This window comes from Hordeum vulgare, chromosome 1H (genome assembly GCF_904849725.1).
Source record: "Hordeum vulgare subsp. vulgare chromosome 1H, MorexV3_pseudomolecules_assembly, whole genome shotgun sequence".
In the NCBI taxonomy this organism is placed as follows: Eukaryota; Viridiplantae; Streptophyta; class Magnoliopsida; order Poales; family Poaceae; genus Hordeum; species Hordeum vulgare.
The window spans coordinates 496,507,169-496,579,257 of NC_058518.1; the positions used below are offsets into that span (position 1 = coordinate 496,507,169).

Below are 72,089 nucleotides of genomic sequence, written 5' to 3' on the forward strand. Positions count from 1 at the left end.
TAAGTCTTCATTCAATACAATTATAGCATGGATAATAAACGATTATCTTGATACAGAAATTATAATAATAATTATATTTATTATTGCCTCTAGGGCATAATTCCAACAAACCCTTCTACCACTATTCATATCTTGCGTGTCCTGGACTGACATATTTTGGTAGGCTGCCCTTCTAAGGGCGCTACTCTGTTCCTTCTCCTATGATCTCATATGTTGCCTGGCTTCTCTTTGACGGAAATTCCTCTCCTCATCTGTCTTCGTTTTCCTAGATGTTCTGCGACATGCATTGATTTCCTCCTTCTGTTCAGGTGTTAACCTATTTTGCCATGCTATATATTGGTCTCGCCTTTTCTGTTTTTTGTCCGATGCAATGACTGCGCTTGAAGCTAGTTGTTGAGGACCAGTCTGTGAGGTGTTGAGCCTCGGTACTATATATGAAACAATATCATGCTCAGCGCTGCTGGGTATTCCTCCAAGTGATGCACGATGATCATTGCAGGCCTCTTCACGGGAATGATTTCCTGAAGAACCATTTTATGGAGCACTTTGGTTATGGATTGGATAAATGCTAACGGAAAATATGTTAGTAGTCAAGGGCGATACCACTTGGGGTTTCGACATGCTACACTGGACGAAAGGCCGTGAGATTGCCGGCTATGGGAACCATCATACAGAGTTGAGTGGACAGATTGTCATCATCGTCGGAAGACGAAACACTGTTGTTAGTAGTGTCTGTTTGGTCACGTATGAAAAAACCAGACAGTGGCCGGTGGGTAATGGTGGGTTGTCTCCTTGGTGTCCTCTCATATTCAACAACTGATAAGAATTAATGTAGAATAAGTTGTGAAAGTTTAATGTATACCTTATATGCAGACATTTTTTATGGATGTTGTTTATAACCCACCTTTCCTAGATGGACTTTGTCGTAGTATATTGTGGTGCTCATTTTTGAAATCCTCAAATTGGTCTGGAATCACATTTTTTATATACATGAAGACGGATGTTGTTTTTGTGGGCCTTGGATGACATAGCCTGACAACTCATGATTAAAACATCCAAATTCTTCCAAGCAGATCACCTCACATTCATATTATCATATTTAACCGATCTGTTCCTTAGGAATGGAAGATGACCTTATTTTCCTTTCGTCCTCTCTCCTATGCCATCCCATGCCCTACTCAATCATGAGTCAACTCATCCTATAATGGCTAGCCAAATCAGGATATAACCCTGAGTATATACTCTAATTAATTTGATCTGGAAGACATTTCTACCAATTTCTGACTATTCAATTGCAATACTTGTTCTTACTACATGCAGTAATCAAACATTGGTTGCAGTTATACAAGTCGGAGCATGCTAGCTCTGTACACAATAATTAAGGAGTGACAACCGCCACAAGCTTTTTTGACCGGTAAGTTTGACTGTCACTTAAAGACTTGACACGCTCCACATTCAAGGTTTATTTTTTGTTCTGAAGAATTTTTTAGTATATTGTGGTGCTCATTTTTGAAATCCTCAAAGTGGTCTGGAATCACATTTTTTATAGATGTGGAAGGCGGATGTTATTTTGTGGGCCTTGGATGACATAGCCTGACAACTCATGATTAAAACATCCAAATTCTTCCCAGCAGATCACCTCACATTCATATTATCATATTTAACCGATCCGTGCCTTAGGAATGGAAGATGACCTTGTTTTCCTTCCGCCCCCTCTCCTATGCCACCCCATGTCCTACTTTCCTTCCGCCCCCTCTCCTATGCCACCCCATGCCCTACTCAATCATGAGTCAACTGATCCTATAATGGCTAGCCAAATCAGGATATAACCCGAGTATATACTCTAATTAATTTGATCACCCGAGTATATACTCTAATTAATTTGATCTGGAAGACATTTCTACCATTTTCTGACTATTCAATGGCAATACTTGTTCTTACTACCTGCAGTAATCAAACATTGGGTGCAATTATACAAGTCAGAGCATGCTAGCTCTGTACAAAATAATTAGGGAGTACTATTTACATGCTTTAGAATGTTGTATCTAACCATTAAAAAGTGAATGTGGGACCAAATTGATGAAAAGGCCGTGTAGCCGCAGGAAACACAAAAGATATGTAAGCGTATGTTTTTTTATCCTACCAGGGGCTTGTGTAAACAGTAATTCCTTATGTCTGATGCAAACATGCACGAAGCATATACCATTTTAAAAGATCTTGCCCAAATATACCGACACAATTAGAGTCTTGTTGTGCTCAGTCCTATTCTTCTTACACCCTCGTATTAAGGAGACCTCTTTTGTATTATCCACCTTATATTCCTTAACAGTAAAATATAGTATAACTGAAACTCAGACTACCAGGAACAAAGACTGAAGCATGCAAGCAGACTTGCCAACATGGTGTATATTTTTTTTAAATACTTGTCCTGGACATTATATTAAACTAAACTTTGCTAAATAAGGGTAGAGCTCACTTGGAAGTGGTCCCAGTTGGCTAGATGGAGACCACCCAGTCTGGTCTTGTTCTTTCTTTTCCTTTTTACATGTTATGCAAGGATCTGCTTTGTACGGAACTCGGAGGTCTCTTGTGTAGCTATTATAAACTAAAGGTTAGATTTTCATAAACCTGTATGTTGTCAAGTAGATCCACAATATTTTGCTCAGAAACCTGTATGACATCAGAACAACTGTACAAAGCAGATCCGGACAGCAGACAACATGCAGTCAAGTAGAGCATATACAACATGCTAGAGTAGGTGAACTCGATTCTGATTTGTGAACCGGAGAAGTATACTACTTACATATGAGTATCAAAGTTTTCTTATTGATGCTTGGATTCATAATTTTTGCCAATTCAGTTTCTCCTAAATTCATTTAAATGTCTATAAGGACCTAAAAGTGGTTACCATAAAAATATCGGGATAAGTATTAGTTTTGTTAGGGACAGAATGAGTAAAATTTAGTTTCAGTAGAACCAGAAAAGTGAGTTTTAGTTTCTCTAATAAGCAGTTTAGCTAAACCTATTCAATGAGGCATGGCATGACATCGATCGGCTTAAGCAAATACGCCTCCACCACTTACTCGGTGACCTAAAAGTGGTTACCGTAAAAATTCAGGGATAAGTATTAGTTTTGTTAGGGACAGAATAAGTAAAATTTAGTTCCGGTAGAACCGGAAAAGTGAGTTTTAGTTTCTCTAATAACCAGTTTAGCTGAACCTATTCAATGAGGCATGGCATGACATCGATCGGCTTAAGCAAATACGCCTCCATCACTTACTTGGTGCTTGTTCTGATTTCTTTGATATCAGCCGCATGGTTGTTAACAACTGATATAGATGTTGGTGCAAGGAACCTTGCTGGAATTGGTGGGTGGGTGGGCACATGGTCGTTGTCGTCATCAGAAGACGTAACATGAAGCTACTTGAACTTTTCTTATGCTCTAGGCCAACTGTTATATGAGTGCGGATAGTGAAAGTAATTAGACTGAAGATCATGCCACTTTGTGAATAAAAAATCTGGCTCTGAATCATAGAATTTCAAATTAAATGTGTTGTTAATCCCCTTTTCAAATATGAACATATGAAAACCAACACAGCCTCTCCCCCAATTCAAGATACATATGAGTAGCCAAAGGGATTTTTGGTTTCATGTGTCGATCCTCCAATTTCCATACTTCCTGGTAGCCTTTTCTTGTTTCATATGGCCTCTATATAATATTTATGTTAGCAGCTGAACTGGAGGAAGAAAACAAAGTTGATACACTACTGATTGCAAGTTTATACACAAACGAGTAGCAAAATTGATAAATATTCTGTAATGAAAATTGATATTTGATTTGCAATGATTTGATAATTCGTTTTGATTCCGTGTTCTTGCTGATGATCTTGATTTTAACCAAGCAGTCCAAACATCACCAGAAGTATACTGATAAACAATGTGGGGTTTTGTTGGCTCGGTATAGCGGGTTGAATTGAACAGTTTGGCCTCTAGAAAAATGATAAAAACCATTCCCTTCCAATCCAAGTTTATGCTTGTTTTCCCTTTATGTTCTTGCTGATGGCCTTGATTTTAATCGAACAGTCCAAACATCACCAGAAGTCTACTGGTAAACAATGGCTGGATTTGTTTGCTTTGTATAGGGGGTTTGATTGAATATCTTGCTTCAGTACACATTTCTGATTTATCTACTTCCTACTTTGGAAAAAATCATGCTTTATCATCAACAGTTTTTTAGCAGCAGCCTTGTATTCAAAAGGGTCACTAAGTTAACACCTGAACTTCATTCTCTACAACCCAATAGAAAATTCTGATTTACTATCTTCTATTAGTTGTATTTACAGCTTGAATGAGAGAGAGATAGAGGCAGGTGCACCTGGGAAGAGGCGGACACGAAGAGATGTGACCAACATAGCCAACAGGTTGTTTGAAGTCCTCCAGCGATGGATTCAGCAGCAGCAGACGGGGTTGAAGGCCTCTGGCGACAACGGGCAGAAAACCTGAAACACTACTATAGGTCAGCAGCAGATGGGTTCAAGCACTCTGGAGATGGATGCGATAGTACCATGTGGAGCCGGCAAGGGAGGAAGAACCAGGCGGGGAGGTGGACCCGGCAAGGGAGGAGCTGCGGTGATGGATTCGGCAGCAGCAGCAGATGGGTTGAACCACTCTGGCGGTGATGGATTCGGCAGCAGCAGCAGATGCAGATGGGTTGAACCACTCTGGCGGTGATGGATTCAGCAGCAGCAACAGATGCAGATGGGTTGAACTACTGGCGATGATGGATTCGGCAGCAGCAGCAGATGGGTTGAACCACTCTGACGATGGATGCGTGGAGCCGGCAAGGGAGGAAACACCAGGCAGGGAGGTGGAGCCGGCAAGGGAGGAAGCACCAGGTGGGGCAAGGTGGTGCTAGCACCAGGCGAGGCAAGGTCTGCACCGGCAGCAAGTCGTGCTCTCCTGAGCCGTAGCTGTATGGATGCTTTGGCTTGGAACTGCCAGGACGTGCGTGGCTTAGGACGTGCGTGGCTTAATGGGTTCTTTCTGTGTTGAACCGATTGGTTCTTTCTGTGTTGAACCGTTTTGTAATCAGCGCTGGTTTATGGAGGGTTGAAAAAAATCAGAAAAATCATCGGTGGAAGGTTTAGCGCTAGAGGGGGGATCGAGTCTGGTCGAACCATCACGACGACAGCAGATCCCCTTTAACAGTAGAGATACTAATTTGTAGCACGTGCATGTCACTGCGTAGATTCGGACATTGAATCTTCAGTCGCCTCTGGTTCTGAGCAGGAAGAGGCTGAGCTCCTGCGGCGGGCTATCGCCGGCGGTGCGCGGGCTGATGAGATGGTACGACACCGCGTCCTTTGAGCCCACCACCCTCTCGTACGTCGCCCTCATATACATCACCTCCTCGTCGATCCCTTCCTGCGCTGCCGCGGCCGGCAGCGCACCGACGCCGGCCGTCATCGTCCGCATGCTCTGCAGCACGCCACGCTCCCACTCCGTGGGCGGCCGCCGCACGGCATGCCCCGCGTCCCGGCCGTTGCAGGATGCTGTCCAGACGTTTCTCGGGCGTGAGCTGCCGCCGGCAGCAGCAGCAGCATTTTCGCCGGCCGCACTAGACGAGGAGCGGTGGCACTCGAGCGCGATGCGGAGAAGGCCGGACGCCATCTCGGCGGCGAGGGACTGCATGGGCACGGAGAGCTCGAAGAGGAACGGGGGCGGCACGGCGGGGTCGCGCTGCACGCAGAAGGTGACGCGGCCGCTGCGGCTCCCGAAGATGGTGCCGACGATGACGGTGCAGTGCTGCTGCTGCTGCTGCCGACCGTCCTTCCTGGCCACGACCGAGGCGGCCGGGTCGATGATGCTCTCCGGCTGGTTCTGGTCCGCGAAAGAGAAGCTGAGGCGGCTCGTGGCGGCATCGTCGGCGCCACCGCCACCGGGCTGCTGCTTAACGGAGGGGACGCATGCGGCGAAGATTGGCGCAAAGCAGCCCGTCGTCGTCTTATTATTCTTCTTCTTCTTTTCCATGCCGCACGAATTTCTGCAGCTAGCTGCTCACATCGGCTTCTTCGTGCTGATAACTAACAGCTAGCGATTGAGCTCTTATTGTGAGCAGCTGGTTCCACACGAGTGGGCGATGATATATGTGTGTAGGGTATAGGCGTGAAGAGCCATGCATGAAGACGTGGACGTGGGGCACAAGAACATTGGATTCCTAACTCAGTTTAGATCGTTTCTACCTGTGTCTGTCAAGGTCACTCATCAACAATCATTCATTGGTTCAGATGTGTGCCTTCGTGGACAGACGCCTCGTGCCAAATTTGCTAAATTGTGTGTTCTTTGGAGGAAACCACACGGTGTGTATCGTTGTTTCCGCTCAAGGACTAAACAAAATAATTTGCCGATCAGATGAAATAGTACCCTGGTAGCTTTCCAACAAACAGATAGTCCCGGTCCCAGTAGCGAGTTGTACACTGTAAGGACAAATAAGTTAATTCCACTACTTCGACCAGCATGTCTGGGTGGTGTAGTTGGTTATCACGTTAGTCTCACACACTAAAGGTCCCCAGTTCGAACCTGGGCTTAGACATATCTTTTTGTTTCTTTTTCATTGGATAGCTACGTATGACAAAATCGTCATTTAGACCATCTGTTTTGTTATGACCAACTTTTTTTTTGTTGTGATAGCCAACTTGCCCGTGAGAGTTTCTTTTTCATTGGATAGCTACGTAGTACAAAATCGTCATTTGGACGATCTGTTTTATTATGACCTACTTTTTTTTATGCCATGACCAACTTGCTCGTGAGAGCATAATGTGGACATGAACTTTTAAGACTAACCCACCCTTGGCTTGCAGTATTATTTGTTCACGAGAGGGGGGGTCCATGTTCTTTCGGGGGAGAGAAAAGGTCCCCACTACCTCTCACTAGCATAGTTCGCATGTATGGACAACATCTCTTATGAATGTTTCAAAATTCAAAACTCAGCCATTCAAACCTCGTTTTCATGTATCATGCTCAAGATTTTACTACGTAGTACAAAATTGTCATTTAGACGACCTGTTTTATTATGACCAACTTTTTTATGTGATGACCAACTTACCCATAGTTCACATGTATGGACAATACCTCTTATGAATGTTTCAAAATTCAAAACTCAACCATTCAAACCTCATTTCCATGTATCATGCTCAAGATTTAACTGTGGTGAATATTTACATACTCACAAGGTTCATGATTTCCACATATGATATATGTGTTGGATACTTGGTGCATACCTATGTAGTTCATGATTTGCATTTTTAGAGATAGAAACGGTATTTTATTAAATAAAATATAAATCGCTTTTATAGCAACTAGTAAACAATTATTTTAACAAGGTTCTAGTGGCAATGCTCGCGGTATAGTCTAGTAATTGAGATTAGATCACCACTCACATTATTCTAGCAATCTCCGACGTTTTCTTCGAGCAAAAGGAACCTACTATAGAAAACCATAGTCATATGTTTCAATTAAGTTTAAGATTAATATATATTGCACTAAATATTATAGATACTCGCTTTATATATCAGTCGTGATGATGTTCTAGTTTAATCGTCTTACATGCATCGAAGGGGTAAGTGACCAAACTGCAATGAACCAACAAGTTTCGTATATGGTGTGTACACCAAGATATCACAGAGAGTGGCTGAAACATGACATATATCAGCAGCAAGCTCTATCATTTTCTTGCACGATTATTCGCTTGACACATATTGAATATACAATAGCTCCATAAAGTTAATTCAGCTATCACCTTTAATTGCATGAAGTGTTGAGCTACCATTAATTGTAAGATCTCCCCATTACTTATCTGTAATCTCAGAATTACTTCCATGGGCTAGAAACTACTAAATGAAACCAACAATGACTAAACAAGAAGCACTTCATTTAGTGATTCGAAAGAGATAGCTATAATAACAAGGTACAAACTAGTTAGTATCTCCATTTAGTGATGGACTTACTAGTAAGACTTCATCAAGCATGAGTCTATCATTTGTCATATTTTCAACGACAGAGAGGTACAAAGTTCAAATGCACAACTCTTCTCTTCGGTAGGCAACGCTAGGGAGTAGTGACCTTGTCTTATGCTCCTAGCCCTATGTATCACTCACGCCAGCCATACCCATGTCGCGCCTACCGTTTTCCTGCTAAGGGGCGACCGAATATCGTAGCTACCTCGACGCTGATTTGGGAAGATTTTGTGGACCAGCTTGTATGGGTTTTGGAAGCCTCTTTGTTTCCATTTTTTTGGTAACGGGGTTCTTTGTTTTTTGTTGTTTCTTTTTCTTTTCTTTCTGCTCTTTTCATTTTTCCTGTTTATTTGTGTTTTTGGTGTTCGTTTTCCTCTACTTCTAATTTATTTATTTTTTGTTTTTATTTAATTTGTTAATACATGTCAACCTTTTTTAGTACATGTTGAACATTTTCTATATACACGCTGGACATATTTTAGATACACGTTGAATATTTTCAAATAAATGTTAGATACTTTTTATTCAACTACATGTTCAAACTATTGTGAAATGCATTCTAATATGTATTTTATAGTTTTTATCATTTTTCAGATACATGTTGAACATTTTTCAAATCCATGTTGCACATTTTTACGAAATCACTTTGAACATATGTCAAGCGCACCTTCAACATTTGTAAGATACATACTGAACATTGTTTTTAACACATGCACAGCATTGTTCATAAATGTCATGATTTCTTTTAAACGTGTGAAACGATTTTGAAGTGTTGAATTTTTTTGAAATTCATATTGAACAAAGATAAATACAGGGTGAGCAAAATGTTTAACACAGAATGGACATTTTGCATAATGCCATGATTTGTTTTAACCATGTGAAAAAATTTCTGAGTGTTAACCACTTGTCAAATGCACACTGAACATCTTAAAAATACGCGGTGCACATTTCTTGACACAGATTGAGCATGTTTCATATATGCCATGGGCATTTATTAAAATTGTGAAGAAAGGTTTTCAGTGGTATGAATATTTTATAAAATGACATTTTTTTATAAAAATGTAGTGTAACCTTTTTCTAAAACACACGGTCATTTTTTCAAATGTGTCAATGATATGAACATTTTTTACAAATTCCACAAATAATATTTCTACATCAAATGGACATTTTTTTTTAATTCTCAGTAAACATTTTTTACAACTAAGTATATTCATTTTGTTAATAGGTGAGACATACAGGCTCCCGTGAATATTTTTTCAAATTGGGGATACTTTTTTAATTCATGAATTTTTCTTTAAATGACATTGAAAATTTAGGAATATTTGCCGAATTGGTATTTTCAAAAAGATAATGAAGATTTTAAAATATTTTAGAAATTATATGTGTAGGAAATCAACCGAAAATAAGAAATACCTTTTGAAAACATGATAAAAGGCCATACATTTACAACATCCTCACTATCTTTACTGCCTAGTTAGCGGTGCCGACTAGACTAAACCAGCCTCTTTTCTCTAATTGCCGGGAGAAGTGAACGCGCGGGTGGTTCCTGCCTTCTCGTCGGCAAGGGCGTTGGCTCCCCTTCCCTCCGCTCGTCGCTCCGGTTCCTTCCGTCCGGTCTGTAGATAGGTTTACGACAGGTATGTCGGGTGTCTGGGTTCGGTCGGTGCCAACGTCGTCATCGCGAATAAAGTTTTCCAAGCTACCGACTCGACGGCGTTCTTCTGCGACGTCGAGGAGCCATGGATTTGTGTTCAAGCGAGTTCTCCAAGACGTTGGTGTAGATCTTGCTCACGTTCTTGTTTCTTCGGCTTCGCCGCGTTACGTCGGCTGTGTCTTTAGCGTCGTCGTGGAGCCGGAAGTTTGTGTCTTGGAGTTGGCCAGCGTTGCAAGGCTAATCTTGTCGAAGGGATAGTCCACATGAAGATTTGGCGGTGTAAGATGGCTTCCGGTTTTGAAGTTTTTCGACGGTTCTATCAGTTGAGGCCTTCAATATCGCGATTCAAGATGTGTAAAGTATTTCTTCGGCCGACGATCCACAACGACATGTGCGTTTCCATTTGTGACAACGCATGTTCAGAGGTTCATAACGCAGCTTGGCTGCTATGGCACTATCTTGGATCTTGGCAAGTTGAAGGCCTATGTTTTTCTCCTCTGATGAACGATTCGACGTCGACGACGGCTAGATTCTTTGACGATGGTGATGTAAAAAAAAATTGTATGTTGTCTTTTCAAATTGTTTCAGAAAGAAGTCATATATGTTGTACATTGCTATTTTTATAAATAAATATATGATTTCTTCTAAAAAAACTGTCTAGTTAGCATCGGGGCGGGGGACAATGGGTCACACCCCATCCGCTCCTTCCCCACAACGACTTAGACGCGTTATAGGATGTCACGGGATTAGGCCAAGAGGAGCGGAAAAATCACTATGACGTAATAAGTGTCATATTGTCAACTAATCACACATGTGCACACTAATGTGCCCGGCCTAGTTAGAGAATCTCTAGCAGACCCCGTAAAAAGGCCAAACCCGCAAAATTTCGGTGAGTATACACGTTCGATCCGTTTTAGTGGCGAGAACAGACCCCGTATCGCGCATCCGGTCCGTAAAATTACCGCGGCCCGCAAAAGACCCCTCCAGCTAGCATATATGCGGTTTCAGAGCGCGTTTACGGGTCAAACCCTATCATTTGCTGTCGCAGCTCCGCCGCGATTCAACTCCCACTCTGCCCTAATTTCTCGTCGTCGGCAAGACAAAAGACCACCAATGGGCCATCCCGACCATGGATGACCATGGAAATGGGAGGATGACGCAGAGCACCGTCGTAGCCGCGCCTCCGACGCCGCACGCAAGCGGGGATCACGGAGGTGGTTGAACTATGGCCTCCGGCCGCCGCCGGCTTTCGAACGCCGGAGCTCGAGGAGTACGAGCGCGAGCACGCGGCTCGACGCACGCGGCTCGACGCATCGGCTCCTCTACTGGTGGGAGTTCGTCTGCGGGTGTCTCATCCTCGCGGACCATCACTCCAGTGAAGAGAAGGGCGCAGGAGCTCGGGCCGCTCGCCGTCAAGCTCGAGGACGACGTCGGCCAGCTGCGTGGAGGGGTCATCGGCCCCGAGGACTATCTGCCCTCAGGGCAGGAGGATCACTTCATACGTGACATCATGGAGCGCTCGGTGAGGGAAGCGGCGGAGGACGCCTCGCGCAACCGCCACGAGCTCGAGATCGAGCAGATCTTCCTCGAGCAAGGGCTCACGACATCGCAGGCAAGCGCGTCCAAGGAGGCGGACATGCGCGTCCTGAAGGCCGAGCAAGACAAGATCTGGATCGACCTCAACTCCGACGAGGACTGAGCTCCTCCGGCTCCTCCGCCGCGTCGTTGACGTCGCGCCCGTTGTTCTTGCTAGCATTGGCTCGGGTACGCTCTCTAGTAGTAGTATGAAGAACTTATGTACTTTGATGAAGAACTAATGTAGTTTGATGAAGAACCATGTTCTAGTTTGATGAATGATGTAGTAGTTGCTTCCCGTGAACTCTTTTATTATTATTATTTTACAGTTTTCATATACGGGGTTTGATCTTTCGCACACGAAATGGTCCTGTAAATCGCTCAGCAACAACCTATAAACCCATTTTGCAGGTCGCTCTTTTACGGGGTCTGCTAGAGATGCTCTTAACTGCTAAAGTTTCGGGCTTTCCAGGTTATTAAAACTTTCTAGAAGGTTCTTAGCTTTTTTCCCTTGCATTATTTTATTTACCTGTTTAATTTTTTCCTTTCTTTTCTATTTTGAAATTATTATTTTTAAAATGTTCAACTCTTTAGAAAAATGTTCTCAAATATTTCCTTAAAAAACTTCTAAAAAATCTTCAAAATTTGAAAATATGTTTAACAATAAATTCAGAAATATTCATGTTCATTTACAAAATAAGTTCTCAAAATTGAATAACATAATTTTATTTTATGGTAAACATTCTTGGTTTTTCCAAAACTAAATGAAAATGCCCAACCTAAAAACAATGACCCAGAGAAAGCAAAGAACACTAGATGCCCACCCACGGCAAGCCACTTCCTAGAAATATAGCTCCACTAATCTCTTGCTAGTTTTCAACTCTCTGTCGGCCCTGTCCTAGCAGGGTCATTCTGAAGCCTTTTGATCTCCCTATTCAGTTTCTTGACTTCTCCTTTTACACTATCAAAATAATGCTTAGACCTTGTTCGGTAATCCTCTAGCTCCTGGAATCCGCGGAGCTAAAAAATTGTAGCTTCATTTTTTTTCATTTGCAGCTCCACCAGCTCCGGGAACAGCGGCGGGATACCGAACAGGGTCTTACTCAATCTTTCGAGGCTGACAACAAGCAATGATAGTCTTGCGCTCTCACTCTCGACCGTTCGATCTTGACCATTCACACTTTCATGCAGCATCAACTGTGCCTCTCAAGTCTACATTTGTTTTTCACATCACCTCATATCTGAATTGTCAAAACCAAAAGTTGATCGGTAGCCACTAGTCAGCGAGGGAGGGAATAGGGGTGGGGTATGTGCCGCTCGCTACGAGTTTGGGACGTCCTAGTCTCCACGGCGCGTCTGCTGATGTCTAGTTGTTTTGTGTGTGTTTCTTAATTTTTTTATTCACATTTTATTTTCTTTTTTCAAAACATTGTTTCGAAAAATTCAACATATATTAGTATATACTTTAAATAAATTAATTTTAATACATATATATATATATATATACACATAAAAAATTCAAGAATTCAATGCATATATATTGAATGTTACTCTTGCATAACTTTTACAAATTTTAATTTTCCAATTATTTATTTTAAATATTCATAGATAATTGTTTTTATGTAGAAAAATGTACAACGTGAATCAAAACATACAAAATGCTAACCGTGTGTATTATTCGTTTAGTTATGTGTACAATTTTTTTTATACATTGTAAAAACATGTTCGTGTAAATCACAAAAATGATTCTGTACATTACATTTAAAAATGTACAAGTTTCTAAAATGTGTTCGATATTTTTTTCAAAAAATAATTTGTACACTATTAATCTTTAAAAATTATAAACATATAAAAAAATGTTGATGTCATATATAAAAATAAATATATGTGAATGTATTATTTTTTAGAAGTATTAATCACGTATACAGAAATGTTAATCGTTTGTACCAAAACTTTCACACATATCTACAAAAAATCTTGATTACATATATGAATATTGTGACAAATATAAAATATCTTACATTTCAATATAAATGCACATGAAATTTAGAAAATTGTATATAGAATATAAAAAATGTCCGTGCAATTCAATAAAAAATCTTTCATAAAATAAAAACAGGAACGTCACATTGAAAAAAAAATCACAAGATTCACAAATGTGTTCGTAACATAGTGAAAAAAATGTTTGTACATGTATTTGGAAAACATTTTTGACATAAATAACCTGTTTATGTAAAAAAACTGTTAAATGTGTATTTGAAAAATTGCTACAAAATTATAAAACATTTTTTTTGAAATTTATTGGAAAATGGTGTGAGATGTATTACAAAAATATATATGTAATGAGAAAACAAAACCAACAAAGAACAACAAAAGAAACAAAAATTAGAGTGAAGAAACATAGAAACTAAGAAAAGCAAAAAATAACAAAGGAAAAAGTATAAATAAGAAAATAATTAATAAAAAATCATGAACAAAACTAAGGTATTGAAGGAGGAGAAGAAAAAGGAAAGCCGATGAAATATCAAAGAGAAAACAAAAGAAAAAAAAGTCGGGCGAACTATATTGCGATCGTTGTGATCCAGAATTAGCGCACAATACTACACTACAAAGTGGGTCTGCCAACTACCATCGCACATAGGCGATTCCTATTAGGAATCACTACATGCGACATATAGCCCTGGTGAGGAATAGCGCCAACGGGCGAGCAAGGGAAGCTGGCTGTCGTTGCGTGCTAGCATAACATGCGGGAGCCGACGTGCTAAGTGGCACTTAATGCGTTAAAAAAGACCTTGATCGCCCTGGTCAGGAATAAGGGCATCTCCAAAACGGACTTTCAAATCGCCCGCAAATGTCTGGAGTGAGCTATCTAAATGCATTTTGCTATCGAACATCATACTGCATCAGTTTGCGAACCGGTCCGTACGTCTTTTTTATTGCAAGTTAGAAGTAAACGAGGGGGCTTTATGTGAGTCGAGGTAGGACTCCAACAACCTCTATCCACCCAAAACCATATTGGACCCCACATCTTCATCCATTTCCCCTTTTCGCTGCATCCGCTTCCTCCTAACCAATGATGTCGTTGTACCACCCCGGCCACCTGACAAGTTCTTGCCGGACCTCTGCGACCTTCATCGCTCCACCAGGTCACCATGTTGGTTTGCCTATGTCGTCGTTTCACACCTCTCGCTTGTCAACCGTCCAAGTACCATCCATGTAGATGTGTTTAGTGAAAATGCCCCTGCTAAAGTTTTGACAATTTTTGTCCCTTCTATGAGCCAATGTATCCAAACATGGAAAACATTTAGGAGTACTACATTGAGTCGTCTGACGAGAAGGATTATGCGGATGAAGCGATGAGGACGTAGGCTGTCCTTACAAACGCAGAGCATGCAGAAGAGCATTTGTCCCAATTCCAAGGAATCGATTTTATTATTGATTTTTTTACATTTAAACTACTATCACATCTGATTTTTTTCATTAATATGCTATTATTTTGAGTGTTGAGGACTTAAAGGAAAAAAAATAAAAAAAATAGGGACATACGTTTAGGGTACAACTTTGAATGACGACCTCTCGTATCGTTTTCTGCAAACAAGTCATTTAGGATAGAATTATTTTCTCAAATAATGTGTCCAGATGCCCAAGCCCGGCCCACCCAGTGAGTCTTTCCGCGGCCATACCCTTTCAGCCCACGGGGGATAAACTGATCGCACTCATGGATTTTTCCTTCTCTTAATAAAAAAGAAAAAAAGAGCTCGTGGAATCTTCCCCAGTCTCACTCTCGTGCGTCTCTTCTCTCCACAATCCACACTCCACTTCGAGGCGACAAAGGCGGCGGCGGCCGGCGGGGACGGAGCGGACAACGGCGGGGTCGGAGCGGACGGCGTCGGCGACTCCCCGGTGTGAAGCACGCAGCGTAGGCTACTCTGCGGAGTGAAACTTCCAGCGTCGACGACCTGCCACTTACCTCGGCCGAAACCCTAGCTCCCGCTTCAAGCCGTCCCTTCCGCCGCCTCACTCCGGAGAAGAGGAAGCTGCCGGCGACAGGATCACCAGGTGGGTTCCCCTCTCTCTTGCGATGGGGTTGAACTACAGGATTTAGCGCGCCCTGTTCATAATTGAACTAGATTTTTCCTGGTCTCCCTTCGGTGTATGCATGCGGGCTTTACAATCGCACTGAAAAAAACTGATTTTCACCTGCAGGTTGGTAGATCTGGGAGCGATTTGGTTGACCACCTTGATCTACCTGTGAATCTGTTCACCCGCGAGGATCGGCTTCACTTGTATGCAATTATTTTAAACTACAGGATTTGGTGCGCCTGTTCAGAATTGAAATACATTTTTCTCCCTTCGGTGTATGCATGCGGGCTTTACAATCGCACTGAAAAAAACTGATTTTCACCTGCAGGTTGGTAGATCTGGGAGCGATTTGGTTGACCACCTTGATCTACCAGCGAATCTGTTCACCCGCGAGGATCGGCTTCACTTGTATGCAATTATTTTGAACTACAGGATTTGGTCCGCCTGTTCAGAATTGAAATACATTTTTCTCCCTTCGGTGTATGCATGCGGGCTTTACAATCGCACTGAAAAAACTGATTTTCATCTGCAGGTTGGTAGATCTGGGAGCGATTTGGTTGACCACCTTGATCTGGCTGCGAATCTGTTCACCTGCGAGGATCGGCTTAACTTGTATGCAGTTATTTATGCAAGATTGTTGTAGCTTTCTCCTATTGCCCCCTTTTCCGCAATGATATAATATCTTTTTGTGGTTCAGTTTGTGTGTTAGCAGCTGGGTAGGTGGCCAAAATTAGTGTTGCTTTCTTAGCAATGATTTTTTTCTAGATTTATGTTGCTTGACCTGTTATTATAATGTACTCCCTCCGTCCCAAAATAAGTATCTCGAGCTTAGTACAATTTTGTACTACAGCTAGTATAAAGTTGAGACACTTATTTTGGGACGGAGGGAGTATAAGTCTTTTTAGAGATTATACTAGGAGACTACATACGGAGCAAAATGAACGAATCTATACACTAAAATATGTCTATATACATCCGTATGTAGTCTTTTAATGAAACATCTAAAAATATATCATTTCTTTTTAGAGAGTGGATTTTTAGCTCCCGGGTGCTTAGGCACCCTCTATGAACAGTAAAATTAAGAAAATAGAAAACAAAATCAAAAAAATCTGAAACTTTGCAGCATCAATGCGGATCAAACTTTGTAGGTGTTTACAAATTTTCATGCCAAAAAACTATTCGTGTAGCTCTACATACGAAAAAGATTTCAGTGCTTGAAGTTTTGAGCACTTTTAGCATCAAAATCTGAAACTTGTTTGTACATCTTTCTCTACAAGATATTTTGGCATGATAATTTGCAAAAATATACAAAGTTTGATCATCTTTGATGCTGTGAAGTTTTAGATTTTTTTGATTTTATTTTATATTTATTTTGATTTTACTGTTCATAGAGGGTGCCTAGGCACCCGGGTGCTATCACACATTTCTCCTTTTTAGCAAAGACTTAATAATTGGCATGAAGACCATAATTACTTGTGGCTAAACGATACATCTACTACCTCCATCTCAGTTTATAAGTCCGACACGTGTACCTAGATCGTTAATTTAATCAACTTAATGATAAACATGTATTACAAAAAATATATCATTAAAAACTTTAGATGTTCTATTTTCTAATAATATAATTTTTATATTAAATAATAGATTTTATATAAGTGAAATTGACGACCTTCTCTGTGTTGAAGTTTGTGATGGAGGGGCGCAAGGTGGTCATGCGGTGATGATGCTTGAATGCGTCGTAGCTTTGTCAGATGGTAAGCACACAACATACACTTGGCTCAGTTATGTGGTATTCTTATCGATATGACTTGGTAGCTAACGGTCTCAACTACTCCCTCCGTTCCAAAATTTTTGTCTTAGGTTTGTCTAGAAATGTATGTATCTACATACTAAAATGTGACTAGATACATTCATATATAGACAAATCTAAGATAATAATTTTGGGACGGGGGGAGTACAAGTCTACCATGTCTTGCAAAAACTGATATAGGTTTCTCTCGAGATGTGGTGGACCTGAGCACCCTTATTTTTATGCAGCTCGAACCATGGGTCAGATGAACGACAGCAAACTTGAAATCTGCATATGCCCGAAGTATGGACATGTCTTTTGCTGCGCGGATTCAACTGACCCCTGCTTTCCATCCAAGTTGGAGTGCATTAAAGGCTGCGGATGCACTGCGGAGGCGCAATCCACTCCGCATGCCGTGCCATGACCTTCTGGCTTAGTTCTGATGGTGTCTGATGCTTCTGTAGCTAATAAATAATGATGCCATCGAAATTCTGAATAAAGAACCATGAGGCGCAGTCATGTACTATGTTCTGTGATTATGTTTGGTGATGGCGTGGGAGCTCCTGTATGAATGATTATATTATTTGTCCAGCAATGTATATTGGGATGCTATAATTTTATGACCTGACAAAGGCTGAGCCAAGGGAGGCGTACACTATTGTAGATCTGCCACCTCGACCTCGTATGTCTTCCACTACTAGCCAAGAGAGCTGATTCAGTTGAACTGGGTAGAGACTAGAGAATGCAGCAAGCGATCGGGCAGGACTTTTCGCTGGTGCAAACCAAACCAGGCGTTGGTTGTGTCGTCGCCTGACGAGCGCAGCGGCTTGGCACTAGCGTCGTCGCAACAGGCAACAGCTGCCCTGCGCAGGGGGTGAATATCCAGTGATACCACACCCTAAATGCTCCCATTTTTTGTGTGGATGTTCACATCACATGAGTGTGCAATCCCTAAAAATTCCAAATCAAATTTCAAAGCAAACATTGAGAAACAAGAAGGACAAATCTAGCATGAATGTTTACCCCCCCCCCCCCCCCCCCAACACACACACACACACAAACATACGGAAAATGACGCTTTGGTCCACATCTCGTGATGCTACCCATTGGATCATGATCCATGGGCCGAACTCGCATTGGAGCACCTAGGTTTACTTGTTCTGGGAGCACTGGATATTCTCCTGCCCTGTCCATGGGTGGCATGCGTAGGGGTTGCAACCAAATGTTGCATCTATCTACTACCCCTAAAAAAGGACGAAAGGGCGGATTCAACTTAAAATCTAGTCCGTCTAACCACGTAATTAAGGGTCTAAATACTTCATTAATGAAACGCTAACCCACGTTACCCACCACATATCACCCCGCACGTCTTCGCCCTGTCAACCGCTCCCGCCTCTCGTTCACACACCCGCCAGCCCCGTCGCCGGCCGGCCCCTCCACCCATCCCGCCGGCCCCTACGCAGCCCAGTCCCGCCATCCAGCCACGCCGCCGGCCAGCCACTCCATCGCCCAGCCCCGTCGGCCCTTGCGCAGCCCAGCCACGCCGCCGCACAGCCCCGTCGGCCCCCTGCTCTCCATCGGCCTCCCTTCATTCCCCATCGCAAAATCCATCGCCTCCTCAACCACAAACCTCCACGCTCACACCCTGCCCTTTCAAGCAAGCATGTGTCATCGGCAGCCATCCCTGCTCTCCATCTTCAAGAACAATGACAAGACGAGGGGAAGACAACTCCATAATGATGGATGCAATGGCGGAGATTCACCTCCATGTCCACTGGTTGTACTTCAGATGAGCATGACCGTATACTTTCCCCAGCCAGGCTGCAACAACGACAAGGCGTCAAGTATCCCATTCATCTCTTCTTGGGTATAGGACTGATAGTTATGTTCCTGCTTTGGTTTATTTAATAAGGAATGATAGTTCTGATGGTGTTTGATGCTACCATGAGGAAGAAAAATATATATAAACGAAGTTCGGAATAAAGAACCATGAGGCACAGCATATACTATGTTTCGGGATCATGTTTGGTGATGGCGTGGACCTCCTGTATGAAAGATCATTATTTGTACAACAAAGTAAACTGGGATGCTGTAATTTGATGACCTTACAAAGGCTGAGCCAAGGGACAATTCACTAGTGTAGATCTACCATCTTGTATGTCTTTTGTTTTTAGATGTGGCTTCAAGTTTTGTTAGACACCATTCTTCTCTCATGTGCCGCCCCCAATTTTTCTCCAACGCCCCCATCCTTTGGCATTGGAGCGCCGCCCTCTCAGTAGGCGACCGTGATGCTCATTACCAGCCACCGGTTTCATTCCATAACCAGGCTATCCGAAAGATCAACAACAGCGTGGAATCATGGATCAGCAACTGACCTTTTTCGCCTGTCTTTTATTCCCCGTTCATAGTCTCGTTGTTGTCTGGAAGTTCATAGTCACGCTGTCCGGAAGCAATGGCAGTATGTGTTATAGAGTGCACAAAATATATTGAGATTGCATTGGTATGGTGTTCTAAATTCTATGCTTCATATTATCATATATATCAAGCGTGTGCTTCTTCTTTGTGTTTTATCGGCTTCATAAGCACCATAGTTGTGCTTCCTCATTGTGTACAATTTGCTTCATATTTTTCTTCATTCTTGTGCTTCCACGTTATGGTAGTTTGCTTCGTACGTTTGATACTTTTGCTTCTAAGTTGTGTTCACTTTGCTCCATTTTCACGCTTCATATTAATTGTTTTGTTGGTGTCATGTTTGTATGTCAATCAAACAACTCATGCACCACATATTTCTGCGGCGTTAAGAACATTCCATAGTGGTTGATGGTGGACATGCCGTGGGGCATGAGAATTTGCATCTTTCTGCCTTGTGTTTTTGTCATCACCTAGGAAGTAAACTAGCTGGAAGGAAAATATTTGTTATGGTTTATGAAGCATGTTTCATGGCGCTGGAAGCATGACTTTCGCATGATGGAAGCAAATTGAGCAGATTTGTATTCCTTGGAAACATGTCCCTGATGTGCTTGAAGCATGTGTACTCATGACAATGGTATTTGTTTTAATTGGAAAAAGGTCTTATTTGCAAAGAAAACAAAGCAATACATTGGCAACATGTCTGGAAACAACTTTGATTAAGCAAACCGAGAAAGAGGAAACTCATTTTGGAACTGAACCTAAATAATAATGTAAATACCATGACATTGGACGCAAGTATATGTCATATTGTGGCACATTTCAGGACTAATGGAAGCATATCTTCTATGGATGGAAGCAAATGTTATCTTGGCACGTGGTATAAATATTCTTATATCGGGGCAAATTTCATTTGCACTGGAAGAAAATTAAATGAAGCCTCTTCTCCCTTTTGTTTTGATCGATCAAAGCAAAATTTTGTTGCACTCTGAAAAAATTCTCAAGTTTTGCTAGATCAAAGGAAATTTAACCTGAGCTGGATATAAATTTTTGTATGAGTAGAATTTTTCTTGTTACTTGAGTAGAGGGTATTCTGAAGTACGAGAATATGAAAAAAACTTCCTCTAAAAAAGTAAAACATATAGAAGAAAGATAATACTCCTAAATACGTAAGTACGTGAAATAAACAGAATTATGGTTTCAGCCTCTCCACTGGTGTGTGTCCATACTCCATACTCCATACATACATGAAAAAAATTGGGTGAGAAGAAGAGTGATTTTAGCCCGGGCCCTTTCGGCCACCGGTGGCCCTTTCCTTTCAACGGCCCACCTCCGAGCGCAGCAGCCTCGCTCTGGTCCGGTGGCCTCTCGCGGCGGTCGCAAACTTCCACCTCCTCCCGCCCGCCGCCTCCGCCCCCTTTCCACCTCCGCCGCGCCGCACATGCTCCCCCGCCGCGTCCTCCTGCCGGCACCTCGCGCCCTCTCCACCACCACCACCACCACCACCGTGACCGTGCCGGCGCCGCTCTCCGCCGCGGAGCTCGAGGCCCTCCTCCGCCGCGACCACTACTCGGCCTCCACCCGCCGGTTCCACTCCCTCCTCCCGCTCCTCTCCCACCCCGCCCTCCTCCTCGCCTCCGCCCTCCACCTCCGCCACCGCTCCCACCCCTCCCTCCCACTCCCCCTCTCCGCGCAGCCCCATCCTCTCCCCACCACCACCACCGCCGCCGCCGCCGCGCCCCCCTCCCCCTCCTCCCACCTCCGCCTCATCCTCCCCTCCCGCCTCAAGGGCCGTCCGCTCCCGCTCCCGTCCCTCCCGCTCCGCCTCGCCATGCTCTCCGCGGCCTCCGCCCTCGACGCCGTCTTCGCCCCGCGCGCCGCCACCTTCGCCTACCGCGCCCGCCACGCCGCCATCCGCTACCTCCGCTCCATCCCCAACGCCACCTGGTTGTTCCGCGTCGCCATCCCGCGCCAGCCCTTCGCTCCCCGACACGTCCGTCGCCTTCTCGACGCCATCTCCGGCAAGGTCGACGACCCGGGGTTCCTGGACTATCTGCGCGAGCTCTTCCTCTCGGACGCGATAGCCTTCGAGCTCGGCGGCTCCGACCTCTGCCGTGGGCTCCCTCAAGAGTCCGAGCTCACCAGCACGCTGCTCAACATATTCTTTGATCCTGTGGATAGAGAGGTAATGGCCATCCGGGAGGAGGTGCACAAGAAGAATCCTAGAGTCAAGGATGAGAGCATTCGGCAGACGCCTGTGAGAGTGTATGCGGTCCGGTATCTCGACGAGATGATGGTTGTGACGTCCGGGTCGAAGATGCTCACACTTGAGGTCAGAGATAGGATCCTCACAGTGTTGGAGAGGGACTTGGAACTGAAGGTTGACAGGTTTGGTAGCTCACTCCACAGTGCAGTGTCAGAGAAGATGGAATTCCTGGGGATGGAGTTCCAAGCTGTGCCGCCATCGGTCTTACACCCTCCCATGTCTGAGAAGGCCAAGAGGGCAAAAAAGATGTATCTGAAGAGGAAGGCAGCAGAGGCACAGGAGCTGAAGAATGCCCGGGAAACGCGGAGGAAGAAGCTTGGGTTGAAGATACTGAACCACCTGTTCAAGAAGGTGAGGCGTGGGCATGAGTTTGAGTTTGGCTTCCGAATCGAGGATGAAGTGTGCCAGGAGTTCAAGGGTTGGGCAGAGGAGACAGTGGTCGAATACTTCAAGTCACAGGAGCATCGCCGTTATTGGCATCGATTGTTCACATCCGGTGACTTCTTGGCCCTGAATAGGGTTAGAGATCAGTTGCCACCAGCATTGGTGGACTCTTATGATCAATTACAGGAAACACTGGACAGGTTCTTGATGCCGAGGAGGGGCCACGACATGACTGAGGATGAGGAGATGCTAGCAGAGGAGGAGGACGAGAGACAATACGAGAAGAGGATTGTTCAGGACTTGACAGAGTTGAAGATGAGGGTTAATGCACCAATTGAGCTTGTAAGAAAGGCGGTAAAGTTGGCTGGATTCACTAATTCCATGGGACGGCCACGACCAATAAAACTACTCATCTGCCTGGATGATGCAGATATCATCAAATGGTATTCTGGTGTGGGGAGGAGGTGGCTAGATTTCTTCTGCTGCTGTCGGAATTTTAAGATGGTCAAGATTGTGGTGAGTTATCACTTGAGGTTCTCCTGCTTCTTGACATTGGCGGAGAAGCACGAGTGCACCAAGAGGCAAGCAATTAGCCATTATACAAAGGATTTGAAGGTGACAAATGAAAATGGAGTGGCAGAAGTGTACTTCCCAACAGAGAGGGAGATCAAGATGATGGGCGATAAGAATCTCTCTGATCCAAAGCCTGTGGATGGAGCCTTGACAATGATATTGGTCAGATTGGCAGTCGATGACACCTCCCTTCCGTGCCTGGCACATTTTTGTGCTGGAACAGAAACTGCCCTTTACCGAATACGTCTTCTGCAGAATCGCCTAAATGTAGACCCTTTGAATGAAAAGAAGTGGGTCCAAGGACTAAGTGCCATTCATGAGAGTCTGAACAAGAAATGCCTCCCACTGTGCTCCATGCATGCAAGCGATCTACTTCTTGGCAAGATTACTCTCCAGGATATTGATTGTACTCAATTTGTTGATGTGATGTGAAATGAAAAAAACAACCTCCACGTTACCTCGTTCGAAACACACAGCTCACATAAAGATGCGATACTGCAGTGCTTGCCAAATATATTTAGTGTTGATTGCATTTGGTGGAGTTAGATCAGCATTGTACATATCCTGGGTATCCATCCTGTCATTTTCCAGAGATATGTGTTCCTCGTTCATGACTGTCCTGATTGGGAGGTGCTACATGTCACAACATCATTAGCTGAATCTTTGATTCTGTTGTCTATTTTCTGTTCAGAATGATGTGGCCGGCTAGTTACCACCGCATGTGCAAACTAACTTCGTATCAATGTTACTCAGGTATTTCTCTCTTTCAACAGCTCTCTTTGAATCAGATGCTAATTGTTTTCAACTCACTGTACAATTTTTGTATAGATACGTTTGTTTTGAGCGTAAATTCTCCCTACGGAATATTTGGGTAGATAAAATTTCGGCCAAGGTTTTGCTTGCCTATGATTTGGCCAGTCGACAAGAAAATTGAGTAGAGTCGGCAAGTTGGTATGCGTGTGCCTATTTTTGTTTCTGGCCATGACCAAAAAATTGGTAGGGCTGGTTGTGGATACCAACCAAGCACACCCATATACCTTCCTAGAAGCAGCAGAACATATGCCACATGAGAAAGATTTGTTACTTATCATGTCTGTTATTATGAAGTATACCATATGCTTCCCATGTGTGTGATTATATTAAATAAATTCAGGGAATAGATTCTGCAATTGTTACCTTTGTGTTGTGGTAAGTGCGAATATATCTAGCATACTTTTGCTCTTATGGGGAAAAAGCTTAGGATTAGTGAGAATATGAGCGGGCCACATTTCTAGTCATACTTGAAAGCTGTCAAGCTGGAGAATGATTACCTAATTGCGTGTTTTTTTCTGAGGACAGGAGGAGAGGACTGCAGCCACTTCCCTTGCTATGCGATGGTTGATTCAATTTCAGGCAGTTCTGGTAAATCAATCAACTTTGTCTGAGACCGAAAGATTCGTAAAATCTTGCTTGATTATCTCAATCTAAAAAAATCTAGTTATCACAGGTTTTGCCTTTATGAAGGAAAGGAACTGATTGAGTTTTTTTACTATATTTAAGAACTTGGTTATATTCAAGGTCAGACTTTTACTAACTCATTCTGTTAAGCTTCACTGCCAAATATATCATTTTACTGTGACATCATATGCACCCTTACATTGTGAAAAATGTCAACGATGCAGGGTGGTGCAAGTACTGGTTATAAGAAATATGCCATGGAAAATGGTACTGAGGATGATACATATTCGGAAAACAGGATTGCAGTTTTTCGGGTTCAAGTTCAGGACCAGAAAATATCTAAGCAATTCAAGTTGACACGGTACATTCTGTTTCAATCTATCTTCACTGGACATGGCATTGCGTTCGTGTTATGTCACTTTATCTTAGCTCCTATATTTGTGCCACATGTTGTAAGTTTGATATTGTACTTACCAGGCAGCACCACCGCTGAACTCTTCTTATTGTCACATACTACATGATGGAGACACGGTAATTACCAGGGTTGAGAACCTAAGCTCGTCATGGACCACAGGCTTGCTGAGAGGCAGCTAGATGTGCTCAAGGTATGGCTTATGAGGAATGCTCTTCAAGATCATTATGTCATGGGAATGTGTTTGATTGTTCAAATGAGCTGCTGTGCTGCCACATCACCCTGATTCACTAAATATGGTAGTTAATTTATCTGTATCAGTTTCTACTCCCTCCATCCCATAATATAAGAGGAGAAAGGTGTGATAGCTCCCGGGTGCCTAGGCACCCTCTATGAACAGTAAAATCAAAAAAATAGAAAACAAAATAAAAAAAATCTGAAACTTTGCAGCATCAACGATGATCAAACTTTGTAGGTTCCTACAAGTTTTCATGTCAAAATATCATGTAGAGAAAGATGTACAAACAAGTTTCAGATTACAGCTAAAAAGTGGTCAAAACTTCAAGCATTGAAATATTTTCCGTGTGTAGAGCTCCTCGAATAGTTTTTTGGCATGAAAACTTGCAAACACCTACAAACTTTCATCATTTTTGATGCTGCAAAGTTTCAGATTTTTCTTATTTTGTTTTCTATTTTTTTTTATTTTACTGTTCATAGAGGGTGCCTAGGCACCCGGGAGCTGAAAATCCTCTCTCCCAATCTAGTGTAGTCACTACAAGATCATCTCCCAATCTTATCTAGTTTTCGTTTAAAAAAAGTTTTTGACAGTTAGTTACTACAAGCATCCGTACAATGTTGTGGACATGATTTGTATTTTCTTGTTTCTTTGGTGAAAATTGACAATTCTAATCTTGCCACGAAACTTGAGCCGAAAATAACTCCTTCCTGAAACTTTAGCCAAATCTGACCCTTTAGGTCAGTGCCACCCTGGTGTTGGGGCAGCACAACCCTAGTGCTACTTAGCACCGCGGTCAATGGTGATGAGGTGCCCATCGTCGCTGGTGGCCGGGACGATTGACCTGTCTACGTGTATAAGTTTAGCGCCATCGAGCATGCCTTGTCCTACCCGACCTAAACGCCAATGATCCTAGCCCTTACCCTGAGCCTTGCAGCATGTAAATGCAGCCCCCATGCGCAGCCGAGAGAATATCCAGTGGAAACCAAGTTTCGGTGGAAACAGGTGAAAATCAATTGAAAAACATCGTTCTAATGTTTCCACCGAAATTTGATTGTAGTCTCTGAATGCGGAGACAGTTAACTGAAGAGTGTTCAAGTGTAGCATTGATGGAAGTTCAGATAACAAATGGCTGAGATGAAGGCGGGGTGATAAGTCAGGAACTCAGGATCAATGGTTCTAGTTTGAGCTCCACTTACCACTGAGTGATTTACCTTGTCATTTAATTATCAAAGAGCTACTGACAGCTCCTTATTACTCGCTGTAATTCGAGTCCTCTTTTTATGTTGATCAGCTCGAAATGAGAAGAGAGAAAACTATCAATCTAGTTTATCATAGCATAGCTTAGTTACTCTCTTCTGTCTGTTGTGATCTCAACTACCCACGAACCCTACTTCTAGCGAACAAAATTCCCCCAAATTCGTCCAAATCCGCGAGCGGGGCCATGACAAAGGTATCCAGAGCAAGTGTTCCTTGGCAGCGATTCGGGCTGGGAGGTGCGTGGTGGTTCTTTGATCTTGTAAAATCCCACCCTCCTCTCCCCAATTTTGTGGAGGCGGTGGTGTGATCCGGTGGCGTGATAATCCATATCCCACTAACCGTAGGCTCCTGAGGCTAGTTACGCCCCCTATCCAGTTGGGTGTATCTGGACTGCTGAATTGGTTACCAGTGAGGTCAAGCTCTTCAAGATCTGTAAGGTTGTGGTGTACAAACGACGATGGAACATTACTCTTGGTAAGGCCACACCAGACCAGAATAAGTACAGCCAAATTAGGAAGTGCGTCGACCGTATGGACCCAGTCAACAACTCCTGTGAGGTCGACCAAGCCCATGTTGAGATGCTCTAGCAAGCGGAGACGCGCCAACCAAGATATATCATTTGAGTAACGGCCAAAAATATTGCCTTGTATGTCAAGCTGTACTAGGTTGGAGAGGTTGCCTAGCTGAGGAGGCACTAGACCATGAAAATCCGTGTTGGAGAGGTTGAGATAAGTCAAACTCTGAAGAGAGCCCAAAAAACACGGCATATGCTTTGCATCTCCGAGGAGATAGTTCTGGCTAAGGTCGAGATGCTTGAGGCGTCGGAGAGCAAGCAACGAAGGAGATACCTGTCCGCGTAGCGAATGATTTTGAGGGTCATCATCGGATAAATAATCCTCTACTGGATCATCATAGCGGAGGTCGAGCTTGAGGACGTGGCCTGTACGGCGGCTGCAGGTGACACCGCTTCACCGGCAGCAGTCATATGCACCTTGCTACCATGAGACGAGACGATTGCTCGGGTCGTCTGTGAGGCCGGCCTTGAAGGAGAGCAGCGCGGCCCTCTCGTCCGGGATGCAGCCCCAGTTGGATGTTCGGCTCGCGTTGATGGCGACGGAGGAGGAGGTGGCGGTGGTGCTGGCTGTAGCTAGGATGATGGTTAGCAAGAGGAAGCTTGCTGTAGCCATTTCGTTGCTCCTGGCTCGGCTGGAGGGGACGCTGAACGGAAACATGGTGGTCATGGCAAGTGTGTGTCGAAGAAGAAAACTGTAGAGCCTACCACAACTTTTGGTTGGGTGATACGCTAAGTTGCGCCAATCAGTACACCCGTAATACGGTACGTACGTTCTCATGTGTTTGCTACCACCTATGAATAAAGTTTCTCCTCACTCCTCAGCGTAACAGCATCCGTAGCTACATAGCGGGGAAGACTTATGCGATGGCATTCCTCACGTCCATCTCGTCCGCAGGCGCGCCCACGGCGGCGCTCCTCATCGCCGGCGGCTCGGGCCGACGCGCAGGAGAGGGTGACCGTGGGAGCATCCACGTACCCCTGCGCAATCGTGTGCTGCAAGCCACGCCTGAGTTGGGCATTCTCGGGCCTAGGCCCGAGTCAAGCGTCGGGCAGGGAGAGGCCCCGGCCCCGCTAAGGGAAGGCCCGCGTGCTACAGGAAGCGGCGATAGGGTTTCGGTGATATCCTCACCCACTCCCGCAGTGTCGCCCATTCCAGATCTCGCCTCCCTCTTCGGCCACTTCTGGGGAAAACTAGGGTTTCGCCGCCTAGGGTTTCACCTTCCTTTGGCTGGTGGGAGGGGAAGGTAGGAAGGGATAGTAGATCATTCGCCGAGGTGACAGCGTCGCCGCCGCGGAATCCACCCATGGCAGGGTGAGAGATGGGTGGCCGTGGGTTCCACGGAGATGGAGGTGGCGAAGGTCGATTCGGGCGCGGTGGAGGTGGTGGTCGGATCGGACCTGGAGGAGGTCGCGGCCGTGGCGGAGGCGGAGGCGGACGCAACATGGTGTGGACGCGCGAAGCCGAAGACGGCGGGCAAAACTCCTCCAACGTAGATCTACGACATGGTGGATCTGACAAGGCCAGATGGGAGGCGGCGGCCATGGAAGTGCAAGGAGGAGCCCGCGGGGAGAAGTGGGGCGACAACAACACCCAGGTCGCTGCGGGTGGATCTGAGGGGGGGGGGGACGACTTCAGGAGACGCGTCCGCAACATCTTCATCAACCTCCTGATCGTCAACATCCTACCCCCGGCAAGAGGAACGCCTCTCCACTAGTGGGAGGCGCTGAGGTTTGCGTCACCTGCAAGGATCCTGGGCACTTGCCAATTTGTTGTCCTCGTGCTGTTTGTGGTAGATGTGGGATTCATGGACATCTGGCCCCTATATGCAATATTGTTCTTCCATGGGAGTGCGTAGCACCCATGTGTGGGTTCCAGACAGAAGGGAAGGGCTTTTTCTATATCCATGATCATAGTACGCCCAGCCAGACTACTGATAGGAATAGATTTATTGTGATTTCTGTGGTTGATGGTCATGCATATGGGAGACAGCTGGAGGAATTTTTTAACGCTTACATCAATACTAACTGGAGGTGCTCGGCCAGATCTATTGGCCCTAATACCTTTGTGATGAGATTTCCATCTCCTAGAGATGTGGATAAAGCTTGCTTTGCTGAGAGTATGAACGTGAAGAGCTGTGGTGCTATGATTAACCTTAGAAAATGGTCTGAATCTGTGGGGGCTAAAGGGGTGCTGAATGTTGCTTGGGTCAATGTGAGTAACATTCCTGTAGATAAGAGACATGAGAAGAATATTGCTTATGTGGGATCTCTGGTGGGGGTAACCTTGGAAATTGATAAAACCACTATAAATAGGCCTGAATCTGTTAGAATTAAGCTGGGTTGTAGGGATGCTGAGGACATCCCTGCTTCAGCAGAAGGGGTGTTGGGAGGACACTTTTATGATTTCTTCTTCTCTGTTGATAAAATCCTGATTAAAAATCCTCCGAGAGAGAGAATTGGAGTGCAGCAAGAAACTGAGGAAGGTAATGCTGCTAAAAAAGCTAGGTTTAATACTGATACTCGTGTTGAAAGGAATATTGCATCCTCATCTAATATGGGGGAGTCTTCGGCTCCCCCGGGAACAGTTGGAGGTGGTTATGGGAAAAATATGGTGACGAATCCTGTGGAAGAAAACATGGAGGAGGAAAAGAAACAAAATGAGAGTGAGGACATGTTGTCTGAGGAGGAAAGTGAAGAAGTGGGTAATGAACTACTTATTGATACTATGGTGGAAGAGGCTGAAAAGATTCAAAACAATGAGGAAGGGGGGAATGTGGACTCTGGAATGGTATCCTATGATGAAATTATAGTGAACTCTATGCAAATTGTGCCAAGCTCTGTTTCTGTTTCTGGTAACAAATTCTCATCATATCTTGATGCTTGTATGGGGGAACCTGTGGTAACTGAGATGGATCCTAGTGAAACCTCTGGTAATCAAAAAATACAATCCTATTTGGTGCAGTCCCCTGATAATTCTGGTGAGAGAGTGGAAGTGATTCCTACTCCTATGAGAGAGGAAATGCAAGTCAGGTTTAGCAAGAGGAATGTGGGGGCCAATGTGGAGCATATGGGTGTCAGAGCTGAGAGGCTGGCTCAAAAGAGAGATTTACAAGGTAACAACATACCTCCTGGTAATTCTTTTGAAGTTTTATCAAATCTTGAGATTATATCTGCTGCTGTCAAAATTGGTGTTAATATTCCTGATGATAATTTTGAAACCATAGATATAATAAGAGAACTTGAGATTTCCAGAGCTAATATTGCTAAAAAAGTTGATAAGAGTGATAATCAGCAGGATAAAATTTTGTTCATCACTAATGCTGCTGGAGAAGCATCTCCCTTAGATACTGAGTGGGTAGGAGATAAGGGCTTAGATGCTGATGACTTTACTGTGGTTAGATCCAGGAAGAAAGAAAGGAAAAAGTTGATATTACTATCTCTAAACCTGTGACTAGAAGTCAAAAGCAGAAAGTGGGGGATGGTGTAGGTAAGGCTATGGCTCCTGGCAAACCTAGCACCAAAACCCAAATTCCAAAAAAACAGAAAAAATGATTAGTCTCTTTTGGAATTGTAGGGGGATTGGGAAGGGAGGCATGGGGACATATATTTCTGACTTGGTCAGAGACTATAAGCTTGATTTTGTTGGGATTCAAGAAACTATGAAGAAGGATTTTTCTCCTAAATTCTTGAGAAAATTTGATCCTGGAGAAGCTTTCAGTTGGAAGTGGATCCCTTCGGAAGGGAAGTCGGGTGGAATATTAGGTGGCTTTAGAAGTAATGTGTTTGATCTGGTAAACTATGTTGAGGGCAAGTATCTTATGAATTTTGAGTTGTGGAACAAGATTCTTAAGATGAAATGTTGTATTTTGGTGGTGTATGGATCAGCGCATGAAGAGTTCAAAACTGATTTCCTGACGGAGCTTGGGGCTATATGCAGTCACATTACCTGCCCCTACATTGTGTGTGTGTGGGGGGGGGGGGGACTTTAATATCCTTAGATTTATTGGGGAGAAAAACAAGAGGGTGAGGCTAGGACACTCATCGGACCTTTTTAACTCCATTATTAATGCTCTTTCCTTGCGGGAGGTGGATATGAGTGGTGGCATTTATACCTGGTCTAATAACCAACAGGATCCTACTTTGGAGAAACTGGATAGAGTTTTCATGTCCAAAACCTGGGAACACCTGTTTCCTTTTACTTTTGTTAGGAAGATTATAAGGGAGGTTTCGGACCACTGTCCCCTGATTCTAAATACTGATGATAATATTCCCATTAATTTTGGTAAGAGATAATTCAGATTTGATCTGAACTGGTTGAGCAAACCTGAATTTAATACTTTGGTGGCTAAAATCTGGATGCAACCTGTACATTCTGGTAATCCCATTGATATCATGAATATCAAGTTGAAGAGATTTAAAAAGTATTTTAAAGGGTGGGGCTCAAATAATTTTGGTCAAGCTAGGAAGAGAAGAAAGTGGTTGAGGGAGGAGTTAGGGCATATTGAAGAGTTGCAAGAAACTGATACTTTGAGCCTGAGCTTTATTGCAAAAAAGTGGAGATGCTAGTAGAATTAAATAGCTTGCTGATGGAAGATGAGGTAGCTTGGCTACAGAAGTCACATGATAATTGGTTGCTAAAAGGTGATAGTAACACTGAATATTTCCATAGGATGGTGAATGGGAGGAGAAGGAGAAATACTATCATTTCACTTAGCTGCGGGGATATGATAATAGAAGGGAATAAGAACATGCTTAAACATGCCACTGATTTTTATAAAGATCTTTTTGGCCCTGCTCCTGGAAACCTATGTAAGATAGATGGGAATATGTGGGATGATAAAGAGAAATTGGGAGATATTGAGAATTTTCTCTTACTTAGGCCTTTTTCGGACACAAATGTTAAAAATGCTCTGTTCTTGATGAAACATAACAAGGCCCCTGGACCTGATAATATTCCAATTGAATTTTTCCAATCCTGCTGGGATATTGTTAAGAAAGATGTGATGTTACTTTTTGATTGGTTTCATGAGAATAATCTCGATGTGGAGAGACTCAACTATGGTATAATAACACTGTTGCCTAAAGTAGCTGGAGCTGACAAAATGCAACAGTTCAGACCTATTTGCTTGCTAAGGTGTATCTACAAGTTGATTACCAAGGTGCTGACTATCAGATTAGAACCCCATGTAGACGTCTTGTTTAGTCGACATCAGAATGCCTTTATAAAAAATATAGATATTATGGATGGGATCATGTCATTGCATGAGATTTTGCATCATACTTATGCAGAGAAGAAAAAAGGGATTGTTCTTAAACTTGACTTTGAAAAAGCATATGATAAGGTTAACTGGGAATTCCTGTTGGATTGCCATAGTAAAAGAAACTTTGACCCACGCTGGATTGATTGGATTCGGAGAATTCTGGTAGGTGGTACCATTAGCGTGAAGTTAAATGATGAGGTTGGGGAATATTTCCAGAGTGCTAAAGGAGTGAGACAGGGTGATCCCTTGTCCCCTTTCCTCTTTAATCTAGCTGCTGATTGTCTTACTAAGATGGTCCTGAAAGCACAGGAGAATGGCCTGTTTACTGGGTTAGCGGCGGACTTAGTGGAAAACGGGGTGGCAATTTTTCAATACGCTGATGATACTATTCTATCCTTTGAAGACAATGTTAGTAATGCTTTGAATATCAAACTGCTGCTTTATCTTTTTAAGATTATGTCTGGTTTGAAAATCAATTTTTTGAAGAGTGAGATTTTCTCAGTTGGTGCGGATGATGATACTATGAGGAATTATGCTGATATGTTCAATTGTGAGATTGGGGCTTTTCCTATTAAGTACCTGGGTATGCCTGTTAGTTATGCTGGGCTTAAATGCAGTGATTGGCTTTTTGTTGATGACAAATTTATTAGTCATGGGGAATCCTGGATTAGTGAATCTTTGTCCAGTGGGGGTAGACTTATTAAAGTTAACACAGTGTTATCTCATATTCCCTCATACTATATGTCGATGGCTCTGATAAAAAGATCTACACTGGAGAAATGGGACAAACCTAGAAGAAAATTCTTTTGGCACCGCAAAGGAAGAAAGGGGTATCATATGGTGAAATGGACCCGTGTTTGTAGATCTAAAGCAAAAGGGGGTCTGGGGGTTAAAGATTTAAGGAAGCAGAATATCAGCTTGCTAGCTAAATGGTGGTGGAAACTGGAGAAAAAGAAGGGATTATGGTAGGATATAGTGAAAGCTAAGTACCTTAGAAGAACATCTGTGGCTAAGGTTAAACAGAAAGCTACTGATTCTCCCTGTTGGAAAAATATTTTGAAAGTTAAGGAGCATTACATGGCTGGTAGAGGGGTGGTGCTTAAAAAAGGTAACATTGCTAGCCTTTGGCTAGATGATTTGGGTGAGAATATCCTTCTTAAAGATAGATATCCTGATCTTTTTGAAATTTGCCTAGATAAGGAGTGTACTGTTGATAAACTGGAGAGTATGAATCATTTAACTTCTTTTAGGAGAAGGTTATCTCCAGCTATGAAATGAAGCAATATGTGTTGGATAAAATCTGTGCAGATAAAAAGGATGAGATTTACTGGAATTTAGATAATTCCAGAGAATATTCCACTAAATCTATGTATACATGGTCAGAAAGAAATCTTGCGGGGGCCCATTATAAGTGGATTTGGGGGACTAAGATTCCTTTGAAGATTCAAATCTTCCTGTGGCAGTTATTTCAAAACTCCATTCTTACTAGAGATAATATGAGAAAACGCCAGTGGCAGGGGGACCCTAAATGTTCTTTCTGTGATGAACTTGAATAGGCGCAGCATCTGTTCTTTGGGTGCTCGGTGGCCAAGATTGTTTGGAGAACGGTTGGTGCTGTTTTTGGTACCAGTTATATCCCGAAAACAATTTGGCAGGTTTACTCTTGGTTGTATGCTTTTTTGCCGGGCTTGTGCGAGATCTATACTGTTGGCTTAGCTGCAGTTTGCTGGTCTATTTGGTTGGCTCGGAATCGGGCTACTTCTGAAAAGAAGTGGATTAAAACTCCTTTTGAAATTGCTTTCACAACGTGTGCGTTTATTGAATACTGGGCAGGTATGCAAAAGCCGGCGATGGCAGAGACTGTCAAGAAGGGAGCTCAGTTGCTGAAAGAGAGCGCAACTCAAATGTTGCGGCTATGTGGACCACCAAGGCCAGAAGCGAGCGAGCAGGCTGATGAAGAAGAAGCCTGTGATGAGTGGTAAATGCAGGAAGATGTTCGATCCCCCCTTTGGTGATAAACCTTGCTGGTTGCAGTGCTGATAGCTTGGTTACCATGGTGATGTTTAGATTCTATGTCCAGTTGGTGAAACTTTCGTTTTATTCTGTGCTCTTTTGTGAGCCTGGTCCGGTGATGGTTGTTTTGAGGCTCATGGTAGCGGTGCTGATACATGGTAGTGTAATACTTTTGGTCTTTGTTGCGTAGTTTCGGATGATATCAGGTTTTCGCCCCGCAGTTTGTGTTCCTGATGACAGGCATGAACGGTGGGTTTCCTGATATTGTTCCGAACTTGCTTTTTTCCCTTTCCCTCTCTTTCTGGTTCTGGTTTCAAAACATTGTATTTCCGTTATGAAAGTAATGGAAAGGGGAGAAAGCCCGGTTCGAAAAGTTAGAGCATGGTGTGGTCATGGACTCATGGTAGAGTTTCCACCAGATGAACAGTCAAATCATAGTAGAAAAAATTGGCCGGATGCCATTTCTTGTAGGGGATATGGGCTACCACAACTTTGGATGGGTGACACACACACACGCACACTAAGTTGGGCCAATCAGCTGTAGCAGTGGCTGTCAGTGCGTCACTCTCCTATTGACCAGGTTCATGTTTCAAGCCAATCAAATAAGTTGGTGGATATGAAAACAGGGTGAAGGGGGGCAGAAGATTTGATCGATTAATGAAACATGAACCAACAACCCAGTCTGTACTCCACTATGCGTGTTCCTCTCCCGAAATCTGCCATAGGCTACTCCAATGGCGATTTCTTCCTCTCCTCTGGAAATTGTCGGTGGCTTGTCCCTGAAACCTGGAAACCTACAAAAATCAACCTCGAGACCCCTCTTCGCACCCTTTCCCAACCAGACCACAGCCTTTCCCCCACCCTTCGAAGACGTTAGACGTTTGGCTACAGAGATATTCAACTTCACACAAGATGATATGATGACGAAGGACGTATATGCTTTTTTACGGTCATTCATGTGTCTTTATATGGCCTGGACAACATGTGGACACAAAAATAAGAGCACAAGCTTTGAGCATTGGAGAGGTATGTGAGAATTTCATGTTTTTTTTCTGTATATGTAAAAGGCGAATTTCATTTTTGCAGTTCACTCTGGATTCATAAAGCTTCCTTTTCTGCCAGAGATTTCTCGAACTTTACGTTCTCACGGAAAATTTACAACGAGAAACACCGCTTTATGCTATCATTGAAGGAAGCAAGCACCAATATTTCACAATGCTCATCACTGGAAAATCAGCTGTAAGCATTTTCCTTGTGGGTTCGTATGTTTTTTATATAGTGTAAGCTTCAGGGCTAACCTCATGCATTTTATCTTATATTCAGATGCATGGTAACTCATTTGAAAGGAAGCTGTCTATAGTGAAGGTTGGATTAAAACCAATAAGACATGTAAGACTTCTTTAGCTTTTGAATTCCTTTTGAACCTCCTAAATTTTCTCTCATCCTGAATTCCTGCTCTATTGGATGGTTGTGATCAAAGGTGAGCTTGACTGGGTCTGCATATCCAGTGTAGCTGCTGTATATTTCTCCCAGGTTATTGCAGCTTTCTTCATTGGAACATTGTTAATAGGGAAGGTTGTCGATTGGTGGTACTGATTAGTCATTACTAACTGTGATAACCTTGTGATGCCATTGGCATGTATTTGATTGTCTATTTTTTCCTAGTTAAGCCAATACCACATAGATGCCATGATAAAAATGCTATCATCAGATGTAAAATTTGAGCATTTGTTGGACACTTTGTATCATGTATGATCATAGCATATGCATTCCTTCTTATAAGTTTAAGTTTTGGTTACATAATTGGCAGAAGCCTAAAAGAAGACCAACACCATCATCGCACACCGGAAGATACAGTATACCTGATAGATCCCAGGGGAGAACTACGTCTTGCAATCCTGAGCATGCAAGAGTTAGAGGAACATTGCCAGCATTCAATGCATTGGCTGCCAACTTTGAGAACCTAAATGCCTAAAATTTATCAACTCCACCAGTTGCTACAAAGCCGTCTCGAAAGTCTTCCACTGAAGCTGTAAAGCCACCGCAAAGGGCTGATTCAAGTAGCTGCAATCTCCGCTTTGTTCGAGTAGCCTAGACCAATTCTAATACCAAAGTCAGTCAAAGGTATGCTAGCATTATTAGTAAGGAATCTTCTATTCTTAAATTGTTACAACCCATTAACTATTTTTCCTGAGCATACAATGCTTCCACATCAACAAACCATGCATGTCTGCCACATCATTAATCTACCATCCCATTAACTATTTTGTCCATGCATGCAAACCCTTTCCACATCAACAAATCATGCATGGCTGACAAATCATTTGCCACCATATGATAATTAATTCTCACATTCACGTCATCAACCTAATTATCCATGCTTTCAATCTACCATCCCGTGGCAATGGGCGGGTTATCTTCTACTCCCTCCGTCCGGAATTACTTGTTGTTGAAATGGATGTATCTGGCACTCCAGACTAAAGGAGTAGTATATTTTACGTTGCAGACATCTCTTACCTCCTATGTTCTTTTGATGTCAAAAGCAGATCCTGATGTAAACAAACACCAACCTGAATCAGGCAGGCCTGAACCGAAGGCATATGCCAAGGAGACCACCCCTGCTGGGGAAGATGTAAAGGAGGGTCAGCCGTGTTAGGAAGTATTAGTATTAGTCTAGGAGTCCTTATTAGTCTATTAGTATTAGTCTAGGAGTCCTTATTAGTCTATGTTTACTTTCCTTGCACCTCAAGTCATGTGTAATATATATATGCCCCTTGGGTCTTCAATATAGATAAGTTGCTTATTCCTAACATGGTCTTAGAGCTTAGGTTATTTTTTTTCGGGCGCCGCAAATCGCCCTCCCGATCCAATCTGTTGGAAATATGCCCTAGAGGCAATAATAAGTTAGTTATTATTATATTTCTTTGTTCGTGATAATCGTTTATTTTCCATGCTATAATTGTATTGATTGGAAACTCAAATACATGTATGGATACATAGACAAAACACTGTCCCTAGTAAGCCTCTAGTTGACTAGCTCGTTGATCAAAGATGGTGAAGGTTTCTTAACCATAGACAAGTGTTGTCACTTGATAATGGGATCACATCATTAGGAGAATCATGTGATGGACAAGACCCAAACTATGAACGTAGCATATTGATTGTGTCGTTTTATTGCTATTGTTTTCTGCGTGTCAAGTATTTTGTTCCTATGACCATGAGATCATATAACTCACTGGCACCGAAGGAATACCTTGTGTGCATCAAACGTCGCAACGTAACTGGGTGACTATAAAGGTGTTCTACAGGTATCTCCGAAGGTGTCCGTTGAGTTAGTATGGATCAAGACTGAGATTTGTCACTCCGTGTGACGGAGAGTTATCTCGGGGCCCACTCGGTAATACAACATCACACACAAGCCTTGCAAGCAATGTGACTAAGTGTAAGTCACGGGATCTTGTGTTACGGAACAAGTAAAGATACTTGCCGGTAACGAGATTGAAATAGGTATGCAGATACTGACGATCAAATCTCAGGCAAGTAACATACCGAAGGAAAAAGGGAATGACATACGGGATTATATGAATCCTTGACACTGAGGTTCAACCAATAAGATCTTCGGAGAATATGTAGGATCCAATATGGGCATCCAGGTCCCGCTATTGGATATTGACCGAGGAGTGTCTCGGGTCATGTCTACATAGTTCTCGAACCCGCAGGGTCTGCACACTTAAGGTTAGGTGATGTTTTGGTATAGTTGAGTTATAGGTGTTGGTAACCGAAAGTTGTTCGGAGTCCCAGATGAGATCCAGGACGTCACGAGGAGCTCCGGAATGGTCCGGAGGTAATGATTGATATATAGGAAGTCCTGTTTTGGTCATCGGAAAAGTTTCGGGCTCATCGGTAGTGTACCGGGAGTGCCGGGAGGGGTGCCGGGGACCATCGGGAGGGGTGTCACGCCCCAAGGGGTCTCATGGGCTATGGGAAGACATAAACCAGCCCCTAGTGGGCTGGAATAAGTTCCCACTAAGGCCCATAAGGTTTGAGAAGGAAAAAACACAAGGTGGAAAGAGTTTCCAAGTGGGAAGGTGGAATCCTACTCCAAGCAGGATTGGAGTAGGACTCCTCCACCTCCAATTTCGGCCAAACCTTGAGGGTTTGAGGCTGCATCCTCCCCTCCCTCCCTCCTATATATACTAGAGGTATTGAGGGTTTTTGAGACACAACTTTGCCACGTGCTGCTCGACCCTATACCACGCAGTTTTTCCTCTAGATCGTATTTCTGCCGAGCTTAGGCGAAGCCCTGCCGGAGTAGATCATCACCACCACCGACGCGCTGTCACGCTGCTGGAGAACTCTTCTACGTCTCCGCCCCTCTTGCTGGATCAAGAAGGTGGAGATCGTCATCGAGCTGTACGTGTGCTGAACGCGGAGGTGCCGTCCGTTCGGCACTAGATCGGAACGGATCATGAGACGGATCGCGGGACGGTTCGTGCGACGGATCGCGGGACAGTTCGTGGGACGGTTCGTGGAGCGGTTCGAGGGACGTGAAGACGTTCCACTACATCAACCGCGTTTCTTAACGCTTCCTGCTGTGCGATCTACAAGGGTACATAGATCCAAATCTCCTCTCGTAGATGGACATCACCATGATAGGTTTTCGTGCTTGTATGAATTTTTTTGTTTCCCATGCGATGTTCCCCAACACAATCTGCAGCCCTCGTGCGGATCCGGCTGCTCTCCCTCGAAGATCTCCCGCTGGCTGCTCTGATCTTGCTGCGAATCTTGCTCCCCGCCTCGCTCCTGGCCGATTCGCTCCTGTCCGGATCGAGGTCGCTGCTCCGCGTCCCGCTCGCGTCAACGCCCCGCTCCCGGCAGATCGAGGCACCCCCGGATCCAGAGGAGCACCAACGCTGGCCAGATCGGCAGATCAAATCCTCCCGCAAGTCCTGATGACTAGCGCTCCGTCCGGCTCGCTGCAGGAACTCGCCCGCACTGCACCAGCCAGCGCAACGCCCTCTGGCCTCTAGCGTACTGCACTTGGCCGGCTTCTGCTGATTTAGCCAGATGGTTGACTTCTCACAAAAGATGGCACGATGTTCTGGATATTTTTCCTTCTTTCGCTGACACCACATTGCTTGCATGGCTGTGTGGTAACCAGCGTTCTACTCTCCTGTTGTTACCACGTGTTGCTTTCCTACATACTTGCCGCTTCATGTGTTAGCTCTTTCCCGTAGCTACCTCCTTTGTCCGGTGTTGCATGCTTATGCACCTTGTTTGGTGTTGCATGCTCTTCTCGCTAGTTGTTTTCTAGTTTTCTATTTTTTCCGCTGCGTCCACCAAATCCGTTGATATTTTGTGTTTTCTCATGCCATGCGAGTCCACCATATCTTAGTCCGTCAGCCTTTCTCCAGTCCTGATCCTTTCTATGCAACTTTTGTGGCCTACTTGTCCTTGTTGTTTTCTATAGGATTGTATGGACTTCTTTTGCATTGTCGATCTACGTCCATCGTGCCTTATCCGCCGAGCTTCTTTCGCCGACGGTTGTCCTGGACTATGATTTTTCCGCGCAATGCTTTATTACCTCTGATGTGCCATCTTCTTTTAACAACCCACCTTTTCTTGATACTTATGTTGTATCTTCAAGTGATGCGGTGTCTACCTCTGATGTGCCATCTCTTCGTTCACTCCTTCGGCGACTCGATAAGTTTTGAAGACTCTTCATACTACGACGACACTCTCAAGACGCGGATTTGGATTATCATTGTTTTTTTTAGTATTACACTTCTTCAAATGCAATGCTATTGCATACGCTTTGCATTTGAGGGGGTGTTAGGAAGTATTAGTATCAGTCTAGAAGTCCTTGTTAGTCTATTAGTATTAGTCTAGGAGTCCTTATTAGTCTATGTTTACTTTCCTTGCACCTCAAGTCATGTGTAATATATATGCCCCTTGGGCCTTCAATCTATACCTAATAATAAAGAGGCTATTGATTCTGTCGGAAAATCCACCACGACATTTTTATATAAAAAAAAATCTGTAATTTTTGTTATTCAACCCGCAGTTCAAAACCGTTTTGTTCATGAATGACACAAGCGCACCCGACCCAAGCACACCTAATAATAAACGATCTTGATGGCCGCGTCTGGCTCTTCCCGCCGCCGCTCTCCATGGCCGGATCTCCCGGCAGAGCTGCTGGGCCTCGTGCTCATGCGGCTTCCGTCGCACGCCGACCGCGTCCGCCTACCCGCTGTGTGTCGCGTATGGCGCTCGGCCGCAAAGGCTGCAGCACCCGCTGCCGCCGCTGCTCCCCTGGCTAGCCCTCCCTGACGGCACCTTCCTCAGCCTCCCCGACGACGCCGTTTACCGTTTGCCCGTCCCAGACGACGTCTTCTCCGGATTCTCAACCGGAGGCGCGCTCTTCCTCATGCATGAAGACGGCAGCTTCTCCCTGATGTGCCCTTCCTCCGCTGCGACCGTCGATCTTCCTGAGCCACGGTTCTGGTTTTCAGGACACACGATCAGCAAGGTGGTGGTGTCCGATCACCTCGTTGCAGTTTTAGACAATTCGTGGGTTGCCGTGTATACTCGCGGCGGCGGCGACCTGGCAGCAGGGGCTAGCACAACATGCATGGCGTGGACGTCGCGTGCGCACAAATCCATCGCCGACATTGCACTCTTCCAAGGGAAGCTATATGTCCTTACCAGAGAAGAGGAGCTACATGTCCTGGACGCCGGGGATCCGCACATCACAAACATCTGCTGCATACGCAAAACACTGACCCGAGCCCTGAAGATCATGACCTCGACCATATATGGAACGGTGATTATTATGGCCCTGACATGCACATACGACGGGACTACCTCGTCGTGGCCGGAAATCAGCTACTAAGGGTGGAACTAACTACCATTATACCAGCAACAATATGTCAGCCATGGACTTACCAGTTCCATGTCTACGAAGCGGCAGACCTGAGCTGCGGCGATGGACAATGGAGGGATGTCAGTACGTTGATGGGGCGTGCACTCTCCGTCAGCCAAAGCTGCTCTGAGTCGGTCCCTGCTGCTGCGGGCAACCAATGTGGCCGCACCGGAGTTCAAGAAGACTGCATTTACTTCGTGTCCAAAAATGATACCATGTCCTGGGACTCGTGTAGAAACACAAGTCGTGAGAATCCCTTTCTCGACTCTGGTGTCTACAACATGAGAGACCGGATAGTATCACCTCTGCCCTTGGAGACATCAGCGGCATCCACGCTGAGTACGTGTGATGGTATGTGGGCTCCCGCTTGTCTTTTTCCCAAAACTTGATTTACGTCTGCCTTATAGTGGCAACCACATGTCCATAAGCCAAGATAGTTTATTGTTCCATATAATAATATTTCTGCTTCACGAACACTCCTGGCAATGAATTATAGCGTGCAACACTGATACATCCCTAGGATCGGCTGGCATCTGTTTCATGTCCGTGGATTGCACGGAGCCACGGAGCATGGTGTGTGCGGTCAACAACAACAATACAATGATGGACAACGTCTAGGAGGTTGACGGAATCTAGATGAGTAACTGGAAAAATCTCTCACCTAGAATTTTGTAGGCTTTTGTTGGTGTCGATTGCACGGTGAAATCATCCTTCACAATGCATGGTTCAAGCACTTGTTCGTCATGCAAGGTTCAAGCACTTGAGTCAGCACAACAAAAAAAATTCTTGAATGCTCATTTTGCAATTAGACCAGTCACCTTCTCACATAACTCTTTTGCCACCCAAGGCACCCACCTTATATCTTATTACGGGTCAACCGGTCAAAGGAAAGAAGGGGACACTTTGTAGATGGAAGAGGGTGTTGTGGCAGTTATTGTAAAGGAAGGAATGGAAGAAAAGAGAGGTGTTGAACATCGAAAAGTAAACTTGCATGTATCTCTTCCTATAATAATAATAATAATAATAATAATAATAAAGCACGTAGTGTTTCTGTCGTCCGTCGTGGCACTTTTGTGAAAATGCCCCTCCGTTTTTGAGGATTCAACCCGCAGTCCTTTTGTAAGTCAAGTCGAACCATTATTTTACGTTTTGCAAAAAAAACCTATATTTTATCCGAACTAACCCGAGTCCCTCTTTTAAATGACTATGAACCTTTTTTCCAGTTTTACATAAAACCCCCTTTCGTATAATCAAATTCTAATCAAGGTAGCCAGTTGACCTGTAGCATACACCTAAGTTTAAAAAAACATATAAAAAAGGTTTTGCAGGGAACCCTCGCATGGGCCGGCCCAACAATAGGCACCAACTATACTACGCTCTGCTCGGTGGAAAATAAACAGCACACCCATTTGGGCCAGCCCATGGGCGGGGGCCTGTTTTTGAGTTTTTCAACTATTATTTATCTCTTCCTTTTTATTTTTCTATTTCAAATAAATCAATAAAACTTTGGAAATTCAAAAAATTATATTTACATAAATGTTTGATAAAACATAAAATGTTTGCGAATTCAAAAATTGTTCAGGATTTTTTTAAAAATGTTTGCATATTAAAAAATCGTAATTTTGGAGAAAACATTCGTGAATAAAAAAAAGTCTATCATTTTGAGCAATTTCTTTAATGCAAATAAAAAAATATTTGATAATTCAAAAAATGAATTATTCGCCAATTCACAAGAAAATACTTGAAAATAGTTCGTAATATAATTTTTTTTGGCATTTTTCAAAAATATTTATAAATAGTAAAAAATGTTTTTGATTTTAAAAATATTCCCAAATTTGTAAAAATGTTCACGAATGATCGAATGTGTGCAGTTCAACAACAATGCTTCTGAGTCTTTTAGATTATATACCTGAGTGAATTTTGAAGAATTAATTGTCAGGGTGGATCGGAATATTAGAGTATATTTTAAAAAATGTTTCTTGAAATTCAGAATAATTCTTTGAGTTACCAAGTTTTTTGACAACCATGATATTTAAAAAAAATAATATGAACGTTGTTTCAACTTGTGAACTGTGAATAAAATTAAAATAAGAAATATTTTCTTGTATTTATGGACAAATTTTTTAAATCATGCGATGAGATATGAACATAATGTGGTCATCGCCATTGAAGATGGTATTTTTTTTCTCCGTTGCAACGCACGGACCCTTTTGCTAGTATAGATAAGTTGCTTATTCCTAACAAGCTGGAAGACGAACGGGAGGACATCTTCCACAAAATCCCGTCACAGACATTGATCAAACCAGGCACGTAGGGCTGGTTGGCTATAACCATGGTCCTTTCAACCTTGAGTGAAGTGGATCTCTGAATCCTATTTGACTGAAATAGTTGAGTGGTGGAGCCAAGGCTGCTAGGTATGGCTGGCTGGCTATAAGGATGGTCCTTTCAACCTTGAGCGAAGTGGATCTGAATCCTATTTGGCTGACATAGTTGAGCTTGTCTCCAAACAATTAACCTGGCTGCCCTATCACACACTGCGCTCAGTCCTCCATTGCCTCGACTTCAACCCTCCGCCCGATGAACTCACCTTGTCAGTTCCGTCCACACATCTGCTGCAGATCCTAAAGTAGCACTGACTCCTGTTAATTAGACTACTCCTCTCAGGTCCTTCCTAATCACCAAGTAGCGCTCATGCCCTGGCACACTTTACAATCAACATCTGGAATCTGCAATCAAAATTCACGCACATGCACATACCCTGGTATAAGATAGTTTCTCCGATCTAAAAAAGATGGTAGAGGCAGGTGGGACGAGGTTCTAGACATCCGTCTACTCGCTGAGCTAGGCCACGATCGGAATCGGTGAAACTGTCTGATCCGTGGCGAAATATTGCTTTCTGTCCAATGGCACTACGAGGACAGTGGTGATTCAGATCCAGTCTGATTGAGGAGGTTGAGGAGAGACTGGTGCCGGCGGGGTCGCCGTCAAATGGCACTACGAGGACGGTGGTGGAGGTGGCACAGGGGAAGCCCAGTTTAGTGAGCACTGAAGGTCAAATCTCGGAGATGCTTGCAATAGCGGTGGTGAGAAGGGAGAGCTCGCCTCTGGGCTTTCGACTGAAAGATGAATCCCAGGCCCCCGGCTGGAATAAAAGGTTGGGAAAATGCAAGATAGTTCCAGCATGAATGGCTGATTTTAGAAAAATAGGATTACATGGTTGTAAGATCATCAATAATTTTCTGAACCAAGCGACTCAGTGCTAGCAGCATGCAGATTATTAGTTGGATGTGCAGCATGTTGTTTAGTGGATTCAGGTAATTGACAGAAGTGGTGTGAATGATGTAGGCTGAGAATTGGTGCTGCTGCCCCTAGCAGGACACCTTGCCCATCTCGGTAAGTGCTTTCGAGAAGGCGATTAGGTGGTTCGTAGAAAACCTGACTGATAATGTTATAACTCCAGTGTTAGGAAATAGCTTTGACTGGCTCGGGAAGGCGTCTGATTTCTACACCTTGTATTCTTGGGAGAAGAGTTTTGGGATCAAATATGGGAAAAGACAGCTGAATGTTGAGAGGACAAAGTGCATGCTGGGAATTGTGCGCGGTTGCTCGGTAAGCAAGTCACACTAATAGCATGGTTTTCTTTCGACATATTATTAGTTGCTGTTGTTTTGTAGTTTCTGCATTCTGAAAAAAATTTGATTACATATGCAGGGTAAAGCTGGCGTTGAGAACACAAGGTCTTGCCGTTGTGAATGTCCGGCACTGATAACTTAATTGGGATGAAGGCAGCCGTGGAACACCTTGTGATAGTTCATTTTGTCCGCTCTACAATGTAAATGCAGATGTATTGCCTATAGTGTGTTTCTATTCTATCAGTGAGCATTCTGGTTCTAATGGTAGGGTACTAATGCACATACTCCCTCCCTTTCGGTTTATAGGGCTTACCTCAAAATTTTAGTTTTTCCATTTTATAAGCCTCAGTTTGATTGCTCCCCATCATAGTTCAGATTTCAAGGTCCATTAATTCTTTGCATGCAAAGATTAATTGGGTATTTTTCAAGGAAAAAAATAGCGCGCTATTTGAAATAGCGCAGCCTTCAAAAAAACGCTATGAACGAAATAGCGTGCTAATAGCGCGCTATTTTACAAAATAGCGTGTCACAAAACATTGTTCAGGTTTCAGCATATAGCAACTTATCACTAGTAGAAAACAGGGCATCAGTTCCGGTTCTAAAGGGCCTTTAGTCCCAGTTCTGCAACCGAGACAAAACGATCAAGACTAATACCGATCACTTTTAGTCCCGGTTGGCTTACGACGCGTGACTAAAGGAGTTCCACGTGGCCGCCGTGGGATGCCTGGCAGGAGGACATGTAGTCCCGGTTGGTAACACTGACCGGGACTAAAGGGCAGCCACGCGTCAGCAACTGCCAGGCTTTGGGGCTTTTTTTAAAAGGAAGGGTTTAGGGGTTTTCATATTGTGTTTCCCCTTTTTATTTATGTGTTTACCATTTTTATTTTATGATTTTCATTCAACCCGACACTAGCTACTATACATATAGCAATGAAAGAACCATTACACAACATCGTCATGATCAATATATAGAAAGAACCATCAATATCACTTGAAAGTTGTTCAACTTAAGAAACAAATAACATCAATGTATCACATTCATCTTAACATACTAATTAATTAACTAATAGTTCTCCAGCTGATAGTTCTAAACATGGTCAACAACAACCATCATCTGATAGCCCTTACGGTTGCTCTTCCTTATAGTGATTACCACAAGGGTGTCCACCCTTAATTATCTCTTTTCCTTAGTGAACTCACGCCAGCCGGCCTTGTGGAATGATATGCGCCCGTCGTCGTCTGTCTTGTATTGGACGTTCGTGACATGTCCTCTTGGTCCATGGATTACTCCAGCAGTGCTGACGGCGGGGATGTCCACTCTGGAAAACATCTTCAATGGTAACTTGTGAAGACCCCATGAGAAAATAGAGAGCATAGAATGTTAGGCATTTCACCCTACTTGGTTATGACCAAAAAGAGATGAAAGAATATAAAACATCTCACCATAACTTTTTCCACCATGTTTGTTTTCGTTAGACGGTGCACAAAGGGCTTCCTCAAGAACGCTGAAGAGGATGATAACATTTCTTTCAATCAAAACTAGCTTTATCATCCCGAGTAAGCTTCTTCATCCTTTGAGAAAAAAATTGCAGAAAGGATAGGACCATCATCTTCATCTTTGATGTCCTCCTCTTCATCTTGGTTGTCCTCATTTTCATCTTGCTTGTCCTCATTTTCATCTTGGATGTCGATGTCATCTTGGTCATCGTCATCATCATCGCTTTGGAACCTATTCACCTCTCCTATTAAGGAAAAAGCTATGAGTTCTCCTTTAAAATTGTTCACGACAATGTACTGCTCCCATCCATCACCATATATGATAGTTTTATTCTTTCCTTTGCGTAGATCCAATTCGAATTCGCGCTCCTCATCATCCACAAAGTACAACACATTAACATATGAATTGTTGACGTCCTTCCTTATGTTGCATGGAACACACTATGCAACCGTTAATAATCAACAATAAAGTCAGTAAAATAGTTAAACAAATGATCAAAATTCAATATAAATTCAAGTTAAAGACCGTTACCACTGATTTTTGAAATCCCTTTCTCAAAAATACCCTGAACTGCACTGCTGTTTCAAGACTGTCCAGACATGAATTTTGGCAAACCTTGCAGGTCTTACGCCTCATGCTCCCTAATAATAAGCCCAAGCATTTGTCAAACGTAGCTTCACATTTTCATTTCAAAAAAAGACTTGCTTCACATTTTCATTTAACAAAAATAATATCTTCATATTTTCATTTAAAAAACAGAGCACATTTCCACAAAACATCTCATCTCTCAAAATGAAAGCTTCACATATTCATTTCGAAACTCATCATGCATATGCAAAATTTAACATTGATTTCTCTATCTAAAAAAACAGAGCACATCTAAAAAGTTATGGCGGGAGCAGTCGCAGCAGGGGCGAGCATGGCCAGAGTAGTGGCAGCAGGGGGGCTTGGGAAAGGGGGGAACTCACTAGGGGCGCGGGGATGGAGCTGTGGAGGCCGGCGACGACGAGGAGGGGGCTCGGGGAAACGCGGCGACGGGGAGGAGGGCGCACAAGGAGGTCCGGCGTCGGTGAGGGTCAACAGGCTCGGGGACGGCAGGGCGTCAGCGAGGGGCGATCACTACAAGAAATATGCTTATACATGACGTTCTTTAGGATTTCGTTGATGAATTCATCGTAAATCTATGACGATTTCGTCCGAGATTGTCGTAAGCCGTTTGAGGGGATCAAATCTACATATAAATTACGACGATGTGAGTCAAAAATGTCGTAATCGCATAAGATGAGATCGTCATAACTTTTACGACGATTATAAAAATGTCGTAACATGTTTTAACTATGTTGACATGTCACTCGTGTGTCCATTCTATCCCACCTCGTCCTAGTTTGTGAAGCAACCTACTATTTTTGTCATTCCAAAAATTCTCGAAAAATTCTCATAAATACTTTGGATCATATATTCCTCAAATATGTGAAAACCCTCCCTTCCATAGTTCAAAAATAATTCAGCAATATTCATTTTCCTATTTTGTTCAGAATAGCACTTTGTGAAGGAAGTGCTATTTCTATTTCTTTGATTACCCTCATATTTTTTGGGCACTCTTTCCTATCCAAATCATTGCCTCATGAAAACTTTCGTAATGGTTTGCCTAGTAAATCTTTCTCAGCAAATTTCCAAAGTTTGTGTTCAGCCAACAGCTTTGTGAAGGAAGTACTAGATAGGAATATCCTGATGAGTTGCATTTTTTCCACATCTTCTATGTGCCCAAAACATAGCTCTCCCCAAAATTTTAGGCCCATCTAACAATCCATGTGAGATCATCATCCAATCTTTGTTTCTGGTAATATTTTCATTTTGTGAAGCAAGTACATTTTATATTGCTTTATAGTTGATGAAAATTTACCACGGGATGAAACTGAGCATATAACCTCACTCCACCAAATTTTAGCTCATCTAATTCAACCAGTTTCCCTCAATATTTTCCTCAATATTCTGTTCAGTAGAGAGCATTGTGAAGGAAGTACAATTTTGTTTATCTAAATTTTATGAATATTTTACGGTGCCTTAATGTGCTCAAATTATCCTCCTCCTCCAAATTTTAGCTCAATCCAATTATCTATGTGAGCCCAGTTTCAATTACAATTTTCTGTTCAGATTGACACATTGTGAAGAAAATGTCACTTTGGCATGTCCAAATGGTATATTTTTTTACAGTGCCTTCATATGTCCAAATTAACATCATACACCAAATTTTAGCCCAATCCATTCTTACATTTGATCCCAGCTTCAACATCCATATTTTTGCACAGTGTGTTACTTTGCAAAGCAAGTGTCACCTAGATTCATCCATTTAAGTTAAAAATTTGCCAAGAGAGTCTACTTAGTAGATGATCATCCTCAGACATAATTTAGGCCCATTGTCTATGTGCATTACCCGCACCGCTAATCAAACACTTGGCTGCTAATTCATGTTTGAGCTTAGTTCAGTCTCCTCGTGAAATTCTTCTATTGTATTCTTTTTCCTAACACCTACCGAGGGATTGTCCAACCCACCAGACATGCCTATTTCACCTAGAACGCGTGGCAACGTAACGGTCAGGCGATGACCATGCAGCTGACATGCAAGTTCACGCGCTCTGGAGCTAAGGCCCTCGACCACCATCCAAACCTCGACGTCAAGCCACCACACCATGTATTTTTGATTAAATAGATAGTTATGTACCTATAAATGATTTTTGGGAAAATAAAGAGCAAACTATAATGCAGTTGCAATTCAAATTTAACCCGCTTCCAGCTGAATCGACATAAATTTGTCTTTTTCACGAGAGGTGGATAAAAGCTTTTAACACGCAACCATTTTGTAAATTGTACATTAAATATGGCCTAGTATTTTAAAAAAATGATTTGGTCCAATTTTGAAACAATATACGGTAGGTCCTTCACCAAAAAAATCATTTTGGACACTTGAAAAATGGAAAATGATTTTTTACATACAAGGAAAATGAAAACTTACTTAATCAACATTGTTTTCCATTCCAATATGCACCTTTATGCATAATATTATATCATTTCAACAAACTATGTCATGAATGTGGCCATAAGATTGATCATTTGGCTTGAAAGCCATGAATCTTCACACATGATAGCCCATTTCTAAGAACAGTTTTTAAAAATAGTTGTCGTATTACAAGTTTATTATTTTTTCTGCTAACTTTGTCACATATAATGACATAATGCAAAGGTTTTCCATTTTTTGGTTTTTTTGAATTTTTCATGCCCATTTTAAAATGCGATCAAAACAGCGGGTATGACCGTTCCTACCTAGTGGTTGAATCTTGGATATATTTTGGTGTTTCTCTGATTAAATAGATATTTGTGTACCTAGATATGATTTTTGGGAAAATAAAGAGCAAACTATAATGTAGGTGCAGTTCAAATTTGACCCGCTTCGAGCTGACTCAACGAAAATTTGTCTTTTTCACCAGAGGTCGATAAAAGCCTTCAACACCCAACCATTTGGTCAATTGTACATTAAATATGTCAAAAATGATTTGGTCCAATTTTGCAACAAATATACGGTAGGTCCTTCACGAAAAAACTCATTTTGGATACTCGAAAAATGAAAAATGAATTTTCCGTCCAAAGAAAATGAAAACTTCCTTAGGCAACATTGTTTGTCATTCCAATATGCACCCTTGTGCATAATATGAGATCATTTAAACAAACTATGCCATGAATGTGGCCATAAGATTGATCATTTGGCTTGAAAGCCATTAATCTTCACACATGATAGCCCATTTGTAAGAACACCTTTTAAAAATTATTGCCATATTACAATTTTATTATTTTACCTGGTAACTTTATCACATATAATGACACAATGCAAAGGTTTTCCAATTTTTGATTTGTTTTGAATTTTTCATGCCCATTTAAAATGTGGTCAAAACGATGGGTATGACCATTCGTAGCTAGGGCTTTGGTTTTGCAAATATTTTGGAGTATCTATGAAGAAATAGATACTTTTGTACCTAGAAATGTTTTTTGAAAAAAATAAATAGCAAACTATGAGGGAGCTGCAGTTCAAATTTGACCTGCTTTCAGCTGAATCGGTAGAAAGTTTTCTTTTTCACGAAAGGTGGATAAAAGCTTTTGACACCCAACCATTTGGTCGATTGTATATTAAATATGTATTAGTATTTGAGAAAATTGATGAAGTCTAATTTTGCAACAAATATTTGGTAGGTTCTGTTGGGGAACGTTGCATGGGAAACAAAAATTTTCCTACGCGCACGAAGACCTATCATGGTGATGTCCATCTACGAGAGGGGATGAGTGATCTACGTACCCTTGTAGACCGTACAACAGAAGCGTTAGTGAACGCGGTTAATGTAGTGGAACGTCCTCACGTCCCTCGATCCGCCCCGCGAACAATCCCGCGATCAGTCCCACGATCTAGTACCGAACGGACGGCACCTCCGCGTTCAGCACACGTACAGCTTGACGATGATCTCGGCCTTCTTGATCCAGCAAGAGAGACGGAGAGGTAGAAGAGTTCTCCGGCAGCGTGACGGCGCTCCGGAGGTTGGTGATGACCTTGTCTCAGCAGGGCTCCGCCCGAGCTCCGCAGAAACACGATCTAGAGGAAAAACCGTGGAGGTATGTGGTCGGGCTACCGTGGAGAAGTCGTCTCAAATCAGCCCTAAAACCTCCGTATATATAGGTGGGAGGGAGGGGACCTTTCCTTGGGGCTCAAGGAGCCCCAAGGGGGTCGGTCGAGTCCAAGGGGGAAGGTTCCCCCCCCCCAAACCGAGTTGGACTTGGTTTGGTGGGAGGGAGTCCTTCCTTCCCTTCCCACCTCCTCCTTTTTTCTTTTCTCCTTGATTTTCTTCTCTAGGCGCATAGGGCCCTCTTGGGCTGTCCCACCAGCCCACTAAGGGCTGGTGTGCCACCCTCAAGGCCTATGGGCTTCCCCAGGGTGGGTTGCCCCCCCGGTGAACTCCCGGAACCCATTCGTCATTCCCGGTACATTCCCGGTAACTCCGAAAACCTTCCGGTAATCAAATGAGGTCATCCTATATATCAATATTCGTTTACGGACCATTCCGGAAACCCTCGTGACGTCCGTGATCTCATCCGAGACTCCGAACAACATTCGGTAACCAACCATATAACTCAAATACGCATAAAACAACGTCGAACCTTAAGTGTGCAGACCCTGCGGGTTCGAGAACTATGTAGACATGACCCGAGAGACTCCTCGGTCAATATCCAATAGCGGGACCTGGATGCCCATATTGGATCCTACATATTCTACGAAGATCTTATTGTTTGAACCTCAGTGCCAAGGATTCATATAATCCCGTACGTCATTCCCTTTGTCCTTCGGTATGTTACTTGCCCGAGATTCGATCGTCAGTATCCGCATACCTATTTCAATCTCGTTTACCGGCAAGTCTCTTTACTCGTTCCGTAATACAAGATCCCACAACTTACACTAAGTCACATTGCTTGCAAGGCTTGTGTGTGATGTTGTATTACCGAGTGGGCCCCGAGATACCTCTCCGTCACACAGAGTGACAAATCCCAGTCTTGATCCATACTAACTCAACTAACACCTTCGGAGATACCTGTAGAGCATCTTTATAGTCACCCAGTTACGTTGCGACGTTTGATACACACAAAGCATTCCTCCGGTGTCAGTGAGTTATATGATCTCATGGTCATAGGAATAAATACTTGACACGCAGAAAACAGTAGCAACAAAATGACACGATCAACATGCTACGTCTATTAGTTTGGGTCTAGTCCATCACGTGATTCTCCTAATAACGTGATCCAATTATCAAGGAACAACACCTTGTTTTTAATCAGAAGACACTGACTATCTTTGATCAACTGGCTAGCCAACTAGAGGCTTGCTAGGGACAGTATTTTGTCTATGTATCCACACATGTAAATGAGTCTTCATTCAATACAATTATAGCATGGATAATAAACGATTATCTTGATACAGGAATTATAATAATAACTATATTTATTATTGCCTCTAGGGCATAATTCCAACAGGTTCTTCACAAAAAAACCTGAGTTTGGGCACTCAAAAAATGGAAAATGATTTTTTTCATCCAAACAAAATGAAAACTTTCTTAGGCAACATCATGACACTCAAAATGTGGTATAATATTTTTGAATAATGGTGTAGTCCAATTTTGCAACAAATATTTAATATTTTCTATTTTTCAGAGATTTGGATAAAAAAATAGCGTTTTGAGCCGGCCAATGAGAGACGAGAAACTGCCTTCATGTGGATCACCCAGTTGGATGCGATGTGAGCCATCCATCCACATCCATCCAATGGAGGAGCCTCTCCTGAGAAAGCACAACCCTAACCACCCACACACTCACCCACCCTTCCTCAGTTTCCAGATCCGATCGAGCCATCGGCCATCGACTCCTTCCTCCCCCTCCCCACCACCAACACCTTCGGCCGATCCCTGCGCCCTCAGTCGCCAGATCCCGCGAGCTCCCACCCCACCCCCTCTCGTGCGTGCGTGCGCGCTCCCTGCGAGCTCCACTTTGGACCTCAACTACCGCCTAGCCCAGCGACCGCCGATTCGGTCCTCTAATCGAAAGCAACCAAACCAAGCATGGCGGCGGCGACGACGAAGATAGCGCCGTCCATGCTCTCATTGGACTTCGCCAACCTCGCCTCGGAGGCCAAGCGCATGATCCGCCTCGATGCTGACTGGATCCACATGGACGTCATGGTATGATCCGCCCGACCATCCCCCTCCCCTCTCCCCCACAATGTTTCCTAACCCTGCCCGACGAGCACCAACAAGTAGCGCATGCGGTGCCGGCCTTTGGTTCATCCAGGAGTAGGATTGGTCCGCGTAGCGCACTGTAACGGAGTTCGTCAGGCAAGGTAGGGATGATAAGATTGAACTACTGAATTACTGATTCAGAGGAGTTGCCGTGCTTTTTTTGTTTCTGCACGCAACTATGGCTTGCACAACATAGGCGATTCGGTATAATCTGGTTTCTGCTGCTGAAAGATTAGTCTGAACATCGTTTGTTCAGAGCGTGTGCACCGTCAGGTTCACGTTAGTTCCCGTCTGCCTACTAGTATGTGCTAGGAGTATTTTGCAAGCGTACCAGTACGTACTAGTCGTGGTAACTTGCCTGTCACGTGCATCTGATACAAGTTCAGTTAATCTTGTTCCTCTCGACGGTTGTGCCTCGTTTCATTCTTCTATTAGACAGGGATTGCATTCATTGACCATGGACATTTCAAGCTTGGAAGTTCATTTGTGTTATGCTCATCCTGTTCCTTTTCCATCTTGCAGGATGGGTGAGTTGGTATCTGATTTCCGCTGCGGGTGCGATACATGTTAGAATTTATTTTGTTCATAATCATATTGTTTTATAACATGCAGATGGTGGCCTTCATTCTTGTTTTGTTGCGAGGTCCAGGATGAAGAAGTCAGAAGAAGCAAGGCATGCCAGATCTTGCAAAATACTCTAGTGAAGAAACCGCTCAAGATAGAACAATTGTCTATTTGCTCCTTTCATGGTTGTGTACTGGATGTGCTTCCTTTCCAAAATGAGAGAAGAATCACTTCCTCTTGCTAGGAATTTAGCTCGTTTCAGCACTTGGTAAGGTGATTTTTTCCAAAATGAGAGGAGTTTTAGATCAAGGTGTCCTCTTTACAGCTGAACAAGTTGTCCTGGTTCTAAGTTCTTTCTTTGTAGCACACTGTTATGTGATAGCACTTGGTTTAGTAGCAGATTTTGTGCATTTGGTTGTGTAATTTTGTACCAGATTGTGCTACAGGTTTGGTAGCAAATTTTGGTTGTGCTACAAGTTTTGGCTATATTATCAGATCTTGAAATGCGCTTCAAACTTTGTGGTGTGGGTTGTCATTTAGAGATGCTTCACATTTCTGTGTATGGGCTTCAAAGTTGTATGGGATGTTATTTATAGATCCATTAAGAGCATAAAAGAAAAAAAAAGTTGTTGATTTCAAAAATGAAAAAAGGCCAAAACTGAACTGGATCAAATGTATTTGGGCACTAAAAGGCTAGAGCCCAAATTATAATGATAAAAATAATTCGGAAAATACTAGAAGTGGGTGTAAATAGGCTAAGGCCCCAAAAGAAGTCCAATAAGAAAAAGCCCCCCAATAATAGAACCAGCCAATGTGATCAATTGAAATGGGTTGGGCTGATTTCAGCCATGACGTTTTGATTTCGTCGTAATTTTGCCACGTAGGATTGGGTTAGACTGTCAACGACGATTTAGGATCGTCGTAAAGGTTACGACGATCCAAGAATCGTCGTAAAGGTTACGACGATCCAAGAATCGTCGTAAAAGTTACAACGATTTCGATCAAAACGTCACTGCTGTCACTTTTTGACGCTTCGTTTTCGACACTTGGTTTTTCATTGTAAATTAAAAACCGTGACGATGTAGCGACGAAAAAATAGCATCGTGCATTAGCATATTCCCTATAGTGGATGGCGCGGTCGGGCAGCCTGGCGGCGTCGAGGTGTTCGTCGACGTCGTCACGCTAGAGGAGGAGAAAAAAGTGGCGATGTGGGATTTGGAAACTTTGCAAAGTCCCGCTTATAAAGGCCCCCCTTTAGTCCCTGTTGAGGCCACCAACCGGGACTAAAGGCCTCTGCTTCCCGCCCTTTGGGCTGCTGAAAATGACCTTTGGTCCCGGTTGGAGGCTCCAACCGGGACTAAAGGTCATTTTCAGCAGCCCAAAGGGCGGGAAGCAAAGGCCTTTAGTCCCGGTTGGCGGCCTCAACCGAGACTATAGGTGGGCCTTTAGTCCCGGCTTAGGCCACCAACTGGGACTAAAGTCTTGCGGCTGGCACGGTGTCGGGTGGTTGGATGTTTAGTCCCACCTCGCTAGCTGAGAGGCGACGAGAGTGGTTTATAAGCGCGGCTGCGCCAACCCTCTCAAGCTTCTCTCTAATGTATGCCCACGTGCCTAAGCGCACTCTATCTACGTGTGGGCCTACTGGGCCTTCTACGGGCCTGCATCCTGGTCCAACCAGCGTGTAAGGTTTCTATTCGTATGCAGGCCGTGGTGGCCTAGTAGGCGTTATTTTTTTTACATTAATAATTTTTAGTTCATTCTTTTTAACAACTAAATACTTTGATCATTTTAGTTAATACTTTTTGGTTCTTTTAGTTCATTCTTTTTAACAAATCAATACTTTGATAAGTTTAGTTAATATTATTTTGATTCTTTTTAGTTCATTTTTTTATAATAGTTTATTCTTTCAACTAAATGACCTTAAAATTGAAAATCACTACAAATGAACTCTGAAAAGGTTGAAGGTTGGCATGGTAACATCATTTCACCCACATAGCATGTGTTAAAAAATTGAGAGGGTTACGACAAAAACTGGATACAATTCGGGTACAAAATCGACGATCTCTTTCGAAGTATCGGGATTTCGCACGAAAACTCATGTGTTGCAAAGTGATTTCATTTTTTGAATTTATTTCAACTCCAGATTTTTTGTGCGTGCAACACGCACCATCCAAAGCCACAACATCAATTTTCAACGTTTTTTTGGCTCATTTAGTATTTTTCGTGCATTTACTCATTTTTGAGCTAAATGACCCTGAAATTGAAAAACACTACAACTGAATTCTGAAAAGGTTGAAAGTTGGCATGGTATCATCATTTCACCTACATAGCATGTGTTAAAAAGTTGAGAGGGTTACGACAAAAACTGGACGCACTTCATGTACAAAATGGACAATCTATTTCGAAGTATCACAGTTTCGCACGAAAACTCATCTGTTACAAAGGGATTTCATTTTTTAACTTATTTCAACTCGAGAATTTTTGTGCGTTCAACATTCGCCATTCAAAGCCACATCATAAATTATCAACCCTTTTTGACTTCATTTGGTATTTTTCGTGCATTTACTCATTTTTTGAGCTAAATGACCCTAAAATTGAGAAGCACTACAAATGAACTCTGAAAAGGTTGAAAGTTGCCATAATATCATCATTTCACCCACATAGCTTGTGTTAAAAAGTTGAGAGGGTTACGACAAAAACTGAATGCACTTCGTGTACAAAATGGACAATCTCTTCTGAAGTATGAGGTTTCGCACGAAAACTCATGTGTTAGAAAAGAGATTTCATTTTTTTAACTTATTTCAACTCCAGACTTTTTTTGCATTCAACATTCACCATTCAAAGCCACATCATCAATTTTCAACCCTTTTTGACTTCATTAGGTATTTTTCATGCATTTATTCAATTTTGAGCTAAATGACCCTGAAATTGAAAAGCACTACAAATGAACTCTGAAAAGGTTGAAAGTTGGCACGATATCATTATTTGACCCACATAGCATGTGCTAAAAAGTTGAGGGAGTTATGATAAAAATTGGATGCACTTCATGTACTAATGAAGTCATGCTATGTGGGTGATTTCAGTTATTATTTTATTTGATTTTTTAGTTCATTCTTTTTAACAAATAAATACTTTGATAATTTCAGTTAATATTTTTTTGATTTTTTAGTTCATTCTTTTTAGTTAATGTTTTAGTTGATTCTTTTTAGTTCATATTATTTTTAGTTAATATTTTAGTTGGTTCTTTTTAGGTCATTCTTTTTAACAAATAAATACTTTGATAATTTTAGTTAATATTATATTTAACTGCAGTGATATTGTAGATCAAAGCTATCATCAGAATAGTCGTGGAGAGAAAGTCTTCACTTTTTCTTCGCGTGTGTCCCTTGCTTATTGTGCCGTAACTATGAACAATCTTCATCACATACATCACAATGCTTCAGAAAGCTTGCTCACATCATACTAAATATATTCTTACACACAAACCGTACTTAAACAGGGACATAATAGAAATAATAGTTCGAATATCCATTACAAGAAGTACTCATAATTGAAGATACCAATCCTACTCTTCCGGATTGCAAACCTACTCATCCGAATCAGGAGACCCCCAAGAACTACATAATAGAGATAAAAGTGTTCGCCATTGCACACACTACTCGTCGTCCGTATTAGAATACCCCCAAGCAGGAGATACTAGTGGTACGAGGTGACGCTGCCCATAATTGCAGATTCGAATCCTGCGATACAACTCGTATGCAACGTACCCATCTATTGTTGCATACTCAATGTTGATAGGGTCAAGTGGGGGTATTCTCCCAAAGTTTATGCCCTGACTTGGGGAACTTTGTCTTCATATCAGCGTACTCCTCGTCGATCAGGGTGGCTGCCATAGGAGCCATTGAAGTCTTGTCATGGTCAAGCCTAAACCTGCCCTGAAGATCAATGTGGCATTCAACTCGTATCTCAATACCCCAAGTGCGCCTCATCTTGATCTTGTCATTCGTTATATCAACGCTTGCAAAATATATGCCCCTGCGATGGAACTCCATGAGTTTTGGACAGTGCTTGTCACTACTGCAACAACAAAATGAAACAAATGTGTTAAATACTATATTTTAGAACAAGTATAATAGAATCATAACAAGTATAATCCGACACAAGTATAATAAGAATCGTAACAAGTATAATAAGAATCATAGCAAGTTTCCTATTTCCTATGCATTTCCTATCCTATGAATCAAAAGAAGCCTCTAAACTATGACATGTTCGCACGATGGCCAATATGTACAAGGAAAATTCTTATGCAATTTTCCTATCCTATTCCTACCCTCCTAATTCCTATTCCTATGCAATTTTCCTAATCCTCCTATTCCTATGCAATTTTCTATTCCCATGCAATTTTCCTTTGAAAATCAAAGAAAAGCCCCATTCCTATATGAATCAAAGAAAAAGCCCTAATTTTCTATTCATTTTTCCTATGAATCAAGGAAACTATGACATGTTCTCGACATTCCCAATCCTCCTATTCCTATGCAATTTTCCTATCCTATGAATCAAAGAAAAGCCCCAATTAAAACTATGACAAGTTTCGTATTACCTTGCCCACTGAAAGACCATGACACGTTGCTTTAAACAAAGTTGGACGAGGCAGCATCGCGACCATCGGCTGTGTACTCGAGATCGAGGCCCATGAAATTGTGTTTCTCCTCTTGAAGCCATTCCTCGAACATGGAAATAAAAATCTTCACTTTGGCGTTGTCGTTCGTTTAGACGACATCAAGATTGGTCGTGCCATGTGTGAGCACCTTCCCGTAGCGAGTGATTGGATTCATGGTGGAGGATGGGGAAGAAGAGAGAGGGAGAGTAACATATCGAAATGGAGGTGGTGGTCTCGTTTACTGTAGCGTTTGATCTCGTGCGGAACAACTTCCCATGTGAGGGAATCGAACGGTTTGGACATTTAGTCCCGGTTTGAGCCACGAGCCGGGACTAAAAGGGCTCGCGCCAGGCGAGCGGTTGCCACCACCCCTTTAGTCCCGGTTCGTGGCTCAAACCGGGACTAAAGGTCCCATTTGAACCGGGACTCATGGTTGTCGATGCCCGACCGGCGCCCTGCCCTCATGAACCGGGATTGATTCTCCCATTGGTCCCGGTTCGTAACAGAACCGAGATTAGAGCCCTTTCATTGGCTGGACTAAAGCCATGTTTTCTACTAGTGTGTGTGGAGCCATTTTCCCTTGAAAAACTTCGAAAATGATAATTTCGAGTTTAAAAAAATTTGAAAATAAATCTGTGCAAACTTATACATATTCATGATGGATCTGGAAATTTTCGTTTAAAAATATTATGATTTGCAGTCTGTGCAAAAAAGACAAAATCTAGGCCCAACAACAAAAACAATTTGACCCATTTTCATTTACATATTTATCTTTTTTGTGTATGCCATGTATGAAAGTATACTATTCTGAAACTTTTCTCAGACGTGTTAAACATGTATTTGTGTATGTACAATTTTTTTTTTTTGCACTATATAAATATGGTTTTTAAAAAACGAGCTCACTGGAGCCCGGCCTCCATTGGTCATTTGCGGGGAAGCATCCGGCTAAACCACCGGCACATTGGAAGAAACCTCCACCGGGATGAGTGAAATTAAATGTAGATGGCTCATGGCGAGACGAGGATGCATAAGGTGGAACCGGCATACTGCTCCATGATCATACATACTCTATAATCTTTGCATCATGTAGTTTTGTGCAGTGGTGTGCGAATGGTCTAGAAGCGGAGATTGTAGCAATCCCGGTGGGGTTGATACTAGCACTGGAGAGAAGTTGTGAACATGTCATGGTGGAGACGCACTGCTTGGTACCTGCATAGATGATTAGGACCCAGGTTCCTGATATATCCTTGCTAGCTCCCATGGTGAATGACATCAAGCAACTCTTAGCTGGTAGGCCACATGAAATAATATTTATTGGTAGAGATCAGAACAAGGCGAGCCATGCACTGGCTCACATGGGGCACATGCTCCCCAAGACGATTGTCTCGTTGCATTGCATTCCGGACGAGAGGTGGAAACTATCCGTCGATCCGATGGTGTTGACTCTGTTTTAATGGAAGTGTTTTTATTAAAGAAACTACTTTTAACATATAATAGATATGTGCACAAGGATTAAGAACATGAGAATGTGCAAAGGGCCTTGATCGACTTTTCGTAGATCTAGGATATAGCTGACGGCCTCTCAATTGTTGGACAAACCCAATGTATCAATCTTTGACATGCTATGTCTAGTGCCCGCTTCCCAGATGTGCCTTGTATTTGGAGCTACTGGTCAGCACTCAAATGCAAGATCTTGTTTTGGCTAGATCTCCAATACAAGCTTTTGACCCTTGACATATGTCTTCAGCATGGATTACAGAATCACGTAACATCATGCTATGTTTGCCTCCAGGGAGAAGACACGATAGACCACTTACTAGTGCAGTGCATGGTGGCCAATGAGAGGGAGAAGACAAGGTGGACCATATACTAGTTTAGTGAACGGTGGGCAGGGAGAGGTGGACACAGTGTCGAAGCTTCATGGGGGCCAATGCCCCCCCCCCCCAACTACTCTAGAAGGATATTAAGGATATCTCGAAACTTTGAATAGATAAATTTAGGATGTCTGAATATAGGCCCGGCTAAAATTTAATAGTAAGTAGTTTTACTAGCCTCCAAGTGGCATTACCTATTGCCCGCTGCTTAGCCAGGCAAGGCACAATATACAGATTGGTCCCTCTGCAAACATTGTTTTCATAATATTAGAGACCTACAAATTAAGCAACATATATCAAACTAAATAAAACTTAATAATGGGAGATTTGGGACTTATAATACTTAGCTAATTTGTTCGTCCAATTTCATAGTAGCACCACACACAAAGTTCAGTCACATTTCGAAACGAGTCAATGCTAATTGAGAGGAAAATGTTAGTGTAAGAAAATCAATAACACAATGTTGATCGCATACTCTCAACTGTAGGGTAAATGGATCATTAGTTTCAAAGAGAAAGTATGTGCAGGAGCAACAAAACAGTGTTGATAACCACTCTGGAATGTACGGGTGTGCAAAGGTACGGATTGCAACAATTATCTATAAAAAAACCAGATCAATAAACTATTGCATCACAAATAGGAGTAGTCTGCATCAGGAAGGTAGACATGTAGGTTGGTTTATACGCTGTCTGTCTTATCGCACACACAAATGTTGTATAAGCATCATCTGCAACTTACACTAGCATTGTCCCTGAGTCTGCCAAAGTCGTATATCTATTTGAAGGTAAAAGCGAGGGGTTAAGTAGCAGCCATTGAATAAAGATAAGGTGGACCATATACTAGTGCGGTGCATGGTGGTCAGTGATAACCGACAAGTATAGGGGATCAATTGTAGCCTTTCTCGATAAGTAAGAGTATCGAACCCAATGAGGAGCTAAAGGTAGGACAAATATTCCCTCAAGTTCTATCGACCACCCATACAACTCTACGCACACTTTACGTTCGCTTTACCTAGAACAAGTATGAAACTAGAAGTACTTTGTAGGAGTGATAGGATAGGTTTGCAAGAAAATAAGGAACACGTAAATAAAAGCTAGGGGCTGGTTAGAGAAACAAATACGTTAGTCTGACCAGTGTGGAAAAGTGGTGGTAGGAGTTGCGGAATTGTCCCTAAGCAATTGACTACGTTACTAGACCGATAGCAAGTTTTATGTGGGAGAGGCCACTGCTAGCATGTCATCCCTTACTTGGAATTCTATGCACTTATGGTTGGAACTATTAGCAAGCATCCGCAACTACTAACGTTCATTAAGGTAAAACCCAACCATAGCAATAAGATATATTGGCCCCCCTTCAATCCCGTATGCATCAATTTCTATGCTAGGCTGAAGCTTCTGTCACCCTTGCCCTCCAATACATAGTCCTATTGACATACTACTAACCCTATGGTGTGATCCACGCGCGCGCTCCTATGATGGACACCAAAGGACAGCAACATAACCACAAGCAAATTAAACCAATCGTAGCAATTCATCGATCGCCGATAGGACAACGAAAAACTACTCAGACATCATAGGATGGCAACACATCATTGGATAATAATATGAAGCATAAAGCACCATGTTCAAGTAGAGGGTACAGCGGGTTGCGGGAGAGTGAACCGATAGATGGGGGAAGGTGATGGAGGTGTTGGTGAAGATGACAGAGGTGTTGGTGTAGATCGCCGTCACACGCACTACAAGAAAATCTACTTGTAGAGATGTCATATTCCATAGCTAGAGACGTGATATTTCATCTCTAGGCAATTATATAGTCGACTTAGCAAAGCGTCTTTGGAGCGTCTCCACACGGGCCGTCTCAAAACATGTAGACACGCTGGCTAAGCGTCTATACATGGCATGAGACGCTATATTGGGACGTCCAAAAGCGTATGTAGATATGACACGCTATGTTTGGACGTTCAAAAGCATCCCTAAATATGTAGAGTCGTTATGTTAGGTGCGTTCGTATCACGTCTCTACTAACAGGGCCATTTCATTCGTCATAGGCCCTAGGCCCATTCCTATACATGCTATGTATAGACGTTATTTTCGTGTCTAAATACATAAAAGCTTGTATGTAATCAATCATATTTTTTTTATATAATATTTGATTTATTCTAAATTGTACTTCACCATTTCAAATCCAGTAACTTTATCGTACCATATGTTTGAGCAGAATGATAAACAAATATTTTATATAAAAGCTTCATTCATATCACCAATCACATTCATAAGCAACAAATATTATTATATGACACTCATATCACCAATTGTATCCACAATCATCACATTCGCACCATTTCATTTAGTAGGGACAAACACCTTAGGTTCACAATTGAATCAAAGCAGATCTTCATATGAAATATGCAAATAACTAAGAAGAGATCGTACAAACTAGAACTAAGTTTCCCTATGAAACTAAAATCTGTATATATACATAAAGAATATTTGTCCATGTAAAGACTAATTCTTCTATAGTTGCTCTTGGCTCCTCCAATGCACTCCTTTTTTTAAATCTTGAGCTACCTTGAGAAAGAAAGAAAACAAAGAAATTTTAGAACATAGCTTTAAGGCTAGTGTGAAAAGAAATGTACTTTGATGATGTACCATACCAGTGTTTGGTGGCTTGTTTCCAGGTTGTGTAGAAGTGGTTAATTTTGGTTTTTTTTACCAAAAAACCGCAAAGATCCTTCATAAATAAAAAGCCTTAAGTACGCACATTTGAGCATACACTGATTGCATGGAAGTGTACTTACATGAGATAGAGGCCATGCAATAACATGCCCAATAGCATCCCTTATTGTTTGCAATTTTCCATGTGGTCTAAACAGTGTCTCATCTCCAAGTCTTGATACAGCGCAAACAGAAACTGCTACATATTGTTCTCCAAGCATGTTTCCTCCAACCACGTATGTTTTATCTCTGCTCACTAAAGTTCCTTCGGCCACAAATCTATTTTTGCTTCTCGGGTTCAACGAAACCAACAAGACTTTCATTTTTTTCCTATTTTTCAAGAAATGAAACATTCCTTATCACAAACCATGGAAGATTTCACTTTACACAAAACAGGATCAATTGCACATGGAATTAGACAAACTAACTATTCTAACCATTGTTATTCAGATATAAATATAATATACCTGCTTAGTGATGCGAAGAACCTGTTCACTTGGTTCAGGACCACCTTGCTTGGTCGCATTGCTATTTTGAGCATGACCATTCTTTGATAGAGGACCATCATGTGCTTTCTATAGTTGAGGTTCGATATAGTTGTAAGTAAATTTATAGAAAACATAGACATTGTTTGATAACTCAACAGATATTTATGCGCACATGCACACCCACCTTAGCAACCATGTGTTCATGTGGTGAAGATAAACTGGTGCAACCCTCTTTGGTTATTGCACAATTTCTTGGATGCAATTCTTGGTCAGTCTTGTCCGGTAGAATTGATTTTGCACAACCTTGATTGAACGTATCAATTTTTTTAATGTGCGTTTTCTACAATTGAGGTTTCAGTTATAAGTAAATATACACAAAACATAGATATTGTTTGACAATGAAGCACAAATTTATGCACACGCACACCTTAGCAACCATGTGTGGTAAAGATGAAGCAGTGTAATCCTCTTTGTTTCTCGAAGAGAAGCTAGTATGCAATTCTTGGACAGTGATATGTTTATCGGGCATAGTTGATTCTGCACTTCTTTGATTGGTATAACCCTCTTTGGTTGATTCTACACGGCCTTGATTAGCCTTATCAAAGTTTTCAATGCATGCCTTCTACATTTCAGGTTCAGTACAGTGCGATATAAGCATACCCAATAATAGGCATTGTTTGATAATGAAGCAAAAAAGTTTATGCGCACACACCTTAGCAACCATGTGTGGTAAAGATAAACGAGTGAAGTCTTCTTTGGTTTTCACAGAAAAACTAGGATGCAATTCCTGGTTAGTGATCCGCTCGTCGGGTAAAATAGATTCTGCACTTCCTTGATTGGCCCTATCAAACTTTTCAATGTGTGCTCTCTACAATTGAGGTCCAGTTCAGTTGTAAGTAGACTTATACAAAACATAGGCATTTTGTAATAATGAAACAGAAATTTATGTGCACACACACACCTTAGCAACCATTTTTTCTTGTGGTAATGATAAACCGATGTAACACTCTTTGGCTCTCGCACAATTGCTAGGACGTAGTTCCTGCAACTTATGATGAACAATTGATTAAACATAAGAATGAACTAGAATACTTATTAGGAAAGAAACTATTACATCACCTGCATAGCACTCAATGGAGCATGTTCTTCAGCTTTTTTATATGATTCATTTGGGTGATCGCTGCCAGCAACTCTTTTGTTGAGATCAACCTAAAACAAAAACAAGATAATAGTATATTAATGTTCCCATATTTATCTTGCTAGAAAGAGATGTGTTTTAGATACCAACTTCATCACTTCCCGTGGTTACATGTTCATTTCTGAAATCCTCTGTGGGGAATTTTCGCTTCAGGAAAGAACGGATCATAGCCAAGTCATCTTTCACGTTTTCTACATTATCTCCTAGTGTCCGCAGTACAAATTGAACATTTCCTTCTTCCTCAGGATGTTGAACAAAAGTCAGTCCCTGAGAAACTTTTATTTCACTCCAATACTTATCACCATAATACCCTCGAAGGTTTTTCACCTCTTCCCCATGAACACTTTTAAATACTTCTGTATAATCACTGAATGAAAGGCACCCATTTTTATCTTTCTTTCTTTCTTCCAGTTTCTCCTAATGAAATAAATACAAACATCTCATTATACTAAGTAGTATTGAATTAAAGCCTTTACTTTAATCACAAATAGAAGTATATATACCATCACTATCTTTGTTTTCACATTTTTGTATTCACCGTCCTTCTGCTTATGAGCTTCATCCCATAGTTCAATCTTGCTAACCTTTCGACCGCTTTTGACTTCTTGTTCAACAAAGTAAATTAGAATATTTGTTAGTCTTTCTGTTAGAACATATTCAATTTTATTCACTAAAAACAATTCTGAGCCATCTTTAGAAATAAAAGGTTTCACCATCTCTTTTCTGAGCCTAGCATGGCTTTTTCTCTCAGTTGTATGTGGATTCTTCTGCTTCTTTGCACACTCGGTGTTCTTTTCACATAATTTCTGGTGAAAGAACACATCTAGTCAATATTAATGTCAGCAAGCTAGTTATGTAAGCCAGATTAAGTATGACAAAAGAACACATAACCATGTGTGAATCCTGGCACCAAAAACCAACAAGAGTATCCCATTGATGTTCATTAACACCTTTGGGAACACCTGCTATAATTTCAGCTAAAGACTTCTTGTCATGCCTGAAATATTTACTCTTCAAACGAGACTTATATGCTCTCCATTTTTTGTTAATAGTCAATAGGATCCAGTCTCTTGTAAGTTGTCTAGTCTCATTGGGGTAGATAAATTTCTCCTTCAAAAATTAAAATTGGCAATCAACAATGTGAAATTAGCAGTCTTGAACAGTGTTATCAAAAGAACAGTACTATGAAAATCTTACCTCCACATCTGTGATCATCTGCCCATGTTTTTGTAGAAACAATTCATTATCCCATCTCGGAATATGCAATGGTGCAAATGTTGAGTTTTCTGCAAGCCAGGTAAGATGTTGACTGAGAATGGCAGCCGACCTTTCATTTGGAATTCCATTTCCATCAGTCTCCACAATTATCTTCCCTCCATGTAATTCTGACAAATTTTTACCGCAGAATTCACCTATAATCTGTCGCACATCTCCATTTGGCCCTGCATGCAAGATTATCACAGTTGTATATAACTAGACCCTATACAGAACACTAGATCTGTGTTTGGAAAAGAAACTTGAGCTTACAAATTATTTTAATTTGCCTAGTAGAATCAGGAGGCTTTTTTGCTATTAGATCATCAATCTCTGGAGGGCTTTCTAAATTTTCTTCATCTTGCTGTACACTTTCAGAATCTTGCTCTGGGATGTTTAGGCTTCGAAGCCGTCGAGGTATCCTCGACATGATATCTGTACCAAACAATGTTAAATCACATGTTAAGGTCAAGCATAGAAGCATATGTCAAGGTCATGCATATGATTTCACATATTTCTTGGAACCAAACAGCCTTCCACACAAACCAAAGACTCAAAATTACTGCATTATGTGTATTGTTCATTGGTTACAGTAATTTGGTTTCAGACTTACAGAAGTGTTTAGTTTTATATGTGTGTCCAGTATTCATGTGTATGTTATTCCAAGATGTGTCCTTTAAAAGGTGATAAATATGGACTCCTGATTGCAAACCAGTAGCAGAACAAAAAATAAGAACTTATTCATTGAATGAAAAATGTCCTTTATCTAGAGTCATACAGTTTTAGAGATGAAAATGGGTGTCCAGTTCATACATGTTCCAATACAAGCAACAATGGTGTCAGGGAAATGGGTTTGTAATATGAGAAATCGTTAAACGGAGGGGGTATTAGACAAAATGAAAATCGTTGCGTAAACAAGTAATCTCTATCAAGTAATGTCGACATAACAAAAGCAGAGGACCACACAGGGGCGAAGGGAACTACAGATGCTGCATCCTTTTTCTTCTCGACTAGATTGAACACTAGATATTTGACCTGTTGTAATTCACAGAATGGACTCGATATTTTCTTCTCAATGCAAAATTTACAATGCTACAAGAAGATTCTGTAGATTATGATATGTGCTGTGAGAACAATTATGTGTATATATCACCAGAGTCTGTGTCTGCAATATTACCAGAGTCTGGACTAGTATATATCATGAAAACAATTATGGGCTTATGGGATTTCACTTCGGCTGATCTAATGGTATATATTACCACAGTCTGTGTCTGCAATATTACCAGAGTCTGTGTCTGCAATATTATCAGAAAAGGATCAGGATTTGAGATGCACAGAATACACAGAATAGCTGCTTGCGGGCTCTGTACAAACAGAATACACAGAATAACTGCTTGGTAGAGGCTGAAGATTGGATGAAGGCCAAGACCTGCGTGGATCCGGCTTTGTGATGGTAAGGACGACGTCGGGATGAGGAGCACGGCTTCCAGACGACCGGGCGATGTACACTGCCACCGCGCCATATGCAGGAACGGGCGGCGCACGAGGAATCGGCCGAGGCGGCGATAGCAGCGCAGGGCAGCGCTTGAGGGTGAGGCTGCCACCGCGCCAGATGCAGGAACGGGCGGCGCACGAGGAATCGATCGAGGCGGCGATAGCGGCACAGGGCAGCGCTTGAGGGTGAGGCTGCCACCGCGCCAGAGGCGGCGCACGAGGTGGCGATCACGGCGCAGAGTGGAATCGGAGGTTGGATAAATGAGGAGGTGGGGAGAGGGAAAATGCGAGAAAAAAATGAGGAACGCGGGAAGTATATGCGCGCTAAAGAACTGTAGCGCCAAAATTTTTGGGAGCCCTAAGTAATTAATTTTTGAGGTGTATTTTTTATTGGATAAATAAATCCTTATTATTTGTTTTTTTTAAGATCAAACTTTATTGAGTAATATACGTATCCAAGTAATATTGATATAGTTCGATAAAAATAATAAAGGCAATGGCAGATCAAAGTTGGAACCACTCGCTCACGTCGCTCCCGAGGAAGCGGCTCGGGCGATAACCTAGCCGCCACCACCCCTCACTCCCCTCTCCTCACTCGATCCTCCCATCGCCGTTGGAGGATGCCGACGGGCAAAGCCCGTTAGCCGGACGGTGGCGGCGGGGGCCCTCGTCGCGCGTTGCGTGGCAAAGGCCCCGGTCGACGGCCTGCATCTGTCGGCGGCTCCGAGCTAGGGCGGTGTTTCCCATCCCCTTCCTTCGTTGGATGGCGTGCTGGGCGGTGCTAAGGCTGGCGGTCGTCGATGTAGCGCCCAACGCCCAGATCTGGTGGTTGGGGCGCTTCGGCGTGCTGCCGTGGCGTCGCTTCGGCGAGCCGCGGCTGTTGGGCGCGCTAGGTGCCCGGGGTCCCCTACCTCGGCGGGGGGAGCTGCGTCATGGAGCGTTGGTTCTGGTCGCGTGGGCGGCAGAGTCGTCGGCTCGGATGGAGTATGGACTCGGGGCCAGTGGGTAAGTCGGAGCGAGGGACTCCGAGGAACACCCGGTGTTGTGGAGTGTCGGATCTGGCCGCGTGGCAGAGTCGTCGGCTCGTGTGGAGTGCGGCCTTGGGACCAACGTGTGTGTATTGTTGAGGTTTGTATGTCGGAGTGGCGGCTCCAGGTCTTGTGGTAGGGTGGCAACTCTAGCCGTTTGGGTGGCAGGGTAGTCGGCTCGTTAGGTGCGCAGCCTCGGGTCAATTCTCTTCTTCTTAAAGCAATGACAGAGCTCTTGCCAATTTCTCAAAAAAAAGATCAAAATTGGCCTTCCCCCTCTACCACCCTCTGCCCGTGTCGAAGTGAACGCCGCCCGACATGCCATCTCTTCACATAGCCCATGTCGGCGATGGGGCGGCGGCGCGCAGCGACTCCTTCAAACCGATCTTAACCATCTGGTCACTGATGCGGTGTCAACGTCTCCACGTTGTCGATTTCCGATGTGGTGAACGTGGCACGACATTGCGTCGCTCCTAATTTGTGAACTATTTAAATTTCCTATGTTTTTAAATTCGTGAATATTTTCTTCAAACCGTGAACTTTTTTAAAATTCACAATAAATTCAAGCTCGCAATCATTTCTTGAATTTGCAAATTGTTTCCTAATTCATGAGATTTTACAATTTGTTGCAAAAAGTTTTGAACATTTTTAAATTCATTTTTCTGAGTTTGTGAATATATTTCTTTGAATTGGTGAGATTTTTTGAAAATTCATTAACAATTTTAGAAGCCATGAACTTTTTTCAAATTCATGTTTTTTTTTCAAGATCTCAAACATTTTTTGTTTCCCCCAAAAATTATGAACTTTTTGTAAAAGTCAACGGCCATATGTGCTTCAAACTAAAAAATAATCTGCGTACATAGTGGGAAATAGAGAATATCAATTGTGTATTTATCTTCTAGTATGTGAGAACATATGCTCTATGCAAATTTAATTTGTTTATTTGCAAATATTTCAGGTGCCGTATTTGGATCGATGGATTGATGTTGAGGATTATTCCAGCTGCCGGACAGGGGCAACATCTGCGCTGCATAATGCCTCGCTAAGGCTACCTATAATTGGGGGTGTTAGGGTAGGATTTTGCAATAATTTCACATTGCAGGCATAGATAGTACCAAAATATGTTCGTGGTGCAGTTCAAATATTATGTTCTAAAACTACTCCTTGCAGACAAACTATGAGGAAATCTTTTTGAACCGGTTCTTTCAAATTGTGTTCACTAAAGAGCGTTTAGATCACTAAATATACTCTGGGAGTATATCTTAAAACTGACTGAAAAATAATCTGTATAGGATCATTCATTACAGAGTAACACACTATAGAGTAACACAGGGAACAATAATCTTGAAACAAAAGGCAACATACGCATTAAAAAAAATAGCATAGGATCATTCATTACAGAGTAACACAGGGAACAATACATTCTGAAGAAGATCCACCCAGCTGGAATAATTATGTTGGAGTAACTCTACCTAGGAGCATGGATGACAAGTGCTCAACCTATATCTTAGTTGCCGATAACAAGCTGAAAGCCCAAAGACTAATCTGTTTCATCTGAAGATGGTTCTTCACCCATGTCAAATATATCACGAGGTTTGAGTTTTACCATGGTATTCCAATTCTCACTTCTCGGATGCTGGATATAAAAGACCTGTTCAACTTGGGAAGAAAATACAAAAGGATCATCCTCTAAATTCTCCCCTGTATGTATTTTTCGAGAGAAGTTCACATGAGTGAATCCAAACTCATCTCTTATACTACCAGATTTGTGATGAACATCATACCAATCACATTTGAAGAACACCACCTTGTAATCTTTGTACGACAATTCGAAGATGTCAGATAACCGGCCATAATACGACACACCATTTTCAGCAAGGTTCACAACACCACTATTTTGTGTCATGCGTCCTATCTCGCGACTGATAGTATGAAACTTGAAACCATTAATTATATAGCCGCTGTAGCGCACCCCGCATTTGCTTGGTTTTGCGGCTAATGCTCTTATCTTTTCTGTGATATCCGGTCCATCGTTTAGTATAACCTGTATGTAAGAGTGGTTACATTGAGTTCATATGGAACTACAATGAAGGAATATGCTAAAGGTGAACTATACCTTTTGTTCCAACCAGTCAGCAAAGTGTCCACTAATCAATCCCTCATTGTCATCATCCGTCAAATTTAAGTTACCCGGTTTCCTCTTCTCTTGATCCAAAAATTCTCTATAATAATAAGACAAATAACATCATTATTCTTTCCAACTTATGAAAAACAAAAGAAAAACAAGATAGCACTGAACCACACCTACGGAGACCATCAAGCTCATCAGAGTGTCACAAGACATATCAATGTGCTTGAACAAGAAGTTGATCGTCCAACTGACCACTGACAGCCTTTCCAATTGGCTCACCAACACTATCGAACATGTATACACCCTTTGTATTATCTGAAGGATCGGGGTTCCTAGAAGTTCTTGTGAAACGTGTGGTTCCTTCTAGAAATCTTGAACAAAAGGTCAAGCATTCTTCAACAATATATCCTTCAGCAATAGAACCTTCAGGATAAGCTCTATTGCGCACAAGTGACTTTAGCCAAACAAATGATCTGAACATCATAAAACAATGATGTTATATGCGTCACAGGAAATGATAAATAAATCATATACTTAGATGCATCGTGGAAAATAACAAATCAAATCAAAGTAGCATACCTCTCTAGAGGGTACATCCACCTGTAATGCACCGGGCCACCAAGTTTAGCTTCTTCAACTAAGTGCACCATTAAATGTACCATGACAGTAAAAAACGATGGAAGAAAAACTTTTTCCATATTACAAAGTGTCTTCACAATACTCTCTTGCAGTTTCTCAAGCTCATAGACATCTAACACTTTGGAGCATAGCTTCTTGAAGAAATTAGCCAGCTCAACCACTATTATCATGACATCTTTACTCGGATAACAGTGTAAAAGTGCCATAGGAAGGATGTCTTCTAGAATAACATGACAGTCATGACTTTTGAGGCCAGTCAATGTTAATTCTTTCATGTTCACACACCTCGAATAGTTTGATGCACAACCATCAGGAGTCCTACAATTCTTAATCATTGTACAAAGCATCTCCTTCTTTTCTTTATACATATTAAAAGGTGCGTGCGGCAATTTAGTTTTACCTGTATCACCTTCATCAGGTTGAAGGTTAGGTCGAATTCCAGTTTCTCCCAAGTCAAGCCGTGCATTAAGGCCATCCTTTGTTTTAGAATCAATATCCAGTAAGGTACCAATTAAATTTTCAAAGACGTTTTTCTCAATATGCATTACATCTAGATTGTGCCTTAACTTGTTGTGCTCCCAGTATTCCAAATCAAAGAATATTGACTTCTTTTTGAAACAATCCTCAGGCTTCTTTTCAGGTTTACGTGAGATGTTGTCCGATTTCTTTTTAGGCGCTCTTTTACGCTTCTGTTTTTCACGCCCTTCAGTTTCTTTTTCACTGGCTTTGCCCTTAATTTTCCCTTTCCCTTTGTTTGCTGCAACAACTTTTTTTCCTAAGACAAACACTCTTCCCTGCAACATTCTCAAAGCTGAGCTACCACTCATAGTTGTAGGTGCAAGTTCCATCTCTTCGGTGTTATCAAACTCCTTCTTTCGTCTCCGAAATACATGATCCCGTGGTAGCCATCGACGATGACCCATATAACAAAATTTCTTACTCTTATTTAGCCAATATGATCTTGTGAAAGGACCACAGGACGGACAAGCATATCTACCACTCGTGCTCCATCCATACAGGTAAACTAATGCTGGAAAATCATTCAAAGTCCATAATAGTGCAGCTCGAAGAGGAAATTTCTCTTGGGTACATGAGTCAAAAGTGTCCACACCCTTCCAAAGTTGTAACAGCTCATCCATCAACGGTTGCAGGTATACATCAATGTCATTGCCAGGGGAACTTGGTCCAGGAATAATCATTGATAAAATTAGAGATGTTTGCTTCATGCA

At 42.5% G+C, this 72,089-nt stretch overlaps 2 protein-coding genes, 1 non-coding gene and 1 pseudogene across 4 annotated transcripts; 3 read left to right on the forward strand and 1 right to left on the reverse strand.

Moving 5' to 3' along the window:
• Window positions 1-5,265: 5,265 nt before the first annotated feature.
• Window positions 5,266-6,030, reverse strand: LOC123401924 (protein MIZU-KUSSEI 1-like). Its single transcript, XM_045095794.1, has one exon. The coding sequence runs from the start codon at window positions 6,028-6,030 to the stop codon at window positions 5,266-5,268; it is 765 nt and encodes a 254-aa protein (XP_044951729.1).
• A 488-nt stretch (window positions 6,031-6,518) lies between these two features.
• TRNAV-CAC lies at window positions 6,519-6,592 on the forward strand. The gene has a single exon. It is a non-coding gene; the product is annotated as a tRNA-Val (tRNA).
• A 14,271-nt stretch (window positions 6,593-20,863) lies between these two features.
• LOC123449772 (nuclear intron maturase 3, mitochondrial-like) lies at window positions 20,864-34,317 on the forward strand. Of its 2 annotated transcripts, XM_045127109.1 has the most exons (7): window positions 20,864-23,316; window positions 23,440-23,501; window positions 24,087-24,149; window positions 24,235-24,305; window positions 24,410-24,546; window positions 24,663-24,790; window positions 33,761-34,317. In XM_045127109.1, the coding sequence occupies exon 1, from the start codon at window positions 20,967-20,969 to the stop codon at window positions 23,178-23,180; it is 2,214 nt and encodes a 737-aa protein (XP_044983044.1). In that variant the 5' UTR covers window positions 20,864-20,966; the 3' UTR covers window positions 23,181-23,316; window positions 23,440-23,501; window positions 24,087-24,149; window positions 24,235-24,305; window positions 24,410-24,546; window positions 24,663-24,790; window positions 33,761-34,317. The 2 variants fall into 2 exon arrangements, with proteins under 2 accessions (XP_044983044.1, XP_044983035.1); XM_045127100.1 differs by having other exon boundaries at window positions 20,864-23,501.
• A 5,758-nt stretch (window positions 34,318-40,075) lies between these two features.
• LOC123401935 lies at window positions 40,076-44,636 on the forward strand (annotated as a pseudogene).
• The last annotated feature ends 27,453 nt before the right edge of the window (window positions 44,637-72,089 follow it).

Excerpts from the sequence above, each read along its gene's own strand:
- LOC123401924 (XM_045095794.1), bottom strand. The coding sequence starts at position 6,030 with ATGGAAAAGAAGAAGAAGAATAATAAGACGACGACGGGCTGCTTTGCG.
- LOC123449772 (XM_045127100.1), top strand. The coding sequence starts at position 20,967 with ATGCTCCCCCGCCGCGTCCTCCTGCCGGCACCTCGCGCCCTCTCCACC.